This window comes from Castanea sativa, chromosome 4 (genome assembly GCF_040712315.1).
Source record: "Castanea sativa cultivar Marrone di Chiusa Pesio chromosome 4, ASM4071231v1".
Classification (NCBI taxonomy): Eukaryota; Viridiplantae; Streptophyta; class Magnoliopsida; order Fagales; family Fagaceae; genus Castanea; species Castanea sativa.
The window spans coordinates 17,125,573-17,197,661 of NC_134016.1; the positions used below are offsets into that span (position 1 = coordinate 17,125,573).

Consider the following 72,089-nt stretch of genomic DNA (forward strand, 5'->3'; position numbering starts at 1 on the left):
AGACTCAAAATAAAATTCTAACTCAACCCACCAATTCCAAGTATCAAGTTGGATTAGATTAATAGGTCAGTTTCGTTAGGTTGTGAGTTAAATGCACACCCCTAGTTGTTACATAATAATCCAAAGTATTCTAGTATTAAAATTTTAATTTTGAAAGCTTTGATAACGTTGATAAGAGCACTAACAATGGGGGGTGAAAAAACCCCCCAGTTGCTATTTTGGCCACCAACCTTGTAAAAACGTTCTCCAACCGGGTTTGGGAATGGGAAAGTTCTTAACATCCATGAATAGTGGGGCCCCACTGTCCATCGGATGTAAAAACAAAATTCTAAACTTTTTCTCTCTCTTACTTCTCTCTCTCTGGCTCTCTCTCTCTCTCTCTCTCTCTCTCTCTCTCTCTCTGATCTATTTGTTCTCTTTCTCAGTTCTGCTTTCTCCCTTTTCCCTCAGCCTCTCTCACTCTCTACATCCCTGAATCCTTCTATCTTTGTTTGGTCGGCGTTTGGGTCGAATTTTGGGTGGAGATTGGATTGGAGTTTGGGTTGTGTTTTGGGTGGTTGGATTTAGGTCCAATGGGTGGTTAAACAAAATCGAGTTGTGCTCACCGTGGGTCTGGGTTCGCCGCCGTGGGTATGCTTGCTTGCTCGCCGTGGGTCTGATTGAACGAAATTGGGGCAACTCGTCGTGGGTTTGTTGTGGTCGAGGTGTGGGTCATGGTGTGGTGGTGTTAGATCGAGCAGGCTATGGTGGCAGGTCATGGTGTGGTGGCATTAGATTGAGTTGGCTATGGTGGCAGATCTGGTGGGTCTGTGGTGGTTTTTTTTTTTTTTTGGGTGGTGATTTTGTGGTTGGTGGTGTGGGTAATTGTGGTGGTTGTTGGTGGTGGTCTCAGTTTTGATTGTTGCTGGTGGTGGTGGCTGAGTTTTGGTGGCTGGCTTGATCTGGGTTGTTCTATTTGTTGGAAAAACATGGTTTGTATCTCATACAAAACATATGCAGCTGAAAATTAACGAATCTACTTCATTCGCGATTGATAACGTGTTCCATGTAAATTTCAGAATTTAAGAACAAGAGAGGATACCTTGAAGCGGTGAATTTCAAAACAAAGATTATAAGAACTTGGGAACACTTTTAATCTTCACTCCAATTCCACTAACACCTAAAAAGTGTGGTCTCTCAATCAATAATCAAGGGAGAATAAGAGTGTATCTCTCACTCACATACACACCATTTCACAATAGTGTCAGACACACACTCTAATATTTTGTATATTTCTCCCTTTGTATTTAACTGATTATCTAATTAGGCTGGTCTTTTGGGCCTTTCTAATTTGGCTTTAGTATGTGGCTTGGAATGAGACCAAAAGAGACCAATAAGACACTAGCTTCAATGGACGTTGAGCTTTTTTGTCAACTCTTGACAAGTCCAAAGTTACCATTAACTATATTTAATACCACTATATAAACATAGTTGCACTCTAGGCCTTATTTATAGATTATATCCCAAGATTTTATTGTACATGCAACCTCTTCAATAAATATTCGTAGTAATACAAAGCCATGAATGTAGACTGCCACTTTGTAAATTACTATATCTTAATTCCTTGGGTACCTGGTTTAATCTTTTAATGTTATTCATCATATATTTATGAAATCCAATTTCATAAATATATATACTTTAGTAACTCCTTACTAAAGTGGTTATGTCTGACACTCTGAATAACCAAACCCATTAAATTTATCTTAAGGAAATATTTTATATCTCCGTTAAGAGACTATGAATTCCATCTTGAGAATATATGTTCCACTAAATGTGGCTACCCAACATACTGAGATTTTGATCATTACTTTAGATCTCACACCTGATATATCAAAGCAACCTACACTTCATGATCAAGTCTATTATTCTCTCAGGATTAAGAGTTCATGTAAATAGAAGTCGTGAGATTTATTATTCATTTGACAGTCGTTAGGAGAATAATAAATCTCACAGCGATCTAATTCAATATGTCTTAACCCTTAAAATATATCAACATACCAACTAAAAATCTTCATTTCCATGATCAAGATAAATCATCTTAGTTGATATGTTATAGTCTTCGCAGATGAAATGCCCAATTTCATCACCGACTACGAACTAAAATTCTGAGTTTACAAAGAACTTGTAATTTATATCTTCTATGACTTTTCATATAAATCACATACTATGCATCTCATGGACTACATGATAATATCTCAATATTCATGTTATCGTTATTTTTAGATAATAATAAAATAATTTTATTAATCACAACATTAATGTCATACATAGTATCATACAATAGGACTTAAGGGCATACATCCTAAGACTATTCTGGGTTGAGTTTGTGAATGACGAAAAGAGACAGAGAGAGTAAAAAGATAGGGGAGAGGAGAGAGAGGGGTGTAGTTTTATATTTATTTTATTAGGAAATTTATAATATCTATACTACTATTTAAGGGGCTTCCCCCTGTTTGGACCGGATTTTTTTTTTGTTCTAAAATATCCCTACATCCTTAGGTTTAAGTAAAGACAAAACCAGAGGATAGTCTGGTATTAGGGGTGGCAAAATTTGACACGACCCGCGAACCCGACACGACACGACACGAAATTAGCAGGTTATGGGTTAAGGTTTAACGGGTTCGTGTCATATTCGGGTTGACACGACTAACCCATTTAATAAATGAGTTGGGTTAGTGTTGAACACATAGAACCCATTTGACCCGTCTGACCCGTTTAATTAAATGATATTTTACCAATATACCCTTCAAACTCTAGGTATATAAACTTATTAGTTGTTGTGATTTATTTTCTTTGACATATTGTGATTGATTATTTGTGATATTGGGATATGCTTTAATTTTGAATGATTATTTGTGATGCAGTTACTCGTTAGTTTTGAATTTTATATTAAAAATATTTATTTGTTTGTTTTTTCATTGATTTTTATTTTTCATTTTGATAAAATCTGATAAACAGGTCGACACGACTGACCCGTTTAATAAATGGGTTGTGTTAGGGTTGAGGAATCTTGACCCGTTTAATAAACATGTCGGGTTAGTGTTGACCTATGTAGTCGAATACTCATGACTTGACACGACACGAATCCGACACGCGAACACGAATTGCCACCCCTATCTGGTATAAATACATGTCTAACTTGCACTAAAACATTGTCTACAAAATAGAAATACTCTTCAACTAACCCACTTCTTCAAAGTAACTATACGTTTATTGTTTTTATTTTTTTTTAAATAGAAAAATAAGTTAAACAATCCACTGTTGTTTTTTTCCTTAAAAAAACCCCGTGTTTATCCAAAAACAAAACTAAATATATATATAAAAAAAAACTAAATAGATATCTACACTTTTAAAAAAAAAGTAGATACATCTTCAACTCCTACTAAAATATTGCGTAACAGGACCACTCTCCTGATGGTTTTCAAATTGCTCTTCTATTTTTTTTTTTGGTAAATGTTAATAATTTGAAATTGCTATATTTTTCAATTACAGAAATACCTAGGAGTGTGATAAGTGTTTTGCGTTTTGGATGAAATAATTTACTCATCACACCTCTAGGTTTTTTTTTTTGTGATTGAAAAATGTAGTAATTTTAAATTATAATGGATTCAAATTAACTTTTACAAAAAAAAAAAAAAAAGAATCTCTGAGCACGCGCGTGAGCGCGTGTTTAGAGATTAGTTTTAGAGAGGTGGTACGTCCACAACATTTTCACAACAAATCATAGGTAGTTAGTTATTATTGGTTCAAATTTGAACTTAACACTAAGATTACTTTTTGCCCCAACAATAACAACCAGTAACAACCTGCCACTTAAGATTTGTTGTAAAAATGTTGTGGACATATCATTTCTCTTAGTTTTATTATGATGAATGTAAAAATAAAAACTGAGATATTGAGATAATTGTAAAATAATATGGTAAAATAAATAAAGTAAGCTATGAAGGTGTAAAATAGAACTTTTATTGCAATCTGGTTGCTAGAAACTTTTATAAATTTTACCTTCTAGAAAATTTTAATGCTCTTTCTTTCTCTCTCTCTCTCTCTCTAAAATTTGAATCCGAATAGATGGAGTTAAGTTATATGGGGTATAGCTGTGGCACCAAACAGTGGCTTCCGTAAAACACGTCATGGCAAAGACGGCGATTAAAGAAGGAAAAATCCGAGCCGTCCACATTGAAAATCGAACGGCCAAAAAGACGTAATTGGAAGATCGGACATGTCGGTGTCAGCGGGAGCGTAGGGTCGGGAAACCGAGGATTGATACAATTTTGAAGCCAGCCAGCCAGCCCGACTAACGAGGAGAAGAAAACAAACAAACAACAACATGCAACAACAACAACATATGCTAATACTATTGACTATCATTTACTATACTATACAACCCTCATTAATTACAACCATACCCCTCCCAATACACCCATTCAATTTCAGATACAGTAATTGCATTTAATTTCTATGACGTGGACCCATCATCGATGAAATTGAAAGTTGAAGAACCCACACTCATGGGCCCCACCCACTCTAAAATTTTAAAATGAAAAATAAAAAGAAGTGAAATCAAAGTAAGTTTTTTCTTTTTTGTTTAGCTAGGTCAAGAAGAAGAAGAGGAGACCCTTTGGACGGCTCAGATTCTGGGCTCATCGTACCGTTGAATGCAGCGCCACGTGATTGCATTTAATTAGCTGGGTCCCATGATCTGTGAGGGGGAAACAGAGAAGCACATGGATGCTTTGGCCTCCGAGGGTGACTGACTGACAGACAGACAGACAGACAGGATGATTACGTGGATGTTTTTTATTGGGTGGAAATTGGGAAGAGTGTGGGGACCACACTGAGTGAGCAATAATAATGTGATAATGATGATGATGATGGTAGGAGATGATAAGATAAAGGATTCCTTTGTATGTATGTAAGAGAGTTGATTGTCTCATCATGCGGGGAAACCGCGACATATTGCGGAATTCTCGGGGTCATTCTTAATTAGACCTGGTAAACGGATCACGGATGGGGTCAGGTTATTTGGGTTCGGGTCAACAAAAACTTCCACTTAAAAACGGGTTGAAAATGGGTTAATGGTGTGGACCATGTCAAATTATTAGCCTCCTCCATTACACTTGTTCCTATTGCATGTAAAATAGTAATAAAAATTTCTAAATTCATATTACCTAAAAGAACGGCTTGATTAAAAACATTTATTTTTAAATATAACATAACATATTAAATAGGAGTTGGGTTTTTCAACATTAAAAAAACAAAAGATCAAAGTTGAGTTCAAGTTATACTTGATGTAACTTTAAACAATATTACGTCATCCAATATTTTTTAATTAAATGCGAATTTTAACGAATCTATTGATGGATTACATTATCTTCATATATTATACTTTCCATTCTTGCAAAATTTCAAGTTGATAAAAGATCAATTTTTATATCATCAATCAATTATTTAAGTTCAAGTTTTTGTAGTGTAAAATAATACATAAAAGATGAGTTCATGGATTGAATGATAAATAATATCCGATTAGCATGAAAATTGGAATGCATGTTAAGAACATAGAAAACATGTAATCCAATAGTAAGATTATTAAAATATGAATTCAATAATAAGTTATTGAGTGACGTAACATTACTTAGAGTTACACAATTGTAATTTGAACCCAAGCTATCAGGTAAAGAAGAATAAATAAATATTTGATATAAATTGTATAAAAATCTACTCAATGTTAGTAGTTGAGAATTGCTATCTACCACATAAATTTTCCAAATCATGAGTAATTTGGGTTGACATGAATGCTCCCTCATCCAGTCCCACAATTAGACCCATCAAGCCGACACCTACTCTACGACCTCACCATTCTTGTCAAGAACATTTTTTAATAGAAATTCTTGTAGAATTATTTGAACAAATATAATTGAGTATTATGATCTTAGTGTCCCTCATGGATCAAGTGTATGCTTAACCATATGTATATAAACTCTTGAGTACTCTTTTCTTACAAGTTTGTTTTTAAGGTTAAGTTCTACCCATGAGTTTGTATCATTTGGTATTAGAGTTAATTGAATAATAAGTTATTAGATGATGTAATATTACTTAGAGTTATCAGGTGTAACTTGAATCCAATCTATTAGGTAAAGAAAAATAAATAAATAAATATTTAATATAAATTGCACAACAATTTGCTCAATGTTAGTAGTTGAGAATTGCTTTCTGCGATATAAATTTTCCGAATCATGGGTCATTTGGGTTGACCTGAATCCTCTCTTATCCAATCCGACAATTACGCCTTCATTAAGCCAGCAACTACTCTACGACCTTACCATTCTTGTTAAGAATATTTTTTTAAATATAAATTTTTGTAGAATTAACTGAACAAATATAATTGAGTGTTATGATCCTAGTATCCCACATGGATTAAGTGTCAGCTTACCCATGTGTATATAAGTTCTTGGACACCCTCCTATTGCAAGCCGATTATCAAGGGTGAGTTATACCCATGAGTTTGTATCATTTGGTACTAGAGATAGCTACCGCGTCAGGTAATTAGATGTAACTCATTGAGTATATGATCAAATGAGTTGTGATTTTGTGGTTGGATCTCGGAGGAAGCGAGAAAGGGCTACAGTTGGGTTAGTGTCAATAGAGTGAGCCGTTGTGGACGTTAGCTATGAAGCGTGATGGTATGTTATGATTCTAGTATTCCACATGGATTAAGTGTAAGTTTAACCATGTGTATATAAGCTCTTGAGCACTCCCTCCTTGCAAGCAAGTTTTCAAGAGTGAGTTCTATCCATAGGTTTGTATCATTGAAAATCACCACGAAAAGGAATTAACACGACAAATTTTTGTTCTTAACATAACAAATTGAGAAAAGGTTTTAATTATATATAGATATCATCATTAATATATATATATATATATAAAAGTCATTTATGTCACATAAAAGTTGTCAAGAGTCTTGTAGCTCAATCAGTAGACGGTAACTCGTTGTATTTCCAACAAAGATATCTAGGATTTAAATTCCCCTCCATATTGTAATTATTGATTTTTTTTTAAAGGTCATATAAAAGTCAAAAGTTTATTATAATTCCAAGTGATTAAACCTAGTCATGGATAACTACACCCGAAAGAATTTCTTTCTAAGAGATTATTATTTTGAAAGTATAAAATTTGGCCTTATTGCACTAGATGAATCAACTTATTGTTCTTTCAATTTGAAGGAAGTAATAAGAGGGGAAAGATTAATGCTACAGCTATAAACTATTTTACAATATTTTTATAAAATGTTGATGTGGCCAGCCTCTTATTGGTTTTCATTTAGACCTACCAATAATATCACCTTTTTATTTATCAATAATCACTCAACAGTTATTAAATTTTTTTTTTTTTGTAAAATTGTTTGTATCTTTAGTATTATTCTTATTCATAGGGGAATAGACTTAATTATATTATTTAATTTCTTTTACGAGAACAATTATTACTATTTGGTCCAATTTTCCCTCCACATCCTCTATTCCCATTTTGAAATATGGTAAAATTTTCTCTTAAAAAAAAAAGGAAATATGGTAAAATAGGATCATTGTTGAAAAATATATTTTTTCTCAACTTATTCTTTATTTTATTTGAAAAATAAATACTCTTTGTTCATTAGTTTTATTTGTATTAGAACTAAATAGGATGATTGTGAAAACTTATGCCATTTTTATTTGAAATTAGATATTTGTGCACACAAATTTGGATCCAAATGCCAAGAAATGAGATTTGTCACTCTCTTAAAAAGCTTTACACATGAGTGATCCTCTGATTAACATACAAGGTTGAAGATGAGGGCCAAATGGTTCTTTGCTAAACTTCAAGTGACCTTCTCTTTAATGAACACTTTAGTCTCCTTGGGCCGGACCTTGACAAAGTTTTGATCTTCCTTTTATATCGAGACCAAGGTGAAAGCAAAGCCTTAGAATATTATCCAATTAAGAGACAAATCATTGCTAGTTGCTAAGAAGAGCATTTTAGGGATTAAACTCATTTAAGTGACCTTTTGGGCTATATAGTAGTCCACTGAACAGGACATCACTTATCTTGTATTATTACGCCTAATTAGCACTAACCCAATTAAATTTGATTTTATAACATTTAGACTAATGAAATGTCATATAAGCCTCATTTTTAATTTTGTGGAATTTGGACCTAAATTAAGAATTATCAGTCTTTTAATAAAAGTTTTTGAAAAAATTATATTTTAAACTCTATAGTTTAGAAATGTAATAAATTAAACCTTATAGTTTCAAAAGTAACAAATTAAATCTTGAAGTTTGAAAAGGCAAAAAATTAAATCGTCAATCCACATTAAAACTCAAATACAATGTTGTTCCACTTAATTAGTTAATTTTTGATTTGCTACCTTTTGAATTTGAAACCTTAGGTTTTAATTTTTTACTTTTGAAACTACATGGTTTCATTTGTTACACCCCTAAACAATAGGGTTTCAAATTTTCCCTAATTTCTTTTTGTCCATAAATATTCTTTAAAAACTTGAATTTTTAAATAAGACAACAAAAAATGGAGCAATAATTTTTGCTTAAAAAAAAATATAAATAGTACTAACAAAATAGAAAGGAGTGAGTAATAATAATAACAATAACAATACACTTAAGCTTAAGGGTTTGTTTGGTTGGGAAGATGAAAAAGTAGAAGGATAGAAAATGGGGAGGGGTGGAAAAGTGGGAGGATAGAAAATATTTTAATTTCCCTCGTTTGTGTTAGTTGAGGGTGGAAAAGTGGAGGAATAGAAAAAATGAGTTTGTATAAATTTACTCATATGTTCTTATTAAAAAATGATGCCCAATTAAAAAAAAAAAAAAACGTAACAAACAACCAACAAAAAAAAAAAAAGACAATCGCCCAAATTTATTAAAAGAGAAAAGTCATGACTAGAAAGAAGAAAAAAAATGTAAAAAAAAAATTCACGTCCAATTAAACCAAAAAAAAAAAAAAAGCTCGTACCCACAAAGTTCAAAATCGAATTTGATACATTGTCTTCATTGTATCACGTCCAAGAAGATATCGCAAAAAAGAAAAAGAAAAAAAAGCAACTAGCACGTAAGAGGAGAGGGTAGTTTAGTCATTTGACTGCAACTATTCATCTCTCTATATTTTCTCTCCAATTTGGGGAGATTGAGTTTTGGTGGACATGGAGAGAAAAAACTCGGTTCCCAAACATTTTCTCTCCCCCCTCCCAAACATTTTCTCTCATACTTTCTCCTTCTCCCCCCCAAAAAAAAAAAAATCATCTCAATCAAACATATCATAAGACTATAAGAAATAGAAGTGACCAGGGGTAGAGCCAAGGAGGGTGACTAGGGGTAGAGCCAATGGAGGGTGAAGGGCGCAATTGCACCCCTCTAATCCCACCAAATATCTTCCTTTTATATTTGCATATTAATATATATATATATATATATATATATATATATCAACATAAATATTGGTTCCTTTTTTAATAAAAAAAGATTCATTTAAAAAAAAAATTTAATATTACAAAGTCAATTTTTCAAAACATTTCAAACTCAGAATTTCTTTCTCAAAACTTTTAACTCTTTTTACATAGTCAAGAAAAAATTCTTAACATGATATATATATATATATATATATATATATATATATATATATATATATATGTATGTATATATATTTAAATCTTTCACAATGCCATATGCTTTTTAAGGCCTTTTACAATCAATTAACCATTTGATAGGTGGAAATGAAATCTAATAAAGAAAAAAAATGATACTTTTAAATTAACTCAAAATAAAAACAATATAAAACATCTTTAAAAAAAATTAATGCATACATAAATCATTTAAATTTTTGATATTGTCAATTCTTCTAAATCAATTTATTGTTTCATTGTACTTTTTAGTATTCAAATGATTTTTTTGAATATCTTATATTTAAAAATTGATTATTATTATTTAGTTTTATATTTGTTTGAGAGAGAGAGAGAGAGAGAGAGAGAGAGTTGAATTAACAACGGAGAGGGTTAGCAACCAGTGCTTGCACAATGTGAAAGGAGAAAAATAAATAAATAGAGGTTGGGATTTAAAAACTATTTACTAAAGTTTCCTCATTTAAATTACTTTTTAGAAAGAAGGGGAAAAAAAAACCATTTTACTCAAGCACAACCTAAGGTTAAGGTGAATATAATCTTAAATTTTCTTTTAATATCTAATAATAAATTAATATTATTAAAACATATGGGATATTACATTGCCATACGGGTTCTCTTTCTTTTTCTTTGCCCAAAATCTTTATGCAATGGGTCTCTCATGCAGTGGCAGAGCTAGGATTTTAGTCTAGAGGGGGCAAAATTAAAAGACGATATTAAAAGTGAAATTTATCTAAAAAAATTAATTAACAATAATAACAAAATAAATAAACAATTGTAAGCAAATATGAATATATTTCATATTATTAAAATAAATAAATAAAAACAACCAATTCACAGCTACTAAAAAATTTACAAACTGATGGAGTAAAAATATGATTAGTGTTACTTAAAAAATATAATGAATAAATGTTTGAAATTATTTTTTGTGATTGGTGACATACAAATTTGTAAGATATAAGTAGTAAAATTTGTAATATCTCTAGCATCATTTAAAGATAAAATACTGTGAAAAGTATCATAAATAGTAAAAATTGTGTAAATAATGATATAAAAAAAATAGTGAAATAGGAGCAAGTTGCATGTAGACAAGACAAAAGCAATGATTTGGTCACTTTCAACAAGTAGAAGTTATTTTTTTATTTTTTTTCCCTCCATATGACTACTAATACAACAAAAAAAAAAATTTAGGAGTCAGGGGGCAGGTGCCCCCTCTGGCTCCGCCAGTGTCTCATGGCGCCTAATATTAATATCTAATAATAAATTAATATTATTTTTATTTTTTTAAAACAATGGCCTTTGCTACTCATGGATACTTTATCATGTGAGTTTTGCGACTTGAAATCTCTCTATACTTTATAGATCAAGGTCACGATTCACGACTTTTATCATCTCTTATTTTGTGAAATGAACTCATGACCCATCATTCTTTTTGCTTTACAAACTAGGCTTTGTGATCCACAAATCTTTCCACATGACATGGGCTCCTAGCCCATCTCTCTCTCTCTCTCTCTATATATATATATATATATAGGCGGAAGTAAAGATGAATAATAAATATTTACTTAAAGTAAATAGGCTTAAAGTAAATAACAATAGACGCTTTAACAGAAGATTATATTAAAAGCTTAAAATAAAACACTAACAGGAAATAATAGTTGTAGGAAATAGTTTTCCAAGCAGAATAATAGCAAGGTTACAAGGCTATGTAATTGGGGAAGAAAAGGAGAAATATGAAAGCTAAGTAGGACTAAAACTGAATTCTAAGTCGAATTCTGTCCTACAAATGGAGAGTAGCCTTTTATAGGCAAAATAAACATAGTAGGAACCATTAATATTTGCATAGTAGCAAGAATTAGCTTTTCCTTTTCATTTGTCCTTCAAAAGTAGTTGAAAAACAATTTGACATTATTTGCATAGTGGAAAATATCAGGAAAGTTCATTTCAAATAAACCAAACTTTTACTATTCGTTTCACATCTATCAAAAGTATTCAAAAGATGTTCTTCTAACAGGTTTTTCATCAATAATGGTTTTAGCAATTTTGTTAGCTTGCGCCAATAGGATTAGTCATAAGCTACATCAGGGATGGAAATAGGATCATGACCAAAAGAGCCTGATCATAAGGGTAATAAGTAGATTATTGGAACTCCATGGTTGAAACACCTTAAATCAGTAGATTTCTTATTGAAATCACGCCACCCATGACAGATCAAGTTGGGATGTCACTTGAAGCTCATATTCATGATCCAAACCTATGAGTTTTCATGGGGTAAGATTGAGTCTTGTGGCTAGGAGGATGAAAAGTATTGCGTCAATAGTTCTTCAGCACTTCATGAAAGTGCTACATCCTACACGCATGAGCTTGACATTTCATAAGTGGCCATGTAAACTTCTATAAGAGCATGTACAATACAGAAGTTTCAATGGGTCAAAATCCTCAAATCACTGGTTGTACTTGAAAAGAATAAGTCCCTCTCCTTACACTTCTTCCCTCCAGTTTTCCCACAATTTTTTAGCAAGAGGATTTGATCAACTCATTCTTGTACAACACTAGTCATACTCCCTCCCTTTCATCACACTCGCATTTACCACTAAAAATAAATCGGTATTCCTTTATTGTCTGTATTTTCTTGCATTTTGGGCTTCACTTCTTGTTCTAAGTGTAAAAATGTAATGGTTTGTTTGAGTTATTTTGAATTCCAAGCTTGCCTCCCAAAAAAGAATAAAAGTCCAATTATGCCATCCTTCAATGATTGACACATGGCAAGCCACTAGAAGAAAAGCATTAAATTCTATAAGAACAACAATTCAGATTTAGCTTATCCCCAATATTTTTTTAACTAGACATCTCATATTATTTTAAATATACATTGAGAAATAGTTGTGGGTTTTAATCTCCAACTTTTATTTAGTTATTGAGTGATATGACAGTTTTTTATTAAAACAAAAGAAGATTCTAGTTTAAAAATAATTGGAGGTAAGACAAACCCAATAATTCCAGTTTAAGCACATGATGAAACATATAGAATGGGAAGAAGTGCTGTAGAAGGAACTACCTTTTCGGTCAGGAAGCTAGGAACAATATATAAATGTGGGTAGACTTTGCAAGACGAGGTAAAATAATTTGCATCAAAAACTTCCAAGTCAGCATCTTTCAAGATAACCAAGAAAATTCCAAATTTAGTCAATTACTTGAAATCTTGGCATCTTTCAAGTCATAGCTGTGAATCCTTAATTGTCAAAGCATCATAATGCATATTTTCTCTTAAATAATTGTATATAGCAAATTCTCGTACAAAAAATATATTGTCAAATGATTGCATAAAGTCCTCAGTAGTGAATAATTATTTTTCGGATACAATACATTCTGTTATTCCGACATCAATGACACTACATGCTTTGTCAAGGTTTTTAGACCTAGACCGGACTGGGAGGTCGGACCGTGAAAACCGAAAACTGAATAAAAATTCAATTTTTTAAGCATAGAGAACCAGGCATATATGACAATTCTGTGAACCCTAAAATCGGGATTGAACCCCTAAAGCCGGCGGTCCAACCCCTGAGCAATTTTTTTTTAATAAAAACAACTTAACACAATTTTATTCTACTTAATTAAATTATCCATCTTTTACAAGGAATAAAACAAAATTATAATTAAAATCCTTCAAAGATATTCAACTTTACTTCAAAAATTAATCATAAATTTTAATGTTTTCATGGTTATTATTTTATTTTATTAACTTTCTTATTTAATTATTAAATATGTGCTTGAAAATCATTAAATTTCCCTCGCATATATAGATAGATTAGTCAATTTTGCTAGTTTTATAAATTTAATATCTATATTTAGGCTATAATTAATTATTAAATTAATTATGACGTCATTACAGTTTGATCTCGGTTCGACCTCAAAAACCTTGAACCTCTCCTTTATACAGTTCAATGAACGGTCTGGGTCTGCAAACCTTGTGCTTTGTATTGGTTGAGACCTTTGTTGTATGTACTTGTATATACTGGATTTGTGAAAATTATTCTGGTATCTTGTATAATACATAGCCCTCAATCAAGAATGACACAATGAATGAATGAATGTGATTGGCAATAGCAAAAGTCTGAACTGCTTCTGTGCAATGAATAGCTGAAATTAAGGAAGCCAAAGCTTAGGTGTATTCAAGAATAGCACCTGTGTGATTAAACCCGCACGAAATTTGCAATGCTTTCGCATTCCCTTCAAACGTAATCATTGTAGGTTTAATGTAGTCGACATCACTTCCATGACCCTATACAAAGAAACATATCATTGAATATCTCAACTACAGGGTTAAGTACAGCAAAATGAGATTTAAGACTATGAAGAACAAGAGAAGAATAGAGCTAAGGAATAAACTGCATTGGTGTGACAACCATCACATATAAACGATAACAACTCAAGATCACTGCAACACAATTTATTAAAGCACCACAAATGATAGAGGATAATGCCTCAAGATCATTGAACTATGGTATTATAAGCACCATAGTTAATAGGATAATGCCTGAAGATAATGCAGAATTTAAATAACAATGTGCTACAATGTATTATCATTGCCCTATAGGAATAAAGTATGGCCATTAATAGAGACTATACACAATACAATTGAAACGTGAATATTCATGGACTATTTGAATATTCAAATTATTCAACAGTCATGATAATGATCATGATTATTGGTATAACTATGGCTTTTTATGTTGCATGTCAATTACTGAGACAATGCAGATGAAAATCATTCAAGAGAGTGGGAAGCAAACCAATTGTCCGCCAGAAGAATGTCCATCTTCAGAAAACGTTCCATGTGAACCACCCCAACCCCATGTGAAAATATTTCCTTCTGGATGAAAATAATAAATTGTCAGAAAATATACATCCTGCATTGATTCAAAGTTTTTTCAAACGCTAAAATAAATTACAAAATGGAACATTTAGCCATAATGAGATCTCATGTATTGGAGGAAATGGACAATATGTCAACTAAAATACATTGCAATGTCCCATCAAATCTTGTAGACAAAGTATTTTTGTTCCTACAAGCACGTTCAAAGAGGACAAGTGAAAATGTCATATGGAAAGGCTGTAAATAAAAAGGTGTGGTGCTTTCTCAAGCATGTTCAAAGAGCACCATAAAATGGGTGAGCACAAGGAATAATATTTACATTATAATGTTCAGAAAATAGTTGAAGCACCATATCATTGCCTCTATTTTCAGCATGTGTAGGGATAAAATTCTTCTAGGATGTTATAGCTGTGTTTCGAAACCTGGGCCAGACCGGCTGGTGGACTGTCTGAACTATGAATTGGCCCTATTTCTGCCAACCTCTTATTAGACCAGTTTTGGTAAAAATCTGAATTGGACCTGCTTGAGTCAGACTCACAGTTAAACCATAAAGCCACTAGATCAACTGTTTGCTAGACTGAACAGGCCTTAATCAAATTGTGAAAATGTCACTTTCCATATTCACAGGAACTTGAACTGATGAACTGAAGTATGTAAGCTATGATATAAACCTTTGAGCTACATTGCATGTTACTGTCAGGATGTTCTATATTTGAAGTAGAATTGTTTACCAAACAAAGCATCTTGATATGAGTAAAACCAATCTTCCAAGTTTGTGCTGCTTTCATGTTCAATGTCAATAATTATTGATGTATATCTCTTGTGAATTTTAGAAATACTCTTCTTGCTCTGCTCTGTGTCATCGTCATAGGAATGATAAACCAACATAAATGGGGGGAGTTATTGTGATAGGAAGCTCACTTGCGATGCCTCTGCTTTGTTCTCACACTAGTTACAGCTCTATACATACTTATCTTTAATCACCTTAATATACTTTAGAGGAATTTTTTTTCTTCTCTTTACCCACCACATAACCCTTCTAGGTACTCTTATCATACGCTTTCTCTAGGTTAATAAAAATCAAAAGAAATTCAAAGGAAAGAACAAAGGAAATAACAATGCCTATCTGGTCATGAGACAAATTATTTCTATAAATGAAAATGTAACTGGTGAGTGGCTTGGTACAAACGGTGTCAGGTGGGCTCCAGCACAAGTAAGCTGCCTTGGTGAGAGGTGAGGGGGGCTGAATGCTGCCTAGCCTTACTGCTCCTTGGGTTGAGTGGACTAAGAGAGAGAGAGAGAGAGAGGAGGGCTTTGACTGCTGCTAGGGCAAATAATTTCCATTATGTTCTAAAATACCCAGGTCAATTGTGAGTTGGAGGAGCCAATACCCACCCTGCCCTAAACCTGCTATGAGTGAAAAATAGAAATCTGCCCCCACCCTAAACCTTCAACAGGGCAGGGAGGGGCAGGCCCTATGGTTGGGCCAAAATGGCCATTGCTATGCCTGATCAGAAGCATTCTGTGCTTGAAAGCTAGGATGTAAATTCCTGGCATAGTGTGCACTAAGATGTAAGCTTGGTCATGCTTTCTTATGTTCTGAGGCCAAGCAAACTAGAAATGAATGATGAGGAACTTGCAAACCTTCAACTCAACCAGATCTGGGAAAAAAGCATCAATGTCATGAAGAATTTACTGCTGCATTTACTTAAAAGGGGGAACCTATATTGTTGATTAGAATGCATGTACACAAGGAATTTAATTCAAGACCAGATAAACATAAAAAGGAGTGAGTTTGTGATCTAATAACAAACAAATAAGCAAGTCCAGTCTTGTACAATTTGGTTGGCAAATTATTCCAAAAAATATATAATTTCAAAGAAGGTGTATAAAATATTCAATCTCTCTCCAATTCATATGATGACCCTAACACATATCCTGATTTTGATGACTACTGATAAAAAAGAAATTTATTCACTTTGAAATTGGTTTACTTGATCAGGGATATTAAGATAGTTAAGAAAAAGGTAAAAAGAGACACATCTATCATGACACTAGGTAAAGAGGCTAACAAGGTGGTAAATACTTGGGAAATACGATAAGAAAGAATCTCTTGATTCTAATAGCATGATATTTATAGAATTATTCCTAGGTAAAGAACCTCCAAGAGATATTTCTCCCTTTACTCTTCCCAATTTTTCGCTAAATGTATAACAAACTTTTGAAACAGAAAACTGGCCCTTTATTTGTATCTATTTGGAATTTTAAATCCCTCAACAATTTGGTGTGCTCATAATTTTTATGAACAGGTATAGTTTTCAAGATTCTGACCACAAAGTTCAATACCTAACTAGCCAACTTTGTATATCGTAGTAGCCAATCTTAGAAGTCAACGGGCATGAGATTAGTGACACTCCGAATAGAATCTGTGTCGCTTCAATAGAGGAGAAAACTAGCTGACTGACTTATTTGCAAACTTAAGTTGTTTACCACTCAGACTTTTATTAGGGAGTTTTCAATGATATACAAGAATATAGTCAGATAGGAGAAAGTTGCTTGGTTTCCAACTGAAATATTTCATATTTAGAATTTCCACATAATTGTATTCTCCTCTGTGTCACCAATTATGATAGAAAAGGATGAAATCCACAGAGGAAAAGCAGCAAGCCTTTCAGCAAAATATTGCTTATCAGCTGTTTCAATAAATTGAGGGAATGTAAACATTATTTCGAAAAAAATTCCAAAACTAAAATAAATCTAGACCTTATTTGAAAATTCAATTTTATAAGAATGTAAAAATTAACACCCATATGTTGATAATTTTAGAAAAATGCTATAGATGAAACTACAAACCCCAACTTGGCTTTAGTTTTGAAAAGGTTCTTACCAGAAATAGCTGCTGTATGCTTCCAACCACATGAAACCTGTATACACATATTTGGCAAAGATATGAGACATCAAATATGAAACTGATGTAAGAATTTGAGCAATAAATTTTTCTACCATCAGTCGGGGTTGGTTGCTTATGTTCACTGCCTTTAAAGTTCTCTTTCTATTACTGTGTTATGCTCTTTATAACTCGAAAATTCAAAGAGTGAACAGCAAAAACTCCTTTTTTAGGTATTTTTATCCATATATTTATTGATCAGTAATAATAATTACACTTATTTTAATTTGATATGCACAATAATTCTTAATTTCATCAAGAAGTCTTAATTTTGTCAAACAAACTTACTTACTTTAGTAATCAATAATCAATCCAATTTAAAAATTGTATTCGGATAGGATATACTATACACAAAGTATGGTCTGAAGACTGGAAAGGAATTGATAAAATACGCATAGACTTTATTTTATGGAGGTTTGTATAATATCAAAACAAAAATGTGACTCAATTTCTACCATTATTATGATATTACTAGTCCATATAAAATTTTCCTCTAAGTTGTGGCTGTCCCTCATTGTTTGATGTGGTGCATTTGACGGGAGAGAAATAACCAGATCTTGAGGATTCTAAAAGGACAATTCCAAACCTAAAACTTTTCTTCTTCAAAACTTTATTGATTTGTTGTCAGCAGTAGGCAGTCATTCAATATTTTAGGTTCATGCTTTGATGGATGCTTGTAATTTGTGTGTTTGACTGTACTTGTCCCTAGTTTATACTTCCTGTATACTTGGGTGACACTTTTTTTGTTAGCTTAATAAAAAATTTCATTACTTATCAAAAAAAAAAAATTCCTCTAAGAGTGCGTTTGGGAGGGGCTGAAACACCCAGCGTCTGCGTTTCAGCCCCTTCCCTTTTTTTTTTCTTCAATGGGACTCGCATTGTGCACTGTTCATTGGCCATGAACAGTGATTTTAGGCCAAATGAACAGTAATTTTAAGCGTGAACAGTGTTTTTAACCCATTAAAAATTTATTTTGCTACAGTGTTTTCAGTTTTCAGTTTCAGCTATATTCAAACGGACCCTAAGTTGTTTCCTTACAAAAATATGTAATTTAATGTACACATAAGAAGATGCTATTAGAAAAAGCAGTAAAACAAACCTTGGTAACAGGAGATTTCAAGAAAGGACCTTGAACTCTTTCGGGCAGATCAAATACATCTGTAGAACTAAAATTAATCAATGGAGATATCAGTATTCTTCAAGCAAAATTATAACTATCTGGTAACTAAATGTCCAAAGTTTCAGGTTAAAAATGAAGTCTTTAAGTGGAGAAAAACCCGATTCCAAGACAGCCATTCTCATTTGAGCCCCAAGTGTACAATTCTCCACTCCCTATATAAAATGGTGAAACGAACAAAGAAAAAAAAAGGATTAAATTTTATAAAAGTAATTGGAGATATATATATATATATATATATATAGAGAGAGAGAGAGAGAGAGAGAGAGAGAGAGAGAGCAGTTAAGAGATTAATGATGAATCAAAAAGAAAAGGGTAAATTTTGCCACCCTCCCTTGAGGTTTATCAAAATGACACTCTCCCCCAACGTTTGTATAAACTAGTAAGTTTCCCGTGCGATGCACGGATACTATTGTAATGTTTTATGTAAATTTGATTTTGAAAATATTAGACATATATTATAGCATATTTATTATAAAACTTTGTTAGTAATAAGTTCATCATAAAAAGTAACAATTATAAATTGCTCACATATATTTATTATAATTATTTTGTTCAAGTAATGAGCAATAATTAAAACCACTTGGAGTAATATTGTACAATAAAAGTTAATAAAAGCATATTAATTCATTCTATATTATTGATTTTCATTATATGATATAATAAAAAGCTTCATTACGAAATTTTTTTTTTTTGTTTTGTTTTTGTTTCTTCAATCTTTGTTATTAAGGTATGGTGATGCTTGTTATCATCATTAGTTTCTCTATCTTCAACGTTTGAAGTTTAGTCCGTCCATATTTGTTCAATTTTTGAGCTTTCATCATTTTTTTACTTTTGTTACATCATTTGTGTTAATCACTAATGAATTGGCATCGAGAGATTCTTAATTGGATCTTACAAAGTTTGGACTTTGTCGCTAAGATTTTTCATAGTATTTGCATTTATATTAAATTTCACTGATGTTACAGTTTTTTGTAAATATTTTTATTTTTTATTTTTGTTAATTTTGGAATAGTGCAGCAAAAAGAATTAATATAGCATATTGAATTGTGTATTTTTTTTTCTTCCATAACTTTTTATCATTTGAAGGTGCATCAAGAATCTTAACAACTATGTAATTTTCAAAACCATCCTTTAGATTGAATTAATTCAAATGAAGTAGAGAAATACATTTTTTCCTAATTTTTTTTTCAAATCACGTGGAATTCGTTCTCCAATATCAATATTTTTACACTAATTTAAATAAGTTGTACCTCAGTTTATTTTTCAGCAAAATATCTTGTAGATTCAATTAGGATTTTCTCGACATCTCAATCAAATATCACAAAATTTGTTTTGATAGTTGTATAAAAAACTTCAATTTGAATCATGTATCTGAAGTAGTTTGCAATTGTATATATATATATATAGTAGTTATAGTGAGATATATAAATATTTGGAGGGTATATAGTTAATGTGAGTGCCTCTAACTTTGGGATAGAAAGATTTATTTTTGTTTCACATTTTGCATACCAAAATGATTTTGCTAGTGGTTTGACATTCCTTTCACAAAGTACGCATAAAATGTAATATCAACCTATTGTTGTATCAATATTACTTATTATTACAATACCCTAGTAGTTTACATCTTGTAATGAACTTTGAAATTAATATGCATTCTTTTTTTAATGTAAATAATATGATGTATGATTTTTTTTTTTACGTAAATGATGAGTATAAATTGAAATGATTAACAAACCTGTTTCGTAGGATCTCATTCAATGCATTTTATTTTTACTATTGTCTTCATAATATTTAAAGATAAATCCTCCTATGAATTTTTTTTTTTTGCATGTATTTTTGGTATTTCTTGTATAAGATCATGTTTTTTACCATTCCTATCATTGATTTTTTTTAAAGAAAATATTAAGTTAATGGCATTTTGTGAGATAGTATATGATATTTATTAGACTTTTTTGTTATTATAAATTTTAGAAATATGCACTTGTCAATTATTTCAGCAAGGATCTTAGGATTTATATATATTTTTGTTGCACTGGTTGATGACAGAAAATTTGTCTGCATAAATTGCATAGAACATTATTAATAGACAAATGTATATTGAATTGAAATTGGGGAAAAATGAAGACATGATTTCATGAGGATGAGATTTTCTAGAAGTATCACCTATACGTGGGGGAGGAAGAAGAGAGTTTGTAAGAGGGTAAGAGTTTTTCCTTTGATTTACACGTGGGAAGAGTCAAACTTGGGTCATAATATGTAAGGTCAGAACTGGCTTGAATTTTTCATAAGGTTTGGTCTACTTTTAAAATGTAGTTTATTTTATAGTGAATTAATTTTGGTCTAATTGTCAAGAACAACCCATATTTTATATAATAGTAAAAAGAAGTTATTATGATCTATTGGGTAACAGTAAAAAAAACTTAATAAAAAGAGGTAAAAAATGCTAAATTTATATAATAGTAAAAATAAGTTACTATGATGTATTGAGTAACAGTTAAAAAGACTTAATGAAAACAGGTAAAAAATGTTAAATGCAATTTTAGAATGCCACGTGACAAGACAGTAAAAAGAAGTTACTATGATCTATTGGGTAATAGTAAAAAAAAAAAATAAAAAGAGGTAAAAAATGCTAATTTATATAATAGTAAAAATGAGTTACTATGATCTATTGGGTAACAGTTAAAAAAATTTAATGAAAAAAGGTAAAAAAAGTTAAATGTAATATTAGAGTGCCACGTGGCAGCACCTCATGCACTCTCACATAAGATCTCTGCTTTTATATATATATTGATTACACTCCTCTCTTGAGATTTATATAAATACAATAGTTAAGTCCATGCCCTCTCAAACTGTGATTTCACTAATGCAATATTCCATTTTAAAAAAAATTCTTGCCCAAAATATGTACAGAATGACACTCTCCTCAGGTTTGTGGATGAATAACTTCCCTCTTGAGGTATGTCTAAATTAATATAATAATTTCAAAATGGACTATTCTATTATTGAAAATCTGGCTGTTGTATTTATACAAACCTCAAGGGGGGCAGTGTCATTTCATGAAGTGTTTGAGAGTGTCATTTAGGAAAATCTCAAAGGAGGTTAGTGTATTTTATTTACCCAAAAGAAAAGACAGAAAATAGAGCATGGATCCATTCAAAGGAAACAGTAAAGAAAATTCTCTGTTGAAACATGAGACTACATACATGTGCACACACACACACACACAGAAAGCTTTTTTTTTCTCAGTGAAATCTTGTTTTAAAGCGAGGAAGCATGGACACTTCATTTGGGGTGCTATACCTATACCCATGCTTCCTAGGTAAGGGCTAATAGGGGATAATTTTTCAAAAATTAGCTGTCACTGAGTTGTACTCATACCTGTACACATGCTTCCTAGTTAAGCACTGTTCACATACAAAGCTCATGACTTTTGTATTTGATTATCATCAAACGATAGGGAATGGAGGGCATAGTTCAAATCTACAAAAATTAATATCTATAATCTGTAGGAGAAGACCTTACATGAGAAGACCTTACATGGATGGTTATAGCTAGTGTCCATTGACAATGAAGAGGCAGGATGGTTAGAAGGGCCATATGAAGAGGAAGAGTTGTTTGCAGAACAAAAGAGTATAAATGTAGATAAAGTATCTGGCAAAATGGGTTTCCCTATGCAGTTTCTCAGTCATGCTAGTTTGTGCTGAAGGAGGATTTGATATGGATTCTAACTGCCTTGAGAAAAGCCTGAATGCTTATTTCATCATACTATTTCCAAAGAAAGTGGGTGAGCCAGATATCCAATCAGGTCTATAGTTTGGTGAGCAGTATGTAAAAATTGCTTGCAAAAGAGCTGGCTTACAGACTAAGGAAAGTACAAGAAGGTCTTCTTTAGCAAACATAATACTTTCATAGAAGGTAAAAAGATTCTGGATTGGGCAGTGTTAAAAAAACGGACCATTTATAGAACTGGAAAATAGAGAAGTTCAAGGTTTTGAGGCTGAATCATGGAGCATCCCTTCAAATCTCATTTCGATCCATGACAAACGAAGCAAATAAGATCAATGCTCTCGCGCTGAATGAGATTGCCAGTGGTCCACATCAAATGAGATTGACTACATGGGGCTATAGAGGAAATTGGACAGGAGAAGCTTTAGTGAGATCCACAGGTTGGGCTGTGGTGAACAAGTGATGGAGGGCGAAATGACAATTTTTTGAAATGGAAGGTGATTCTTGAAATTGTGGACTGGATGGTTCCTAAGTTTATTTTTACTTGTTTTTTAAGGGTAAAGAACCAGCTTAGCTGCTGATTTACAGTTGAACCAGTCGGGTGGAATGAATTTTCACACACAAACACACACACACACACACGCACACTGATATATATATATATATATATATATATATATATATATATATATATATATATATATATATGATGTGGCATTTTCGTTTTAGGGATCCCTGAAGACACTATTGTAATTTCACAGTCAGATTTTCTATTTGATTGAATCAGATACTAGTCCTAGTGACTTATTTAGTAGTTCCAGAGATTTGAGGCAAGGCAACCCATTTTCTCCATTTCTTTTTGTTATAACAATCAATGGCCATAATAAAACGTTAGCAAAATCTATGAAAGGGCCACGTCTACTCTTCTCCGCCATTCTATTCTATACAAAATCATATTTCCTATCACCTATTTAAACATGTCCTTTTTTACTATTAGTTTGTTAATTTTTCTTGAATTGATTTGTGGATTTGAATAATTCTCAGTCAAGCCAGATCTCTTTTCAGGCTGATACAGTTCCTTCAAGAACACTCAGTGGGAGAACTCTTTTTAGGCATTTGGATAGGATGGTTGTGATTATGCAAATAAAGTCCCATCAAAAGAGAGGCAACCTGGCTTATGAATAGTTGCTAGATAAGACACTGTTCAAAGGGAACAAATTGATCATTGTCAGGTAGACAAGAAAGCAAAATCACTAAGTTTTCTTTACTTCATAAGTTCTGTTCTTCCTAGCTCATGATCAGGAAATAAAATAAGTAATTATATATATGTGTGTGTGTGTGAAAGAGAAGATAATGAATTACTTGTTAGAACACATGTGTGATAGCCACCACATGCAACTTCTTCTGAATATGGAAGTTCGCTAATCATGAACTGTGCTGTTGTATTATTCACCTTCCCAAAGACCTGAATTAATTTTTGTTAAGTCATGGTAAGAATAGGATTATAAAGTGACCAAATAGTTCAAGAAACTATGAGTATAAAGATCAATTTAAAATCTGACTCCAAGATTTACCTCTTTATCTACTGCGCTTTCACCAAATACAAAGACAGAGCCATTTTCTGCAAAATTCAGAAAAATATAAAACAAGAGATTTAAAAGGAACTTAGAGAGAGAGAGAGAGAGAGAGAGAGAGAGATTTTAAAGGAAGCCAAAGCTTTGCCACAGAGAGCAATGAATCATAATGAAGTTTAAAAAGATACCATCAATGCATGCGGAATGCTGCAACCCAGCAGCTGCATTTTTAACCTGTGTATGCATCAATAATGAATCTCAAAAACCACAATATTAATGGAAAACTAGGATATGAACGATCAATCACCAATTAAACAAGTAAAATACCTTGATCCCTTCAAGATTCTTAATAAGCCGTGGTGTGTATTCACTGCACAAAAACAGACATGTTAATAGCTAAAAAGGAAAGGAAAAGTATAGCCAGATAACCATAGAAACTTCTTCAAATGAGCTGTATCCATGTGAGAGAGCAGGAAACTGCGAAAGAGGGTTTGGGTTTGAAGTCTCCTGTATTTCTCGACCCATCCAAGCCCGATAAAGCTCTCAAGGCGTCGCTTCAAGTTCTTTGAGCTCAACCAAATGCCCTCTTTGACCTCATTTCGATTCTTTCATCCTGCCATGAGTTGCTTTTACTTTATTTGCGCTTTTTATCTAAGTTGCACCAACACGGACACGGGTACGGATACGGGGGTATGGCAATTTTTGAAAAATATGGGTACGATACGGCGTGGGTATGGAAATTAAATAATTAATTAAATTTTATATTTAGGCATATTTTTTAATATTTTTAGACATAAAATACGTTTATGTCTAGAATTTAAATTATGTAAGAACTACAAATAAGTAAACCAACACCCAAAGTAGTACAATAATCCACATAAAATGTTTAGAGTACAAACCAAAAGTTTAAATAGGCTACATTCAACGCCAAACTAAAAACATAAAAGGAAAACAAGCTAAATAAAACTATAGCAGGACACACAAAAACAAAAATCACTAAATTCATAATAAACATTATAATTTATAACACGCCACAGTACACCCAAAGCAGATAAAAGAAAGAAGAAAAAAAAGGAAGAGAAATCGCGAAAGAGAGAGAGAGAGAGAGAGAAGAGAAGGTTGGACCTGTCCACGCCGAGAGAGAGAGAGAGAGATCGGAAGGGACAGAGGGCATGGCGATTGTTTATGGAGCTCACCGATCGGCCCGATCTAGCACTGGCGGGGGATAGAGGGCAGCAGGCAGAGGGAGGGACCGGAGGATTAGGCAGTGGGTTTCTGATTTCTCACTTCTCACTTCTCACTTCTCACTTCTCAGACTCAAGCTTTTTTGTTTTAGGGGATATCACAAAATCAACGGTAATGATTTGTCCGTCTGTCAAAATCTGTGAATCTTTTTTTTTTTCCACTGCTGGCGTGTCCACGCCGTGTTGGACGTCAGAGTTTGGCAGGTCTTACCGATATCGGTGTTCGACACGTGTCGGACACCGGAACTTTGCCAAAAATGGCATGTCGGTGCAACCTAGCTTTTTATTGATTTTTTTTTTTTTTTTTTTGCGTTTTTGTTAGGGTTGCCAAGAACGCTAGTTCATTCATTTAGGTTTGAATCATCTTCTTTTTTGCCTGAAGCAAATTTGGTTTATTACAACCAAGAACACTTTGGGTTTCTTGACAAAGGCAATTTTGGTTATCATATACCTCCAGCTGTCTCCATTGCTTGTACAAATAGGCTCTAATGGCAGAAAGGTCTAGGGGAAAGAACAAATGTGAAACGGAGAGAGACAAGGGAGAGTATGGAGTTTTAATTTTTTTTTAAAGATAAATGATGAATTAATTAACAGATATGACGTGTAAATCTATTTTTTAAGTTTTTGTAATTAAAGATAAATGATGAATTAATTATTATTTTTAATTAATGCCATATGGCAGCTTATGTGGAACTCCATGTGGCATAAATAATAATATTTTAATTTGATTGTTAGCCACGTCAACATTTTTCATGCATCACTTTTTTTTTTGATAGGTAATAGATATCTTCATTAAAAAAAGTACATCATGTTCATGATGATGAACAGAATATACTAGAAACAAATATAAACAAATCAAACAGAGATAGAATGCATGAAATCAAAAATGAAAATACATTGTGAAAAACCCCAAGTACGAGATCACCCAAACAATGTCCCAACTAGCAAAGACTTCAAAGAATTCGCAGATTTCTCAATGTCCTCAAAAGTGCGGGTATTTCGTTCCCTTCAAATTAGCCACATCAAACGGGTTGGAACCATATTCCAGATAGACGAGGAGTGTAACCCCAAACAATTCTCCCATGCAAAAAGAAGAGAAACAACCGTCCTTGGCATCATCCACTACAAACCAAACATCAAAAACACTTCACTCCATAAGGCGTGTCAAAACTTGCAATGAAGTAAAAGGTGATCCACTGATTCTCCATCGCAACGACACAACAACACCAATTAACCAAAGACAAGTTCCTTTTTACAAGGTTCTCAATAGTAAGAATACTATCTCGAGCTGCAGTCCACAAAAAGAAAAACACTCTTTTAGGTACCTTACTACTCCAAATACATTTCCACAGGAAAGAAAAGGTAGGAGGGGCAGATAATGAATTATAGAAAGAGCGCACATCAAAAACACCATTCGGGGTTAACTTCCAAAACAACCTATCAGTCCCCTCACCCCTAGGCATTTTGGAATAAATAAGCTTGTAAAAAGCAAATACCCTTTCCTCCTCCCAATCATCAGGAGCCCTGTGGAATTTAATATTCCAACTCCTACTACCACCATCTGGTGAAATACTAATCAACTTCGAAATCCAAGCTTCTTTACCTATAGCACGAGAGAAAAGATTAGGGTAAAGATCGTTTAAGGGAATGAGCCCACACCAAAGATCATACCAGAATCAAATACGAAGACCCTCTTCCGCCACATACAACACATGACTAAAGAAACTCTCAGCACCTTTCCTAATATTCTTCCACATTCCACATCCCTGAGCACCTCTACTAACTCTAGTGCACCAACCTCCACTAGACTCTTCATACTTGGTAGCTATAACCTGACGCCATAAGTGATTGGTTTCACTTCCAAAACGCTACAACCATTTTCAAAGCAGGGCTTGATTAAACAACCCAAACCTCCTTATCCCCAAACCTCCTGTTTCAACTGGTCAACACACCTTATTCCAAGCAACAAGAGGATATTTGAAAGCTTCTTCAGAACTCCCCCACAGGAAATTTCTCTAGATCCTTTCTAATCTATTTGCCATAGCTAGAGGGATAGTAAACAAGGATAAGAAATAGGTGGGAAGGCTTGAAAGGGTACTTTTCAATAAGGTTAATCTACCCCCTTTCAACAAATATAAATGTTTCCAACCAGAAAGCTTCTTCTCCATATTTTCTATAATAGGATTCCAAATTGATGGATCCTTAAAATGAGTTCCAAGAGGCATACCCAAGTAAATCATGGGCAACCTACCAACACTGCAACCTAAGACACCAGCCAGAGTATCCAAACTTCCTACCACCCCCACTGGAACAATCTCACTCTTCCCTGAATCCAATGGACCCCAAAACCTCTTCCACTTGATGAGCTATTGAAACGGAGCTCACGGGTTGGGCTTGAAACTCTGGGATAGGCCCACTCAAAATGACAGGACTCATGGGTTGTGGGCTTACTGTTTCTTGTTCCACTCTGGGCTTTACTTTCTCAGCCCAAACCACTTTATGCTTTTCAGCACCTGCCAAATCAGCTGATATTTTTTTAAAATAAAAATGGGCTTGAGTCCATTTAACTTTAAAAGCATGTGTAGGCCGGCCAGAATTAAAAAGAGCAGATTCATTTGACTTTAAAAAAAAAAAAAAAAATCAAATCCCCCCAAATCTCTCCTTCTGTTTGAAATTACTGGTTAATTTTGGAAACTGCTTCTCAAAATTTAAACCTCTTCCTGCTTCTGTGTTTTGCTCATTAATATTTTGCCAACCTTTAGGCTTTAGATTGCCGGTGGAATTAAAGCTCACCCCACCACCAGCCACTGCCTCTTTCCCCGGCCTAGAAGTAGTTTTTCCCAAGAAACACTCGCGTAAATGCAAATGAAGAAGAGCCCAACCAGCCTTCTTAACACCCTCTGGAACTCACAAGCAGCCCCGTCTTGTTCCATGACAATATTCAGAGATTTCCACAAACAAGCCACCCTTATTTGATCTACTGGTAATCTCCTAAAACATTTGTAAAAATGTTTTTTCCTAAAATCCCACTGACTTAATTCAGATAAGCATGCAATAATCCAGTCCAAGCCCAAACGACACATACGAATAGAACCATGAAAGATACCCCAACGTTCTGTAATGGAAAAAGAACCAAATCTGCCACCATCAAAACCCAAAGAAAAAGTTTTTGAACCTATCCAAAAAACATGTGATTTCCCCTTAAGCACCTCAGGTTTAGGAAAAGGCTTGGCAGCGTGGGGTAGAGAATGAGTGGTTGGATACTGAGGGATTGGTGGGGGGTGGTGGCAGGTTAGTGTCTGAAAGGTGGTGAATGTTTTTAACAGTTGTGGAGATAGGACATAGTTGTTGGGATTGGCCAAAACGATTCGGCCAAAAGAAAGGGGCATAAGTAAATTGGGGTGGCAAGGCTGGGAAGGAGAAGGGGGGGGGGGTAAGGTGGGAATGAAAATGGATGAGGCAGTGATGGTGGTGGAAGGGGGAGAGGTGGTGGGGGAAGGGAGAGGGGTAGGGGAGTCATAGGGAGAGAGGTGAGGGACCAAATTGACACATTTGAAAGGTCAGAGACCAAATTGACACACAGATTAAAGGTTAGGACCAAATATGTAATCGATCCTTATATTAATTAAAACAAAGCATCATCAAAGAACTCAGACTGAACAACAAAAGTACATATATGCCAGACACTATAGCACCTCCCTGTTACTTGAGTTCTTCTTGTACCTTTCATTCTTACTTTTTTCAATAACATAGTACTTATGAAACACTATTGCTCAAGAAGAAAGAAAGAATGAATGAAAATTCAACCTGGTGCTCTTGAAGAACCCTAAAATGCCTGAGTCATGGTCATGGTCATGGCCAAGTCGTCCAGAATCTCCAATCCCCCAACTTAAAGCCTCACCGCTATCTGGTGGAGAAAATAAATAAGGACCAAGATGAAACAAAGATTTACACAAGCATAACTTGTCCATAAATAGCAAAAAATCACACAATAAGCTTAAATTTGTTCAATGGGTATGGGAATAGGGAAGCGGGATCTCACTTTCCCACAAGATCTACTCCCCTTGTTGGATATGCACAAAACCCAGTCCCATTCCCTAATAAATACCCAAAATAATTTGGTTCCCATACCCATAAAACAAAAAATTTTAGTGGAAAAAAAATCAGGAAGAAAAGAAAAAAGAAAAATCTTTTCACCCTTCTCTCATGCCACTTCCACTCTATTCATTAACATCACCCATCATTGACCAGCACCCATCGTTGAACCCATTACTGCACTGATAGTTAGGGCAAAGATTTCACTCCTTCCCAGCCCCATCATCTTTATAGGGCAGGGCGGGTTGGATTGAAATTGTCATCCCTATTTCCACAAACTCTCACACATCATCATTGCCATGACCCAACAAAAACCAACCAGAAATAACAAGGACACTACTATTCCACAAGTACCACCTCTTGGCCATCAAAGCCTACAGCCAGTAACTTTCAGATCCAATCCATGTAACCATTTTTATTTTCTTTCAAATAAGAAGAAGGATAGATTTTGCTGAGCTACAAACATGTTTTTGGGGGTTTGCTGGAATATTAAATCATACTTTCTAAGAGTTGTTAAAAAAACTCCAAATAGAATCTAAACCTCCTGCAACTTCATCAAAAACCATTTGGGTACGCAAAAATGCTGCTTGATAAAATACCTATCTACACTTTGCTGTGGAATCGTTTAATTTTTTTAACCTTCTGCAAAGATGGCATGTGAATGCTTGGATACATTTCTGTGGCCAGAGGTGACTGGTGATGCCAGTATTTGTGATGAGTTGGTGAAAGTAACAGTGATGACAACAAAGGAATGGTATGGGTTTTAATTCTCATCTTCATTTCTGAGATCACCTACATATGAGAATGGAAAAAGGAAAGAATTGTACTTTCACATTTTTTGAGGTTGTCGTACAAATACATTTTATTGGGAATAACAACTTTGGGAATGGCAATCCCAACCCCGGTTTTCATTAAAGACAGAAATAGGGCTTAAAACAGAATCTAGGTTTCTAAAGTTGTTTATTTTTTCCCCATACCAGTAACAGCCATGGAGTGCTCTGACCCCAGAGCTACCATTTTTATTGTGATTCCATCCAAGCAGTCTACCTTGGTTGGTAGAGGGACTACTTCTGCTGACCCTGCATATCAGTACAATATATGTGTTAATTCAAACAAGCACCTCTCAATTTCTGTGTGCCTAAACAATAAATGCAGCAAAGAGTGCTGAATAATGACATATAAAATGACAAGTTCCATTATTAAATAATATCACTTATACCAGAAAAGAAGAGGTTAAGTTGTTACTTTTTCCAAGGCCAAGTTGCCCATTGGAGTTTTTCCCCCACATGTAGAGTTCTCCATCCACTACAAGAAACGCAACAGATCACAATGGAAAAGAAGAATGCAGTCACTTACAAGATACACTGACAGAGAAACGAATCAAAAAGAAAAAAGATCACGAGCTCTATATCTTTACTGATTTAGATAGTCATGGCCATTAAATGTGAAATTCACAAAAGTTGCTCACATGCATTCTGTGATGAAAATTATGAGTTATGGATCAAATAAAAATTTATTAGTTTCAGATATGTGTCAAATTAAAGAAATATTTGCACCTTGAACTTACCTGAGCTTAATAATTAAACCCAACCCCCTAAGAATATATCAATTTTAAATATATATATATATATATATATCTATGTTTTGCCTCATACACACACACACACACACACATATATATATATGGGGCAAAACATAGATACAGTACCTTAGGTACCCCTTTTAAAATTTAGCTACTTGTCTCACTAAATAACTCAATTAACAGTGTCAACACAGTCTGTTTATCTGTCTCTTTCTTTTCACTTTTGTTTTCAGTTTCCCCAAGATGTGAGAGAACCCACAAGAAAACCCAACCTCTTTAGCTTTTCAATCTCTCAGACTTCTAAAATTTTAAAGAAATCAAGATTTTAGAAAAACAAAAAGGCTGGCTTAATTATGTGCATAGCGTTGTCACCTAAAGGTTTGTTGCTTCTAGTCTGCAGCTAGGGACAGTTAGAGAAGCAGAGAACTTGGATGGACTGTGAACAATTTCATGTACTCACGGATCTACAAATGACCATACCCAAAAACCCCGTGTTTGGAATCCAACCAAAACCATCATGCCCTAACAACCAAAACAAACCCAATCCCCAAACCCACATAAAATCAAACGAGGAGAGGAGAAAAGAAAAATTAAAGGAAAACTAAAGAACAAACAAAGAAAGAGAAGAGGAGGAGGAGGAGGACGATCGGTGGCCACCGCATCACTGGTGTGCTTCCGATGGTGGCAGAGCTCCTGGGTTTCAGGCTTTCAGCCTTGGGGGCCTAGGCTAGACTTCAGCAAGAAGAGTGAACCCAAAAGAGACCATGAGAGTGGCTAACGGTGGCCTGCTCTTGACAGCAGCCATGGAGATCCGGCAGTGGAGAAATCTTCAAGTTTGAGATGAGAGTGAGAAGGTGTTAATACCGTTAGCTAAGTTATTTTAATAAGACAAATGGATAAATTTTAAAAGGGGTACCTAAGGTACTGTATCTAAGTTTTGCCCATATATATGTATGTGTGTGTGTACGTGTTTAGTTACAAAATGCAAAATCCTGTATAAAGACTGATTACCTACAGTAGGGGATGCAATAGAAATGAAATGAGGAAATCTGGTGAGGAGTTCCAATAGGTACACTGCTAATCCAACACCCAAAAGATTTATGCTGACAAAAAATCTTGCATTTATTTTACCGTGAATTACAAGGAACAAGAGGTGGGGACAGGGACAGGTAGGCATAGGTGGGGGTTGTTACAGTTGTCTCTATGAAGCTGGGTATTATTATCTGGAATGTGCGAGGGTTGAATTTGAATAACCTTGAATAACCCCAACAAGAGACCAGTGGTGAAGAACGTGCTTAAGGAGTGGAAATGGGACCTACTATTCTTACAGGAGAAAAAAATTGATAAAATGAAGCAGTATATTATCAGATGTCTTTTGGGCAGCCCCTTTGTATAGTGGGCGGCGTATTTTGATGATGTGAGATAGGGGAGTGTTTGGAGAAAATCAAGGCTTCAGTGGAAAGGTTTTCTGTACCTTGTTTACAGAAGAATATGGAGGATGGCGTCTAGTGGGTATTTAATGAGACAGAGACCAGGAGACCAACGGTGGATAGTTTGGAATTTCCTACAATTGAGAGGTTGAAAAAGAAGTAGTTGGAGAGGGAATTTGATAGGGAGGAGGTAGTGCATGCCTTGCAGTAGCTGAATGGTGATAAGCCCGAGGACCAAACGGTTTTACAATGGCATTTTTCCAACACTGCTGAGGGGCACTTCAAGGTGATGTTCTGGTCTTTTTAAAAAGAATTTCATGGTTCTTGTAGGTTTGAAAAAAATCTCAATGTTTCTTTTATTGCATCATTCTCTAAAAAGAATAATCTTTTGAATATTCTGGATTTCAGACCTATTAGCCTCATAGGAAATATTTGTAAATTGGTAGCTAAAGTGTTGACAAACATGCTGAAAGTAGTGTTGAAGAAGGTAGTGTCTGAAACACTGAATACTTTTGTGGGAGGAAGGCAGAATCTGGACTCTGTAATTATTGCTAATGATTGTCTTGACAGTAGAATCATGAGCATGGTATCAGGATTGATATGTAATTTAGACATCGAAATGGCTAATGAACATCAGAGCATGTGGATGGGGAAGCATTACCATACTTGTTTGGAAAAATGGGGTTTGGTGTAAAATGGAGGAGCTGGATAGAATCATGCATTGCTATAGTTCAGTCTTCTGTCTTGGTAAATAGCTCTCCCACAAGTTTTTTTTAATAGCACGAAACGGCCTTAAGGCAAGGTGATCCTCTCTCGGCCTTGTCATTCATTCTTGTGATGGAGGCCTTAAGTAAGATGTTGAATAAGACAGAAGCCTGGGTTACATCTCAGGGTTTAGTGTTGGCAATGGTTAAGTAGATGGGTTGAAGATCTCTCATATGCTGTTAGCTGATGATATGATTCTAATATGTGACACAAAGAGTAAGCCACTTCTTTATGTAAGAATGTTTCTGACTTGCTTTAAGGCAGTAACTAGATTGAAAGTCAATCTAGGTACAAGTGAAGTAGTCCTCATAGGTGACGTTGGGAGTATAGAAGTGCTGGTTGATATCCTTTGTTGTAAAGTTGGGAGTTTGCCATTCAAGAATTTGGATACACCTTTGGGTTTGTCTTTCAAGGTGAAAGCAATGTGGAATCCTATTGTCAAGATGGAGCAATAATTGTTGGGATGGAAAAATAATATCTTTCCAAAGGAGGAAGGACGACGCTAATGAGGAGTATGTTGTCAAGTCTCCTTACTTACTGTCTTTGTTTGCCATTCCGTTCACGAGTCAAATAGATTAGTGGAGCTGCATAGGAACTTTCTATGGAATGGGTTGGGGGATGTGGTTAAGTTTCATCTTATGAATTGGAACACAGTATGTTCCTCAATTGCATGCCTGGGTTTGGGAGTGCACCAATTGGGAACTTTCAATAGAGCTCTATTAGGGGATGGTTGCAATAATTGTTGGGATGGAAAAATAATATCTTTCCAAAGGAGGAAGGACGGTGCTAATTAAGAGTATGTTGTCGAGTCTCCTTACTTACTGTCTTTGTTTGCCATTCCGTCTCACGAGTCAAATAGATTAGTGGAGCTGCATAGGAACTTTCTATGGAATGGGTTGAGGGATGCGGTTAAGTTTCATCTTATGGATTGGAACACAGTATGTTCCTCAATTGCATGCCCGGGTTTGGGAGTGCACCAATTGGGAAATTTCAATAGAGCTCTATTAGGGGAATGATTGTGGCATTTTGGGCAATGTGGAGATGGGTTATTGCATTGAAGTATAGGGTGGAAGGGGCCCGCTAGATAACAAAGCTGATGCGCAACACATGGTTGGAGCTTATGTAAAGGGGTTTGAGCCAGGTGGGACCATTTCGTTAGTAATGTATGATTTGGTGTGGGGATTGGAGATAAGGTGCATTTCTTCTTGTTAGCAGCTGATCCGGATGCATTTGTGTCCTCTTATTTTGAATGTCAGTCCAGTGGGGGTTAGAAGCATTGAAATATTCAGTTCAATAGACTGTTTAATGATTGGGATTTGGATTCTCGGATTACTGTATTCCAAGATGCCATGGAACACAGGTTCTAATAGGATGAGATGGAGCTTGCGTGGCACTGGGGTGCTTGATGTTAGATCTTACTGTGGGGTGTTGCATGCCCTATGGGAGATCTGTTTCCATGGAGAGGGATTTGGTGTGCCAAAGCTCCGAAGAGGGCTGCTTTTTTCATGTGGTCAGCAGAATGGGGAAAATTACTGACTAATGATAATCTTAGAATAAGAGGAATCATATTATTAGATTGTGTTACTTATGTAGGTAGAGGGCTACCTCGAATTAGCCAGAAATCCTGTTTTAGTTTCTATGTTTTAAGATTAGTATGGGGGGTTTCCGTAGTTTCTTTATTGAATCTAAGTTGTTTCAGTTGGTGGTTGAGGAAGGAGGGAATGTTTTCTCCCTTCAGATCTTTGAACGGGGAAAATACTTTATGCAATCGGTGTTTATGGGCAAGAGTGCAGCTCTGTGGATGATGCGGAATTTGGAACACATTGTGATTGGGGTTAGTCCTAAGCAATTTTTCACGCTTAGGGAGGGCGCGATTGCGTACACCTTGCAACGGGGGTCCAATTCATTTGGGCAGTATGTTTCAGTGACAGAGCTTAAGGTTGGTGGGCGGCGGCGAACAATCATTATTCCTGCCGGTAAATTACAAGAAGGATGGAGAGCTTTTGGGATTGAATTACGAAGGATGTTGGAACCTGCTCAATATGCGTTGGGTGGATTGCAGTTTGTACCGTACAGGTCTAAGCAGATTCCAAAGCATCATCCTAACAAGTCCTTTGTGGAAGCTGTCAAAGCTCCTGTGCAGCCAATGTTGAAGCATGTTCAGCAGCCCCTCTATAAAGATAAGGTTAAGGCTGATAAGGTGAAGAGTACTGTGGAGATTTCAAGTGACAAGTCTTCTACACAGGTTGTAGCTTTTGAAACTCAGACTGATAGTTTTCATCAGGCAGCCGTGGGTGGTGGTGAGGGTGGAGTAGGTGATATTAATGGTAAGAATAAAATTGAGGAGAAAATCCCGGAAGGAATTAATTGCAATATCCCGTTGAAGCCCAATTTGATTTCAAAAATGGTTGAGTATGGAAAGAGGCGGGTATCTTGGGATGCTGTTAAGGGAAATCAGCAAGCTGGCAAATGGGTACCAAGCACTAGTGTTTCTAATAATGTAGTGGGTCTGGGCCCATCCAAGATAACAGCCCCAGCCTCGTTGGGGAATAAAGAACCCATTTTGGGCCTGGGTCTGCTAAGCCCATCTAATTTTGAGGCTGGAGAAAGCTCATTCAATGGGCCAAAGGTACTGGAGTCCTCTTACCAGAATGGGTTCACGGTGCCCAGTCCAGGTCGAAGTGAGCTCATTGCTACGAAGGAGCTTAGGTGCTCCAGAGCTAAACCCACCGCATCGGAGCTACCAGTGATGGCATCGACGGTATCGGTGAGCCCATCCAGGACATCCGAGCCTCCTGTGATGTCGCCGACGGAATCGATGATCACTTCCACCATCTCAGAACAACCTTCGTCATCGCCGACGGTATCGTTGGATGTAGTAGTGACGGAAGTTGAGCTTAAGGGTGTTCAGCCAAGCTCGATGCGACTAGAGCAGCCAACCACTGAGCCGACAGGACCGGCGGTGGTGGCCCAAGTCTCCCACGATCAGGTGTCGCTGACCAGTGCTCTGTGTGGGTCGAAATTGGTACCGGTGGTGTCATCGGCCTCTAAAACGGAGCAGGGAATGAAGCTGGTAGACCCGATAGTGTCAGAGTTGGTGTCTCTATCTTCTTCAGGAGCCTCGGAGGTTGGGGATGAGGAGTATATGGGTTTGGAAGGTTCGGGTATTACTGACTTTGAGGGAGTTCAATTACCTGGTCCAGCTATAAGGGACTTGGTTGAAGACTTGGATAAGTCTTGGGGTAACTCCAAAGACTGGATTTTACAAATGCGTGATGGCCGGCAAGTAGTGCTCCCATTGTCATTGTATCGTTCTCCAGATTGTATGTCAGTCTGCTCAAGTTTAGAGGGAGAAGGTGCACCAGGTACTGTTTCCTGTAATAATGAAGGGAAGAGGGTTACTTGGGTAGATGAGAGTGAGGGGTTAGTAGATTCTTTGACTGTGGTTCCCGGGTTAGTAAGTGAGCTGTGGGAGTCTGATGGACGGTTGAGGTCCTGTGAGGGAGGTGATGAGCCTTTAGTTGTGGTACCTTTGGCTTCTGAAGGTCCGTTGGAGTTGGAGACTAGTCCTATGAAGGAAATTGGGTGTAAGGAGAGTGTGGATAGTTGTCAACTATCACAATGGGTAATCAATAGGATAAAGGCTTTCAAAAAATCTGTGGGCACTTCACTGGAAGGTTTTGAGGAGCAGATTACAGGATTGTTATTATCCATTGAGGCTAGTAAGAAAGATAGACAGAAACTTGTGGTGGGTGATCAGAAGAAGTTGGTTAAGTCCGGTCAGAAAGGGCAGCGGGAGTTGAAGAATTTGTTGTCATCTTTATATGTCGAGTATGATACAAATAAAGTAAGGAGTGCAAGTTCCGAGCGGGCGGTAGTGTCTTATCAATGAATGTGAAGATTATTTCTTGGAATGTTAGAGGGTTGAATGAGCAGGATAAAGGGCTCAGGGTTAGAAATTTGATTAGAAATTGGGGGCCAGATGTGGTTTGTCTCCAAGAAACCAAAATGGGGCTGATTAATAGAGCAGTGATTCGTAGCTTGTGGGGTGGTCAACATGTTGATTGGTCTTACTTAGGTTCTTGTGGTGCTTCTGGTGGGGTGTTAGTGATGTGGGACACTCGGGTAGTGAATAAAATGGAGGAAGCAGCTGGGAGATTTTCGGTTTCTTGTAAGTTTACAAGTGTGTCGAATCCGGTTGTATGGGCGTTTACGGGTGTTTATGGTCCTAATTTACACCGAGATAGGAGGCTATTATGGGAGGAACTCGTGGCTTGAATAGGCCGGTGGAATGTCCCATGGTGTGTGGGTGGTGACTTTAATGTGGTTAGGTTCCCGTCGAACGATTGGGGTCTACTTCTTTCCTCTTTGCAATGAGGGAGTTTTCTAATTTTATCTCGAACGGGTCTTATTGATCCGCCTTTGCAAGGAGGTACTTTCACTTGGTCAAATTCTAGAGAAGTTGTTTCGAAGGCTAGGCTAGACGATTTTTGTTTTACGCAGAGATTGGGAGGACAAGTTCCCAACAGTTTCTCAAAGACAATTTGTCTAAATTGTGCTCGAGATCATTTTCCAATTGTCTGGAGGGTGGTTCTTTTCGAGAGGGAGTATGCCATTTAGATTTGAGAATATGGGCTAAAGGATGAAGGTTTTATGGATAGGGTTCGGTCATGGTGGGATTCCTACCGAGTTCATGGTGCCATAGAGCTTTATTCTGGCTAATAAATTAAAGCTCCTTAAAAATGATTTGAAAAGATGGAATGTGGAGGTGTTTGGTTATGTTGATGTTCGAATAAAAAAATTGTGGAAGGACCTTAGTGTTCTAGAGAATAGGGAGGAGAGTCCGGGATTATCAGTGGAGGAAAGGGTGGAAATGGGAAGAATTCGTGATGAGTTAGAGAAAGTTACTCTGTTGGAAGAAATTAGTTGGAGACAGAAATCTAGAATTCTTTGTGTTAGGGAAGGAGACAGGAATACTAAGTTTTTCCATCGTATAGCTAATTCTCATAGGAGGGCTAATTCTATTGATAGGCTTATGGTGGATGGGGTGTTGTCTTCGGACCCTGCTGCTATAGCAAACCGTTTTTCTCAATTTTATAGACAGCTTTACCTTGAGGAGGTAGCTCACAGACCTGTATTAGATGATGTGGAATTTTCTAGCATCTCGGTGGAAGATGCAAGTTGGCTAGATAGGCCTTTTGAGGAAGGAGAAGTGTTTGAGGTGATCCATGATTTTAATGGTGATAAGGCACCTGGCCCGGATGGCTTTTCCATGGCCTTCTTCCAGTCTTGTTGGGGTGTTTTGAAACCTGATATTATGGCTGTATTCCATAATTTCCATTCTCAGGCGGTGTTTGAGAAGAGTCTTAATGCATCATTCCTAGCCCTTATTCCTAAGAAAGTGGATGCTGTGGAGGTAAAGGATTATCGGCCTATCAGCTTAGTTGGTGGGATGTATAAAATTATTTCTAAGGTGTTGGCTAATCGGCTTCGTAGGGTGGCACATGGTCTTATTTCGGATTCACAAAATGCTTTTGTGAAGGGCAGACAGATTTTGGATTCCGTCTTGATCGCTGTTGAATGTATTGATAGTAGATTGAAGTCAGGAGTCCCGGGTGTGCTTTGTAAGTTGGATGTGGAGAAGGCGTATGATCATGTGAGTTGGGATTTTTTATTGTATATCTTTTGCAACGTTGTGGTTTCTCGGACAAATGGAGAAGCTGGATAAGATATTGCATTTCAGCTTGTAAAGTTCTCTATTTTGATCAATGGCGACCCAAGCTGATTTTTTTGGAAGTTCTAGGGGGCTTCGACAAGGGGATCCTATATCTCAATTATTGTTTGATATTGTGATGGATGCATTAAGTCGTATGTTGGATGTGGCATTGCCTCCCGTGGGCAATTTTCAGGTTTTTCTGTGGGCGGTGTGGTTGGTCCATCAGTGATGGTGTCTCATCTCCTATTTGCAGATGACACTTTGATTTTTTGTGATGCTGAACCATCTCAGATTGCTAATTTGAGAGCGGTTCTTACTAGATTTGAGGAGGTGTCCGGGCTTCATATTAATTTAGGGAAATCTGAGTTGGTACCTGTTGGTGGCGTACCCAATTTGGAGGCTTTGGTGGGTCTGTTGGGGTGTGGGCAGTCTTCTCTGCCCTTGAAATATTTGGGCCTTCCTTTAGGTGCTAAATTTAAGGACTTATCTGTTTGGAACCCTATTCTTGAGAGAATGGAGAGGAGATTAGCATGTTGGAAGAGAATGTATTTATCTAAAGGGGGTAAGGTGACCCTCATTAAAAGCTCACTATTGTCCTTATCTACATATTTTCTTTCCCTTCTTCCTTTACCAGGTAAGGTGGCTAAGCGTATGGAGAAATTACAGAGAGATTTTTTGTGGGATGGGATTGGTGGTGAACCTAAAATTCATTTAGTTAATTGGGCCAAGGTTTGTAGGCCACTGAAGGATGGGGGGTTGGGTATAAGACAGTTGGGTAATTTTAATTATGCCTTACTGGGTAAATGGTTGTGGAGGTATGGCACCGAGATTGATGCTTTATGGAGAAGGGTTATAGAGGCAAAATATGGGAATATTTGGGGTGGTTGGTGTACGAAGAAGGTGACAAGTCCTTACGGAGTCAGCTTGTGGAGATATATTAGAAGTGGTTGGTTGAACTTCTCTAAATTACTTGTTTATGATGTGGGGGATGGTACTAGAGTGAAATTTTGGAAACATGTGTGGTGTGGGGATTGTACTCTCCAAGAGGCCTTTCCGGAGCTTTATTGTCTTAGTAGGTCCAAGGACTCCTCAGTGGCTGAAGTTATGGGTTGGTCTGCTGGGAGGTATCATTGGAATGTGCAATTTCGTCGTCCTCCACAAGACTGGGAAGAAGAAGCCTTTGATCGGTTTATGGGGCTACTTTACTCCTCGTCAAGAGGGTTTGGACCGGATAGGGTATGTTGGAAGCTGCAAGGAATACGGGTTTTGAGGTTAGAGGTTATTACAGTTCTTTCTACCCTCATAATCTTGTTTCCTTTCCCTGGAAAATGATATGGCAATCGAAGGCTCCTCCAAGGGTAGCCTTCTTTTCTTGGTCTGCTTCCTTAGGTAAGATTTTAACAACAGACAACCTTCGTAAAAGACGAGTGATTGTGATTGATTGGTGCTTTATGTGTAAGAGGTGTGGGGAGTCGGTGGATCATCTTCTACTTCATTGTACCATAGCTTGGGAATTGTGGTCTTTGGTTTTTTGTTTGTTTGGCATTCGATGGGTTATGCCTCGTACTGTTCTTGAGGTGTTTGAGGCTTGGCAAGGAAAGTTTGCGCGACATCGTCACATTGATGTTTGGAAATTAGTTCCTCACTGCTTGATTTGGTGCATTTGGCGAGAAAGGAATGCTAGAAGTTTTGAGGGCTGCGAACGCTCTTTGATGGAGATTAAGTCTTTCTTCTTACACACTCTCTTTGAATGGAGTGTGGTTTTTTCTCATTTTTCTTGTTCTTCCTTTTCTATTTTTCTTGACCGTTGTTCTTTTGTTTCTTGATTTTTGTACCCATAGTACATCCCCAATGTACTCGGCTTGGCGACTTCTTTTTTCATTGTTATTAATAATATTCTTACGTTATTTATCCAAAAAAAAAATGTAGGTAGAGTGGGGAAATGGTGGATCATTTTCTATTTCATTTCAATTTTGCAAATGCAATGTGGAGCTATGTTTTTTATGTTGGGCTGTTTGGAGTTTATTGGGTGATGCCAAAGAAAGTGGCTGACTTACTGGCTGGTTGGAGAAATTGGTTTGGTACAGTTCTTCTGCTGTAATTTTAGATTGAGTCTTTGAACCTGCTGTAATTTTTCTTGATCAGAATGTTCACCATCGTGAACATGTTGCTCAATTTTTTTGAATAAGAAGTTTTATTACCTATAAAAAAAAAAAAAAAACAGTTCTTCTGCTGTGTGGAATTTAGCTCCCTTGTGTTGTGTCTGTTGTGGAGGGAGCAAAACTATCACACTGTTGAAGATGTGAAAGTATCGGAGTTTCAACTGAAGCAGTCGTTTATTATACTGCTCTATGAATGGGCAATTATCATAGGTCTTAGTGATAGTGGTACTATTACAAATTTCACCGAATCACTTTCATTTGCTTGTAATCTTTGATATATATTTTTAGGCTACCTTGAATTATTTTTATGCATGAGGGAGCTTCATAATAAAATCCCTATTTATCCCCCCCCCCCCCCCCCCCCAAAAAAAAAAAAAGAAGAGAAGAAGCATAAAAGTCATCCAAAAACTCCTCACATCTTGGCTTTGGTGATAACTCATCTACTGTCATTTATATGATATACTTCTTGTAGAAATTGAAAAATATATAAATAATTCAAAGGGAAGTTTCAATTTTAATGCATCATTTAGAAAAGAAAAAAAAAAGGATATTCAAGAAATTCCGCATGAATACATTCCTAACCCCATACCTGTAATAGCACAAGAGTGATAATAACCAGCAGAAATCAGTGCAATTTCCTTCTGAAGCCCAGAAACCTCAACTGGCCCCTGGAACAAGAAAAAAAGGTAAATTATTATCAAGAAAACTTTATAGGCTGCATAACTAAGCACCCAATGCCAGGAAACACTAAAACATTTTATTATTATTATTTATAACAACAAGATCAGAAATTTACCACTTGAAGATACGCATGTAAATTCAAATAGACAGACTAGATGCACTACAGGGTTAGAGAGAGATTCTACTTGAGCTAAATGAATGAAAATATGTTAAAATAACCTCAGCTTACAGGTGCAACAAGCACCTTCTAATTTTAGGTTAGCTAGATGGCAGGTCATACTGGTACACACAAAGGGATGTGAAATTAGCATGCTACTTACCCTTGAACATGGTAAAATGGTGATAGGCTAATTCACAGCTTATTTTTAGTTGCTTAATTAGTAGTTAGAATGCTATATGGTCATCTATGGTTAGAATTACAATAATTGTACCCTTTGTTTGCCCAAAAACTTCATATCCATAATGGCTTTTCATATTACTCCCTGGGAAAATTACATCTCCCTACAGTTTAGGGGTTTAAAATTAAACCCTAGATTTTTAATAACAATTCACCCGTTCTTAGGCCCCAAGTCAAAGTTTTTATACATTTAAAAACAACAAATCCTTAATGATATTCATCAATATCAACTGCAAGATACCTAATGCTTACATGTAATAAATCCCCCATAGTACATTCCCAATGTACTCTGGTTGGCTGTTCTTTATTTTTTAATAAAATTTTCGTTACTTATCAAAAAAAAAAAAATGCTTACATGTAATAAATAAGTACAGAACAGAACCAAACAAGAAGACCTTATAAAATAAAATTTAGTTTAAAAAAAAAAAAAAAACTGATAAGAAGAATACAAACAATTAGAAACAAGTGTAGAACAGTTTATAATAATTATTGTTACACCCATTTAATAAATGCTGGAAAGAAAAAACATTAAACAGCTAGGCAAAAAGGTCAAGACATCATACAAGTGAGTAGCTTTTATTCTCTGATATGCCAAGCTGTCCAAAATCATTAAGACCGGTGGCAAAAACACGCCCAGATTCTGCCAAAGAAGGATGATAATTCATAAGCCTCTTCCCACACACAGCTGACATTCTTCACAATCCATCACCAATGTATTGGATTACAATCATCAAAAGTTTATGCGAGATAAAGTACAAGGCTTAAGGCTACAAGCACCAACAACAGAGAGAAATTCTACTAAGCAGAAATTCTCAGCATTGTAATGCACATTAATAATACTCAGTATGAAAGCCGCGATGATCATACCTAGGTAAGACCACCTTATCATCAGTCACTATTGTTGAATGTTATCACGCCCACCAGTTACAACTTAGTTATCATAATAATAGAGTTTTCATCAACTTCAAAAAATTTCTTGACCATATCCTATTGGCAAATTGAAAATTAGAGTAAACCTCTTCTATATCAGCTATACGTCCTCCTTGCATTTATCCCGGAGACGTCGCGGGTGCATAAATGATGATTGGGCCATGAGAGACCTTATAAAAGTATTGCAATGCACATAATTTTTATTTATTTTTATCTTTATTACTTAGGAGAACTTCACTCACATTATACTGTATAACAATCCTCACTATTAATCAACCTGTCAACTGACCCCGCCTGCCAAAACCAGTTACTGGGTAATCCAGGGCTTTTCACCCCTGACGGACTAAGCAGTTTATCCTCATATGCACATAAATTGCAAAACGCAATCACCATAAACCAACACATGCAAACATGTATATAAGCTAGAAAATGGGTAAATTAAAAAAAGGCAATTGAGAGAAATGGGAGAAACCTGTTAAGAAGAGGGTGTGAGCACCGCCACAAGAGATGGCTCTAAGGCTTTGGTCTCGAAACGCAGAGCAAATAGCAGGTCTCCACTGAGACTCCAACCCACCATGCCCAAGTCTCCCGTAGTCTCCGTTTCCCCAAAGCGCTGCAAATTTATTACTTCTACTTGAATTCTCACTTGACATCCATCTTTGAAATATTCTTGTCCCACAAGTTTTCAAATCCAATCGCCTAATGATTTGCCAGTTGCAACTTTTGCTCCACATTTTTTTCTAAATAATTTGCCAAACAGAATCAGTTAGAGACTCCAAAAAGTACGTGTGTAATATGGGGTTTTTGTTTTTGTAAACTGACTACTATTATTCCGAGAAGGAACAATTAGGGAAGTTTAGAAGGAATGGCTGGAAATGGTGCAACGTCTCTTTGGAAAACGATGAACATGTGTACACTACATTGTCAAACCAAGCTGGATCCCCCAGAAGTTGCTAGACTCGGTTAATTGGAGCTTTTTTCTTTTTTTTTTTGAATAAACTACTTTATTACACACACACACACACACACACACAAAAAAAAAAGTTTCAACCCAAGCCGAGAGATAGGATATAGGAATTGGCCCAATGGACTGACAAGAAAAGGTCCAATTAGTAACATCATGGGCTAAGTATTGGCCGATTTTCAAAAATTAGACAACAAACATGGACATAATTTAATGTAACAAAACCCTTGTAGTTTGATTAGCTTGCGCATTTTCTAGGAAAATTCTTAGGTAGTTCTGAAATATAGTAAAATGGTATTTTCTTCTCTCACATTTATGGTGGGTCCCACTATAAATTTAATAAATGGGTCCCGCCATGAATGTAAGAGAAAGGAGCACCATTCTTCATGTTCCGGGAGTACCTAAGAATTACTCATTTTCTCAACCAAAAATAATAATTACTTATTGGCACCTTCTCTTATTCTTAATAGAGACGTTCAAGATTCAAATCTTTCTATTTTTAATTATCAAATTATTAATATATATATATATATAATATGTTGGTGCAAACACAATAATAATAATAGAAATAACACAAAGAGAAATTGAATAATACTTCTAAATATTATTAATTTAAGATTAGAGAATACACAGCACTATTTGAACTGAGGTGCAACACTCACTCTCTTTAAGGAGATTCGAGCCCTTGGTTGGTTAAGCTTTGTAACCGGTGTAGACCTTCTTTAACTTGTCTCCCCTAGAGTACAACAGCCCAACAAGTGTTGTATGGCTAGAACAATCTCTACACAAAGTGTTCAAGCTTAAAGCTCCATTAGAAAGAAACAACCTTTTTTGTCTATAACCTCTTTATTTTTTAGTGTATAAGAATACTTGCATTTGCTGGATTTTTTTTTTTTTGTGTAAATTGGAATGAGCTTGAAAGAGTCTATTTATAGGCTCAATGGGCCTCATGAAATTATTATCCATATTAATCTGATTAATTAGGTCTATTATTCTGATGTAGTGGGTGTTACAAGATTAATTGCTGGATATTAATCTGATCGGATGGAGTTACACAATTAAAGGTGAGATAAGGAGTTTTTGAAGAATGATAAGGCTCAAATGGATAGTCCATTAAGTGGGTTAATGACTCTTCAGTTTCCATAATAAAAATGGAGTATTAATTCGGGCCATTTACTCACCAATGGACATGATAATTATTCTAAATGGGTTGTCAAGTAGGGTGATCCAAGAGGCATTTTTGACACCTCCTCCCTTTTGTGCATGTATCTAGTCTAATATCTGAGTCAATTCATATTAACCCATTAATCACCACAATTTAAAAAAAAAAATAGTCCTCTCATTTTCAATGTGGGATTAAAAATTTTCACTAACTCCTCATTTTCTATGTCAACTCCCACATCTTTACATTTATGTTGTAATATAAATCAATTTTAATTAATTAATATCAAAATGCTCCAACAATCTCCCACTCATTTTAATATTAAAATTTTTAATAAAAGAGAGATTACCAGGCAAAGACGGGTCACTATGCATCATGAAGGTGTACTTTGCATTGAACCTTCACTTAGTAAAACAACGATCTTAACTCCAGAGTCATAGTGGTCTCTGACTTGAATTAGGAATGTTTTGGGAAAATTAAGCATCCCTGCTTACACATAACAACTCATGTGTTGACATGAGCTTTTGTAGCTAGTACTTTATGGTTGTGTGCTGATTCCAGTTTCATGAATGTATTTGAGCTTAAGTCCAAATCTCATAGGGAGCAGCCTCACCCCCACACTCACATAGGTGAAATTTTGTTAAGGGTGCTCCTGTAATTCTAACACCCCACTCATACGAGCTACAAATTTCATTAAGAGTTTTTACTCAACTTCTCCACATTATAAGATAAATGCACTTACATCATAGGGATGAACAATTAAAAAATTATTTATAAAATAAATAATTAAAGAAATAAATAGTGCATTTCTTACTACCATCGTATGGTTCATTTTTCCCATTGAACCCAATTCTCAAGATCTTTAGTCCTTGGGTTGGGTATCCTTATACATGACTCATGAATCTATGGACTTTAGTCCCATCCGCTTGATGTATTCCAAACCTCATATTTTGCCAAGGCCTTGGTAAATGGTTATGCAAGATTATTATTAGATTTAATATAATTCACAGTTATGATGCCATTACTCAAATAAGATTGCACAATACTGTGTTTTTCTTCTTATAGGCCTGGATTTACCGTTGTAACAACGGTTTTTAACTCTACCAATTACGGTAGTGATAACGCCTTAAAATGTATATGTGTTATATATTTATGTGGTTGTTATCTCTTTATTACTATACTTAATTTGTATAATTAAGCCATGATTTGCATTAGTCCCTGATGGTAGACAAAAATAAACCAACTCCAATTCGTCCATAAGAGTTGTCCAAAGCAGAAAGGTCATCTTAACATAAGGCCACTCCAATTCGTCCACAAGAATCGTCCTGAGCAGAAAGGTCATCCTAACATAAGAAGGCCATCTATATTAAGACAGTCGTCCATGGACATGAGGGTCGTCCATGCGGAAAAGAGCATGGACGACCCCCCAATGCGTAGGAACTTGTAATTTGAGCCACATGTTACCAAATCCTTGTTCATCGCTACTAAGCACTTAACTTCCAAGGGCAGTTGTAAATGATATGATTGAACATTCTAACTTCTATAGCGGTTATGGAAGTTAAGTCTGAACTTTCTAACTTCCACAAATATTGGGGAAGTTACTAGATAAGTAACCGCTCCAAGAATTCACTATATAAGGACTCATCCGTATCAAATGAAAGTAAGTTTTCACTACTCCTAAAAGTTTGGAATTCCTGAATCCTAGAGAAAAAACTAACTTAAGCATCGGAGGGTTCTTGGCCGGTCCATCCTAGTCTCCTTTGATCTTGTGTCTATTTATTTTCAGGCCTTCTAAACAATCACTAGTCCATTGAAGCCCGAAGCATTCAGCCTATTGATTTTCTGTGCATCACTAATCCCTATTATTTATCTTTACATAATTTATTGAATAAGATGTCATTCATTGCGTGTAATTTTCTACTTTCAGAAAATCATGTGAAAAAGATGAGTTTACAAGAGTCTAGGTGAAAATGGATGTCAAACTAGAATTAAAGAGGAGCTAAAAGACCATACTTAAATGTCTAAGGAGGTGCAGTTGGAGTGCTTGGGTCTTCTACCATGTTTGGAAGTTTCAAATACGGAAAGAAATCAAAGAGGCAGAACCTGAAAAGGAAAATTCAGATTTGAGCACTAATCAGTATTTTTGGCGTATCTCTCTTCTCAAAAATCCAATTGACACAAGGCCAGATGGGTTGAAACCGTGACTTAAATATCTACAACTTTCCAGTTTTGAGTTTTTCAAAATTTGAAGGCCAAAATTAACTCACAAGTTACTGCTGTAAACTGGATGAAAATTAAAATAGAAAAAGTTTTATTTTCTTTGGACACTTTTACATTCAGGTTTTGAAGGGAGGATGTGTAGAACGAATTTGGTAGAGAAAACCTTGTATTTTTCTTTCCCTAATGGTAGCCTAGACTCTTTGCTAGGGCTAGGAGTTATGTTTCTTATATACGATATGAATATTCAATGTGATTCTTTCTAAGATTTTAGACAATAACATATTTAATTGTTCAATTAGATTTCTTTTGATGTATTAGTTCTTACATGCTTTCAATAAGCTCAATCATGTTTTTCTTATTATTTAGATGAATTTCTAATAGTTTCGAATAGAAATCACATTTTAAAGTGAATGGGTTTTTCTTGAAAATTATTCTAACCACATTTTAATCTAGGTTATCATGCGTTCTTAAATTGTCTCAATTCAACTGAATCATAAGTTTTTAATTGTATAAGAACAATCAATTATGAAATATATATTTTCTTAAATTACAAAGAATTTCATATTGATATAAGGAAACACCACGATGCCCTAGTATTTACATTATTGATTTAAATCAGTTTTTATTATTATTCTTGTTAACAATCACGAGGCAAAAATTATTCTTCATCTTCACCAAAAGTTTTTGATTACATTGTCTTTGAATTTACCCTGCTCCTTATGGTTCCATCTCAGTATTCCGAGAATTATATTGCAATATTGTTACGATCTCTTGCACTTAGGAGTGAGCAAGCAGGTAGTGCTATCACAATGAATTAATATATGTGGAATTGGCTTTTCCCAAAGTAGAATTTCATATAACAAATCTCTAAGCCAATTTGCCTCTTCATTAGCTGAAGTTAATGCTATTAATTCAGCTTCCATTGTTGAATTAACAATTATTGTTTACTTTTTTAGATTTTTAAAAAATAGCATCACTACCTAAGGTAAAAATGTAACCAATGGTAGAGAGAGAATCACCTAACAGAGTATTCTAATTGGCATCACTAAAAGCTTCAACACAGCAGGATATTTTTTATAAAATAAGGCATAGCTTTTGGTACCAATTAAATATCTCATGACTCGCTCAATAACTAGCCAATAATCCCTACTAGGCTTGCTAGTAAATCTGCTAAGCACTCTTACTGCATATGCAATGTCAAGTCTAGTATAATCAGTAACATAACGCAAACTACCAATGATGATAACATAATCCTTTTGATTAAAAATCTCATCATTATTATTCACAGGAAATAAATGAACACTAGAATCAAAAAGGAGTAGCTACACTTTTGTGATCATGAAAATTATATTTTCTCAACATAATGTGATTGGTCAAGAAATATTCCATCACATGTTTTTGTGTTGGATATTTTTATAAAAAATATTATATTTATTTTGATACTCACTTATGTGAATTGAGGAAATCAATTATCCCTTAATGTTAGATATGTTGATTGCTAAACTTTGAAATTCAAATATAATTCAAAATTTGAATAGCTATTGTCAATGGTTTTTGATGATGCATAGAAAATTAGTAAGCTGAATGCTCCGAGCTTCAATGAGCTTAAGGTTGTCTAGAAGGCCTAAAAAGAAAGAAACACAAGACCAAAGGTGACCGGGGTGAACCAGCCAAGAACCCTCCGATACTTAAGCTAATTTTCTCTCTAGAACTCAAGAATTCCAACTTTAGAAGTGGTGGAAACTTACCTTGCATTGATATGGCTGAGTCCTTTTATAGTGAGTTTTGGAGTGGTTACTTGTTTGGCAACTTTCCCAACGTGGGTGGAAGTTAGAAGATTCAGGCTTAACTTCTATAACTGCTATGAGAAGTTAAGAACTTAGTGAGAAGTTAGGGTGAAGAATAAGGAAAAAAATTGATGAAGAATTTTGTCCACAAATTGAAAATAAAGTCCAAGAACCTTCAAGTCAATTGTCATAAAATTTCCCAAGAGTCCAGTATGGTGCTTATAAGTCATCATATGTTGAGAACACTTCTACGTCCACAAAATATCAAATTGAAAAGAAAGTACCTTGCTTTTACAAGTTGAAAATAATTTTTTTGATAGGTATTACATAATAGAGCTTATAAAATAACACTTTCACCACATCCACAAAATACCAAATTTTGGGGCTTCATATGCATGGTGCATTCTCTTTGCCATCCTTGCTTAATTTTCGATTATTATATATGCCTCCATGTCTATATGTTTTCGTAGGTTCAAATTATCGTTAATGATAGATGTAAACATTCCATTTCATTTTGACCTATGCCCAAGCCCCTCGGTACCAATGACAAGAAATCAATCCGCTATCAAAATTATCAGCATTGTGTGTGGAGCCTAATGAGTAGATTAGCCCGAAAGCGGCCTAATACAATCTAAACCCAAGCCTAGCTAAGACCCAAGAACTAAGCACAAAAACCCATTTTTGACCTAATTTGGACGAGGCTTACAAAAGGTGCATATGCTGGGTATATGATGCATATGCACTCAATCTATGGCGTACTCACCTTCTGTAATATTTATGGTCTAATAGGAAATATCTTATATATATATAGGTAAAGTTGAGAAAAAATCTAATTAGATTTCAAATTGGAATTCAATTAGAGTTTAATTTTGCGCCACGTGTCCCATCTAATCTAAGCTTTTAAATTTTTGTGCTACGTGAGTTAATTTGATGTAAAAATTGGATTTCAATTAGAGTTTAATTTTACGCTACATGTCCCATTTAGTCTAAGTTTTTAAAATTTTCTGTTAAGTGAGTTAATTTAGTGTAAAAATTGGATTTCAATTAGAGTTTAATTTTGCTCCATGTGTCCCATCTAATCTAAGTTTTTATAATTTTTGTACCAAGTGAGTTAATTCAGTGTAGAAAAAAGATGAGTTCAATATAAATATATCATAAACAACACTTAATCATATATTTAACTCTATATATAAAATTAGAGGAAAAAAGAGTTTGGATGATTTTATATTTATGGGCCATTTTTTTGTGTAACTAAAAATGATTCAAATTTATAAGTTATTTATGTAATATACTATGACTATATACGGTCCATTACTAACTAGGTAATGTGTATATATATTCAATTAGAATCAAAATTGAATTTTGTTTTTGTTAGCTTTCTATAGGTATTAAATTTTTTAGATTTTTGCTATTATTTTTTCTCTAAACTAATAAGCATATTTTTTATATTGTCTTTTCCTCCTACCACCAAACCTCTGATCCCCTTGACCATAGGCCCACCTCTACTGTACTGGTTGGGTACAGGTTGGTAGTGCTCCGACCCGTGTGCTTGCTCCACCATCCTTTGCTTTTGTTTTCTTTTGTGCTCATGTTGTTCCTGCTGTAGCGGGTTAGCTTTGTCTCGTCTTGCTGCATGTCTTTTCATCCCGTGTTTATCCCTAATAAAGAAGGGCATGGGCCTTTGGGTTTGCCTTATCTCTTTCCATCCCCTCTTGGTCATACGTGCACATTTGTTCCTGAGTTCTTGCTAGACTGACCCGTTGGGCTTTGGCCTTCCTTCTTCTTCATTTCTTTGGACCTTCACGACTCATTAGTTTGCTTGTTATTACCTCCAATTGTGTTTGAGGACTTGTTGGCCCACTTGGCAGTCATATCTAGCCATGTCAGTCCACTGGGCTTTTACCTCTTCTTCTGGGCTCTCATGACCCATTTATTTCACTTTTTCCTTTTCGTGTGCCCATGGGCCTGCTGGCTATCATTTCCTACCATGCTGGTCCATTGGGCTTTTACCTCTTCTTCTGGGCTCTCATGGCCCATTTATTTTTATTGCATCTTTTTCATTTTCTTCCTTCCTTGAATTTCATTATTGAGCCTCTCTAGCTATTGGGACTTTTGTCAAAAAACGGGTATCAACACACATAAAACAATTTTTCACCTTTCAAAAAATCATTTGTAATGCTCAAAAGTGGTTTAATCAAGATTTTTAGCTCCCCAAACAATGAAAATGAGGAAAATATTTTCCGAAAAATGTTTTATTTCGAAATAAACAAGGCCTAAATTTCACGTAAATAATAACAAACTTCCTTTTGTTCTTGACAAAAAGAAGAAGAAGAAGAAGAAGAAGAAAGGGCTTACCATTATGTAATTTTTAATATATCTTTTATTGGATAAATATTTTGACAAACTCATTATTATGCTCATCAAATATTAAGATGATTGGAGATTTATAGCTATCTTATCTAAATATTATTCAAAATTATAGTTTTCTTATATAAAAAAAAATATATAAATATAAAAATTTAGGGATTTGATGCTAAATGAGATCCAATTGATATAAGATTTATTATGTAGGATAAGTATGTAAAGAACATAAGATCTAAGTATCTAACTGCCATCTTATGATTATTAACTATATATTATTGAAAATTATAATTTTAAATTTTTTTAAATAGCATAAATGTAAAATTTAATGGATTAAATAATAAATAACATCCAATTTAATATTTTATTTATTTATAATAAGTATGTAAAGTACATGTCATCTAAGTGCCAATCTAACAAAAATAAGTATGAATCTAGTATTAAGAAAATTGCAGCATTTATAACTTAATCTAACTTATAAAAAAAATCTAATTCAATTATTAGGAAAAAGAAAAATTTTTGATACATCAACCTCGGCCATAATATTAGAAAAATCAATCTTTTTTCTAATTGCTAATAATTGAGAAAGAAAAATTACCCTAGAAAGGGATTTTTAAATAAATTTATATAATGGTAAAAAGGTTACCAAATGTCTTGGGAATTCGGAAAAAAATAAATATAGAAATAGTACTAGATGATGGCAAAAGTAGGGATTTATACGTTGAATAATTAATATTATAATGGCCACAGAGAAGGCCAGCACACACGTTCATCTTTTTCACTTCGTGGGTGTGCTGGCTCACACTCGTATTTGACACTTTCTATCATTACAGTATCGTCTTCTTTTCTGAGCCAGATAATTAGAAGCAACACAACCGTCAAATAGTGATGAATTTAGGCCTTATGCTTTGCGCCTAGTGTCCATCTCTACAAATAAAATTGGAAATTTTAGTCAATCCCTCTACAAAAATTTGAATTTCACTACTAGTTCACAACAACCCATATGAACAAAATTCACGTATGAGCATACATGATAATTATATGAGGGAAATTATATAAATATATAAACTTTACTTCATTCATCATAAAAAAAGAGATGACATGTTTGATAACATCTACTTCTTCAATTTCCCTTTTGTCATTACATATTTAAAACATTTTCCCCAGATATATATTAAGTCAGAAAAGAAAAGTCCAAAAGTACAGGGAAAATTAAGGGCCATTAATAAGCAAAAAAAAAGCCTCTCTAAACTTTTTTTTTTGGTTTCCCCAGGCCACTAAGTGAAAGTCTTTCTCTAATAAAGGAAAGCTTTGGTTTTGGTGTGTCATATAATATATCTACTTAGATGATCAACAAGAGTGGAAGGACAAAGCACCAGGAAGGTGGGGATGATGGTGGTTGTGATGATGGTGATGATTGTTGGACTCTTTCTCAATCCTCCACCTGAGGTGAAGAAAATCATCCACTGAACATGGTAGCCTAAGAGGGCCTGTGGTATGGTACCCATAAACCTCATGAGCTTTTTCCAGAAGCCTCTTGAACAAAGGGTGGTAGAGGAAAGATATGGGAATCACAAATCGTTGAAACTCACCATCTTCATCCTCTAAACCCACCTGAACTGCAAGCCATCCTTTCTTCACCTTCATCTTCTTGTCCTCTTGCATGATGATCCCTTAATTTCTTGTTTCAGCAAAGAAGAGATTGGTGTTTAAGGTTTAAGAATTTGGAAGAGTTTGGGATAATATTGTTGTATGGGAAGTCTAGTTGGTAGCTGGTACTTGTGGGGGATGTATAGGAATGCAGTGTTATATATAGGACCAGAATTCTAAAGGAGATGTGGGTAATATGGATTTTATTTTATTTTATTCTACTTTAAAATAGTAATTGTTTATGTGTGTGTCAATTTGTACTTAATACGGAATCATATTGTAGGGCCTTTTTGGGAGGTCTCTTCTCTTTTTTTATATTTCATGGTCATGATTCCTTGCTGTGCTGTGACACCTCCTTTTTTGCGGAGTAACTTTGAGTGTGAGATGGGGACACAGGCCTCCATGTTTGCCACTTCAAAGTTATGCCCTTTTGTGGTTAGGAATCCCAACGTTTTCAACATACTAGAATATGATGGACAAAGTTTTTGAACCTTATCAATATTAATGATGGATGAGACTTAACGATAAGTTTAGGTGATTAAAACGTTTAATTAGTAAGTTTTTGATACAAGATAGAATTCTACTCTAACTTCAGCTAAGTGTATATGTGTGTGAAATTTCATTTTGAAGACTTGAATTTCGACCCTTTCCCCCATACATCACAAGCATTTATCCTTGTAGAGTGACCATCGCACCAAAAGTGCGCAGGGGTTAATTAGTAAGTTTTTGAAGAATATGTGAAATAGGCTTGTGCTTTTAATATTATTCTCCTTATTGCCAGAATTTGGATTAATTCAATTATCACTTCTTTACTTGTTGCCAAATATAACTTAATTTTAGAAATTGTACAAACATGATTACTATATGGAGGTGAAAAGGGGGGAAAAGAAATCATTTTGTTAACCACATATTTGAAGAAAACTCTTCTAACTATGATAGAAATAGATGCCACTGACATTTTTGAAATTAATTAAATAGAAAATACCAGTGTCACTATATTATTAAAACGAAAGTATATTTAATTTGTTGATTGTAATTGGAGAGTTCATTATTGTTTTTTTTATATAAATAAGTGAGATCATTGATCTTAAGTATGTTGTGGATTAGCTAGCGTCCACACTCCACATACATTTTATAATGGTGCATTAACTCCTCTCAAGCTCAATGCAACAATGAACTGTCTTCTTCCATCTATAACCAACATGTGTCCACATAGCACATAGGCTTATCATATTTTGTGTATCAACTTGTTGAGAATGGTCCTTACTAGTTAACTTTATTTCTTTCTTAAAATCCTCAATCGTTTTCCAAGGTCAAATGTTTTGCAAATTTATTTGGCCTTAGGTAGTTCATTTGACCTTAAGTATGATTGTATTAGCTAGTTAGCATTAACAATCCAAGTTAAAAAAAACTTCTCAAACTCAATGCGACAATGAAACCGTCTTCTAGCTTTCATCATCTTGCATAAGCTTCTCATATGTTGTTTATCTACTTGTTGTACTGATTAAATATATTATTTCTTATCTAAAATTCTTACTCTTCTTTCAAAGGTCAATTTTTTAATGCCAATCTATTTGGCCTTGGAACTAGCCAAGTCAAAAAAAAAAAAAAAATCCCAACTATAGCTAATTGCAGCCTATCTACACCTACTCAAAAGTTAAAATCTCTGAAATCTAAAGTCACTTATTAGAAGGCTTTATGTGTTTAGTTCAACTCTTAGCAAAAAAAAATTGTGGGTTAAATGTGGCCTTCTAAGGTAGGGTTGAGGCCAATATTGCTTAATTAACTCTAAAACTTATAGGCCTCGTCTAAGTATCTCTCTTATTCACTTAGCAAATGCTAGCTAAATGAGTAAAACTAATTCAGACCATTGAAATGCAGATACTTGTTTTGAATCTTTGGTTGAAAACACTTTCCATTTCCGTGTTGCCTTAGGCTACCATATCATGACTACTTGCCGACTTTTCATGGAGAACATGTCCAAAGGTATTTGGAGTTTGGACCCTACTGCACAAGTGGGGATCATAACGACCCAATACTCTTTCTCCTTTGAACATATTATATTTCATTTTGTGGTGAGCTGGTCATAAATATGATTGTGCCTTTTTATCTTCAACATCCACAGCAGCTTTATTCAGAAAAAAAAAAAAAAAAATCCTTTTCTAAACCTGGTCTTTTTTGCTGATGTACCTTGCTAATGTTTTCACTTAAATTGATGCTAATCATGAATAAGGGCCGCTCCTATAAGAGTACTATAATAGTATATATGGCTTGTCCTAGGTGGACACACAGGTGCACCCTTTAAAAAAAAATTGCATGAGTCAAGTATTGTCCACAACATCTTAACCTTTGAATAGAGGGCATTTGTACAAAAAGTGGTACTACCACAAAGTAATGAGGTGTTTTCTTAGTCATCATCAGTACGGATTCCCGGCATTGCTGGTTTATAACATTCTCTTTATTTTTTTATATATATAATCAGCAAGTTGTATATATATATATATATATATATATATATATATATATATATAGAGAGAGAGAGAGAGAGAGAATACAATTGAATCAGTTTTAGTGTCATATTGTCACTTGTCAATGTTAAAAGGATTAAAAGTGGTCAATCTTATTTAAAGGTTAGGATTTTAGCTTTAAACAAGGATTACAAGGTATTGTAATCAAGTTTTTACTTAATATAAAATTTTCAGTACTGTACAGTACTAGAATGTGGAAGAACTTGTTTGACTACCTTTCCTGGTGGACAAGGGTCGCTTTCAACTTTCAAGGGTACCTAATGGGGCGGGTAAAACTGAGGGAGATATATTTGGTACCAGAACTTCCTACCAAGAGAGATTCCTTTCCATACCTGCTCGAGTAAAATTGGAGGGAAGTATATTTGGAACCATTAATTGTACAATATCAATGGTTCTTTTTTGGCACTAAATCTTCTTCAATCTTCCTAAGCAAGAATTATCTTATGCGTCTACTTTTTAGAGCGGGCCTCTTACAACCTTGTGAATGTGGAGTCCATAAGAATATAGTGATAGGGATAAATCCCAAAACAGACGAATTCAATTTACAAAATTAATAATAAGCGATGGTGTTGCCAAGAGAGACAGTCTGGATAGCCTAACAGCCAAATAAGTGATAGACAAAATCATGTCTTGAACGGAAGGCAGAGAAACGGACGGACTCTCTAAAGTGGACGGACTCTTTAAGGCAGATGGACTCGACGGAGACAAATGGCAAAGCCATGTGGCACCTACGTGGCCTAAGTAGTCTCCAAGGAACCTAATATGAAAATATCTTGTATTCTACGTTCAACCGTAATCAGAGGAATTCCTACAAGAAAAGGATCCCCTAATATATGAACACGGAAAATGACCTTCCCTACAAGGAAATACCCTCTTCACCAAGAAACTAAGGTCAGTTTTACACTACTATAAAAACCCCAAAACCCTCACAAATCAATGTCCGCAAAATGATACCTTAGCTCTAGCACTCTAGAGTGATAGAAAATTCTCTTTTCTAACTTAACATTTGGAGGGTCTTTGGCTGGTACCACACTAGTACTCTCTGCAAGGTTTTCTTTTTATTTGTGTTGCGCAGGTTACCAAGGGCACGTGAGGACTATTTGACTCACTAACGATTTTCGGCATCTTCAATTGGCGCTGTCTGTGGTAAACACGATAGCCATATTGCCATTTCCTAGACAAAGAGTTGTATGGTACTCACATGCTCGATGACAACAACCAACAATCAAGAGATTGAACCATGTTCCGTTGTCCTCAAAAGACAGGTGCAGACTTTGGTCGTGGTTGTGGAATGCCTCACTAAGCAGAACCATGATCTAGAAGAATAGTTGCGCCAAAGGGATGCTGAGCCTTGAAATTAGGAAGAAGAGCAGGAAGGTGGCAGTCCTCAGCACACCAATGGTAGGAAGAATAGAGAGGGACCAGAAGGCAACAACGCCTTGAGCAGACCATCTGTCACAGATACCGCACTACCACACATGGTCGTGGAGATGCAGATGGTGAAAGAAAGGATGGACTTCATGATGAACACCCCCAAAGAATGGGTGTTGAATGACCTCGACAAGCTAGTCCATAGGATAGATTCACCCTTCACAGCACCCGTTACTTCCTTCCCTCTCCCCGCGAAGTTCCGGATGCCACAGATAGAACCCTACGACGGGTCTAAGGATCCCTTGGATCACTTGGAATCATTCAAAACCCTTATGCACTTACAAGGGGTCCTGGATGAGATCATATTCTGAGCATTCTCGACTACGCTGAAAGGACCTACAAGGGTATGGTTTAGTAGATTGACGCCTAACTTTATCAGCACCTTCAGGAGCTAAGCACCCAGTTCGCTTCGCACTTCATCAGCGGGCACGAGTACAAAAGATCCACTACGTGCTTGATGAGCATCAAGCAGCGTGAGGATGAGAAGAGATCATACATAACGCGGTTCAATAAAGAAGCCCTTTCGATAGATGAAGCAGATGACAAGACACTGGTTGCTGCGTTCACCAATGGCTTGTGAAAGGGGAGGTTTTTGTTCTCCTTATACAAAAACGACCTGAAGACCATGTCAGACGTCTTTACCAGGCCACCAAGTACATGAATGTGGAAGATGCACTACTGGCTTGAGAGGAAAAGCCTAAGAAGAGGGTCAGACAAGAAGATGCGTGGCAAGAGAGAGGACGGAAGACCTCTAGAACAGGAGACCTACGGGAAAATAGGTGCTCCAAGCCACCCGCTGGAAGGTTTTGAAATTTCACCCCATTGACTGCCCCAATCGGTCAGGTCCTGATGCAAATCAAGGGTGATACAACCTTGACATGGCCGGGCAAGTTAAAGGGAGATTCAAGTAAGAGGTCCAAAAACAAGTATTGTCGTTTTCATTGTGATCACGGTCACGACACATCTGAATGCTATGACTTGAAGCAGCAGATCGAGGCCCTCATCAGATAGGAGAAACTACAACGGTTTGTCAGCAAGGAAAGGACAGACCCACCATAGGAAGAGGTTGGTAGAAGGGAAGACGAGCTCCCCAGGCCACCTTTAGGGGACATAAGAATCATTGTAGGGGGCACCGCGACATCTGGCTCGTCTAGGAAAGCCCACAAAACCTACCTTAGGATGGTTTAGAACGTCCAGCTGACGGGTTTCATTCCAAAGATTGCACGGGTCGACAACCTTATAGTTAGGTTCTTAGAGGAAGATGCTCGACGTCTCCACCACCCCCACGATGATGCACTTGTTGTTGGCATACGGGTAAGGGATTACAACATTCACCAGGTCCTGGTTGATAATGGGAGCTCTACTAATATCCTTTATTACCCTGGATTCCAATAGATGAGAATTTAGAGAGAACGACTCGTACCGACCAATGCGCCGCTTGTCGGGTTTGGAGGAACGAAAGTATACACCCTCGGTGCAGTTACCTTACCCGTGACGGTCAGTGATTACCCTCAATAGATTACCAAGGATGTCACATTCCTTGTCGTAGACTGTTCTTCTGCTTACAATGCCATATTGGGCCGACCTGCCCTCAATTCGTGGACGGCCATTACTTTAACCTATCACCTGATGATTAAATTTCCAACCGAGTATGGAGTAGGAAAGGTGTATGGAGACCAGGTCACAGCACGCGAGTGCTACATAGCGATGTTGGAGATGGACAACCACTTATAGACTATGAGCATAGAAGAGCAATGGATGGTTGTAGAGCCCGTTAAGGGGTTAGAAGAGATACTTCTCGATAACTCCAGACCTGAGCGGACGACCAGGATCGGCACTCTCGCCAGTGCCGAGACCGAGACAGGGCCATAGTGGAAGAAGTCCGCAAATTACAGGATGCAGAGTTCATCAGGGAAGTGTACTATCTTGATTGGCTGGCCAATGTGGTGATGGTCAAGAAAGCCAATGGAAAGTGGAGGATGTGTGTAGACTTCACGGACCTAAACAATGCGTGCCCCAAAGATAGCTACCCACTCCCGCGGATCGACGTATTGGTGGACTTAACAACAAGATACCAGTTGCTGAGCTTCATGGATGCTTTTTCTAGTTACAACCAAATCAAGCTGGACGAGGCTGATCATGAGAAAACTTCATTCATCACCAGCCAAGACCTTTTTTGTTATAACGTGATGCCGTTTGGTCTCAAAAAAGTGGGCGCAATGTGTCAAAGGCTTATGAACAAAATGTTTGCACATCAGATTGGGAGGAATGTCCAAGTCTAAGTGGACGACATGCTAGTGAAATGTTGACGGAAGGACAACCATCTGGACGACCTCAAGGAGACCTTCAATACCCTCCGCTCTTATAACATGAAGCTCAATCCAAGCAAATGCACATTTGGGGTAACGGCTGGAAAATTCCTAGGGTTCATGGTGTCTCAAAGAGGCATCGAAGTCAACCCCTACAAGATCCCAGTCATAATGGAGATGGCACCACCTAGGAATATAAAAGAAATGCAGAGCTTCAACGGTAAGGTAGCGGCACTGAACAGGTTCGTGTCAAAGGCAATGGACAAATGCCTGCCTTTCTTTTGCACGTTAAAGAAGTCCTTTGAGTGGATGGCTAAGTGTCAACAAGCATTGGATGACCTAAAAGCATACCTGGCCGTCTCCACCGTTGCTAAGTCTTTCCAAACTAGGGGAAGAGCTATTTCTCTACCTAGCTGTCTCCTAGTTGCCATCAGTGCAGCCTTAGTTAGAGAAGAAGACAGGGTGTAGAAGCCCATATACTACACTAGCTGAGCACTTTAAGGCGTAGAGGAAAAGTACCCCCCAATGGAGAAGCTAGCCTTCGCCTTGGTGACCATAACTCGTAAGCTCAAACCGTATTTCTAGGCCCACACTACGGTCATTCTGACAGACAAACCTCTACGAAGAGCAATGAGTAATCCTGAAGCTGTTGGACGGATGGCGCTATGGGCAATCGAGTTAAAGTGAATTTGATCTATAATACCATCCGCGCACTGCAATAAAGGGACAAGTAGTTGTTGACTTCATCGTAGAATTCACCAATATGGAAGGCTAGGGGGCAGAAAAGCATCCTCAATGGAGCATCCACATGGACGGATCATCCAACAAGCAGGCTAGCGGAGTAGGTATAGTACTCCACTCTCCCGAAGGGGACGAGATCGAGTGCATGGTTTGTCTTGACTTCTTTATGACCAACAATGACGCAGAGTATGAAACTTTAGTGGTAGGGCTTGATCTTGCCAAAGCAACAAGGGCCACAAATATGACGCTTTATTGTGATTCTCAGGTGGTCACAAGTTAGGTGAACGATGACTACAAATGCAAAGGTGAATGGATGAAGAAATACCTAGAGCAAGTAAGGAAACGGGTGGGCGACCTTCAGGCCAAGTTTGTTCAAATCCCAAGGGAAGAGAATGAGCAAGCCAACCGTCTTGCTAAGGTTGCATCAGCAAAACACATACTCATCCCCAATAATTGTTTTGTTCAAATTTCGCCTTTGATAGATGGTGTCGATGTGCAGGAAATAGGCTCGGTCAGTAACTAGGCCACACCAATAATTTCATACTTAAAAGATGGCACCCTACTTGACGGTAAGGAGGCCGCAAGGAAGCTGAAGGTTCAGGCGGCACGATTCGTCCTGATAAAGGATGTCTTATACAAAAGAGGCTTCTCCCGACCGTATCTAAGATGCCTAAGTCCTAAGAAAGCAGATTATGTCATGAGGGAAGTTCACGAAGGCATCTGTGGGAACCATTCGAGGTTACGATCTCTAGTGCACAAGCTGAATCAGGCAAGATACTATTGGCTTACCATACAGAAGGATGCCCAAGCCTATGTCAAAGCTTGCGATAAGTGTTAGAGGTTCAGAACATCATCAGAAAGCCAACGGAAAAGCTCACTCTGATGGCAGCTCCGTGGCCCTTTGCTCAATGTGGGTTAGACATCATGTGCCCATTTTCAACGGCGACAAGACAACTGAAGTTTCTAGTGGTCGGGATAGATTTCTTTACCAAATGAGTAGAAGCTGAAGCGTTGGCCACCATCACAAAGAAGAACATACGAAGCTTTGTCTGGAGAAACATCATCTGCAGGTACAGGATCCCTCGAGTATTGGTCTCAGACAATGGGAAGTAGTTCGATAATGAGTCATTTAGGGATTTTTGCTCACAGCTGGGGATTAAGAATCACTACTCCTCACCCGTCCACCCTCAGGCCAACGGACAAGTTGAGGTCACAAACCGATCCTTGCTAAAAATTATCAAGACTCGGCTTGAAGGGGCAAAGGGTATATGGCCAAATAAGTTGCCAAGTGTACTATGGGCATATAGGACGAGGTCGTTTTCCCTACCGAGGTCGGGCTCATAAGCTACAGGGTGGAGAATCATGATGAGAGAAGGAACGACGAAGCTGTGCGCCTACAACTAGACCTAGTGGACGAGGTCAGGGTAACAGCTGAACAAAGGTTAGCATGATACCAGGACCTCATAGCCAAACATTACAATTCCAGAGTCAAATATAGGGACTTTCAAGTTGGAGACCTTAACCTGAGAAAGGTAACGGGCGCTACAAGAGATCCCTCCTAAGGAAAGCTAGGACCCAATTGGGAAGGATTGTACAGAATCACTTCGTGGCAGAGGAAGGGCACCTATCACCTGGAGACACTCGACTGACAAAAGTTGCATTATCCATGGAACACCGAGCACCTAAAAAAATACTACCAGTAGACGATGGCATATAGACTACTACTCCTCATTTCTAGTTTATCTCTTTCTAGTTTTTTATTATCTACAGTACTTTTTAAGCCTAAAGGGTCGTTTTTCATTCTTTCAAGGAAAATTTTTTATGCATGTATTCACCTTAATAAGAGGAGTTATTCAGATATGTCATGTGTATATATACATCTCTACAAAACTGCATCTACGACTAAGTCCTCAAGAGGACGGACGCATCCTAAAGGATAGCTTAACATTTATTAAAGTCCATAAGTTGACGGACGCATCACGAAAGGGTGCTTTAAAATCTATATAAGTCGATAAGTGGACAGACGCATCCCAAAAAGACGGCTCAAAATTTGTTTGTAAGTAGACGGGTGCATCCCAAGGGATGCCTTGAAATCTATTAAAGTCCTTAAAGTGGATAGACGCATCCTAAAGGGACGGCTCAAAATTTTTCCGTAAGTAGACAGGTGCATCCCAAGGGATGACTTGAAATTCATTAACATCCATAAGTGGACGGATGCGTATAAGGGACGCCTTAAAATTTACTTGAGTCCATGGATGGATGGATACATCCCAAGGGATACATTGAATTTATGCAAGTCTGTGAGTGGACGGATACAAGGAAATCTTAAGAAGTACCTTGATATTAGTAAGTCCATTAATGGGCGGGTGCAACCTAAGGGATGCCTTGAAGACTACACAAGTCCTTGAGTGGATGACTCCATGAGTAGACGGATGCCTTTAAACTGTTCAGCCTGTATAATGGACAGGTACGATTGATGTTTAAAAAAGTTGCCAAGTCCATATGGTGAATGGACTCCAACTCACGTTATAAGACCAACCAGTGGACGGATGTAAACCAACACCCAAAGTTTGTTAAGTTCATAGACAGATGATCAGGTGTGTTTGGTCCCACCTAACCTTAACATGGACGAAGAAATCCATTGAAATATATAGACAAAAGCATGTTCAAACAATCGATGGATATGAAAAGGATAATGAATAAAAGCCTATGGAAGGCAAATGTTTACATACAAAACCCAAAAAAGTGGGCGACATTGAAAATTACATAAATATTGTTCTCTTAAGGCTTAAAAAAAAAAAAAGAAACAATAAAGCTTCAAAACCTAAGGTTGGTCGACGGTGGCCTCCTCATCCACGATCTTCTCAAGATCAGCCGTCTTCACCTCTTCAAGAGGATAGTTCTCATCCTCGATGGATTTAACCTATTCATCTTGAAGAGTAGCGTCCCCGTCACCTTGATCGTTGAGAGTTGGGACAGCCTCGAGCAGCTTATCGATACCTTCAGGCTCGACGGATCTGGTTGGGGTTTGGGCCACGACGTCAATAGAAATCTGAGACAAGTCCAGATCGAGGAAGAAGGCCTTGACCTAACGGAGGCACTTGTTGAAGTCGTCGACATAACAACTGTTGAGCTTGTAAAGGAAGCCATTGGAGTTACAAAACTCTGTCTTTCCGTCCTCTTTGGGTTGAAGAACTTTCTTCCTTAATGAGGAGATCTCTCCCTTCTTATCTTTAAGCACGTTTTTCAGCACCTCCGTTTGTCTCTCCAACTCCTCCAGAGCTTTCTTTGTCAGGTCAAGCTTCTTGATCTGCACCTCTCTCCAAGCCTTGAGCTCATGCAGCCTCGCCTCCGCGGCCTTAACCCTCACTTTCAGACTACTAAGCAACCCTTCTCAAGCCATGCAATGGTCCATTTGGCCCTTCATCATTAGTACCCCCTACAAAACACCAAGACAAGGTTAGAAGGGCGGGTAACAAAGAGACAAAAAAGAAGGAGGACGATTACACACCTGTGCCAAAATGAAGAAGCCCGTCTCCCCTATGGCTTCAATTGAATGGTTGCCTAAGTCTTTATAATCATCGTCCTTAATAATGGACGAGAGTTGACTAATGGCATACCGCAAATCTTCGCGGAGGAGGGGGGTGCTGCTCAGCGACGGAACCTTTAACCGTCATTAAACCCTTCCCTTTTCCATGATGGGGTGGAGGAGGCAGCTTAGCAGTCGGAGGCGTCTCCCCGATGGTTGGACGATCAACCTTTGGCTACTTTACAGGACGGTCAACCTTTTCCGTCATTTTCCTTTTTATGAACTGCTTTAAGGGACCTGTCCCTCCGCTTGGGGGCACGCCTTCTTCCAGCTTTTTCTTTGCCTACACGGCGTCTTGTTGGTGAATGAAAGCCATTCTCTTACCGTCCCCCATTTCTGCAAAAAAGTGGACGGAAAGAAAGAGTTAGACAGGAATTGCTATAAAAAAAATAAATTAAAGAATAGGTGACAAACTCACGTTGGTGTGCTTGTGAATTGTAATAGCGTGCAATGGTTGTAGGCTCGGGACCCTCACAGTACCAGCACAAGGTGTCCAAGGTGACGAGCTTCTTCCACGTCCTCTCTTTTAGTGAAATTTTAAAGATCTTCTCCAAAAAGCTCCACTGTTAAAGACTATCCTCTGGACAGTCCTAAGCTACAATAAGAGGTGGTTAAACTAACAAGCAAAATGGAAAAAAACAAATAAATGAGCAAGACTTAAGCAAACGGACGCCTATTGGATGGAGGTAATATGCCCCAAGTTTTATCAACAAGGGGCATGTTCTCTAGTTCATCAGTGGGACACACCCAGTTGTCTCCTTGGATGAAGAAATACTAATTCTTCTAGTTCCGGTTAGAATCAGGTGTCTCGTACACTAGCCTAAGCGATGGATTCCTCAGCAGAAAGTTATAAATCCCCCTAGACTTGACAATCTCAGAGGGAAGGTAACAATGGAAGAAATCCTCCATGGTTAGTTGACATCTCCCTTCGCTTAGAACCCCGTATAGCACCTCTGCACCAAGGAAGATTCTCTAAGCATTCGGAGCAATCTAAGTGACGGCTAGTCCTAAGTATTGAAGTAAGCGACAGTGGAGAGCACTCAAAGGCAGTCTGAACCCTGCCTTGAACATTTGCTTATACACCCTGACGTCCTCAGGACCATGGTAGTAGTACTTCTCAAACTTAAAGGGTAGATGGATGGGGATGTCGTCAGGAATCTGATATCTCTATCGAAGTGTTTTCTTTTAATGGTCGAGTTGAAATCATTGACCATCCACATAATGGGGAGAATGAACTTCCTAAGACTGTCAGGGCCAACGACGGAGTTAATAGAAGACTCAACGTTTTCAACGTTCTCCTTGCCGTCTAAGTCTCCACTTGTATCACTCTTTGACCCTTTCACGTCCTCATCCTCATCATCTTCCTTAGAAGGTGAGTTGGCAGACGGAACTCTTTCAGAATAAGAGGCGTCGGGGTCTTCTTGCCTTGACGGATACACCTCATCGTAGCCCGCTCCTTCGTGGACACACGATTGTTCACTCGACGCTTCACTAGAAATCTATTACAGTTACAAGTGACAGATAAACTCCTAAGACTCTACAAGTCTATATACTCGACGGGCATATAACACTTAAAAAAGAAAATAGAAAATGCATGAGTACGGGAGGGAGAGCGCTTACAAGTGTACGACGCAAGAAAGGGACGGAAGTGGTGTGGTGAGCGGACGCGCTGAGGTGATGGACTGACAAATTCCTAAGGACAACGGTGGCACTCTGACACTAGGAAATGGTTGCGAAAAGTAGAAATGAAGGAGAGAGACGACATATATATAGGGAAAACGGCGCGGAAGACGAAGCGATGCTTTGATCCGAGTAACCAGCCACTAAAATTTTTCCACATGTCCCTCTACATTTATGACTCTCAACCAACCTGTCAATCAAAACACGGCTCCCTAAGACATAAGTGAAACTGTCACCCCACGCATCCGTCTGAGATACCTAGTGACGGACCCGTGGAGTGAGGGGGCAGTTGATAGGGATAAATCCCAAAGCAGACGGATTCAATTTACAAAGTTAATAATAAGCCGTCGGTGTTGCCAAGAGAGACGGTCTGGATAGTCTAATAGCCGAATAAGTGATAGACGGAATCATGTCTTCAACGGAAGGTAGAGAAATGGATGGACTCTTTAAAGTGGACGGACTCTTTAAGGCGGATGGACTCGACGAAGACAAATGGCAAAGCCACTTGGCACCTACGTGGCCTGAGTAGTCTCCAAGGAACCTTATATGGAAATGTCTTGCATTCTATGTTCAACTGTAATTAAAGGAATCCTTACAAGGAAAGGATCCCATAATATAGAATACGGAAAAGGACCTTCTCTACAAGGAAATACCCTCTCCACCAAGAAACTAAGGTCAGCTCTACACTACTATAAAAACCTCAATATCCTCACAAATCAAGGTACGCAGAATGATACCCTAGCTTTGACAGTCTCGAGTGATAGAAAATTCTCATTTCTAACTTAACCTTCAGAGGGTTTTTGGCCGGTACCACACCGGTACTCTTTGCAAGGTTTTCTTTTTATTTGTGTTGCGCAAGTTACCAAGGGCACGTGAGGACTATTCGACTCATTGACGATTTTTGGCATTAGCATATAGGATTGTGCTCGACACATGAGATATATCACCAATTTACTCCCGTCTATTTCTCTTCATTTCTCTCTAAAACACCAACAACTCTTATAAGGTGGTGGCAACATGGCCTATGTGGGTTTTTTATTTATTTATGGGATATGTGGGGGGTTTTGGAGAGATGGAATTGATTTGTGTAGTAATGCAAGTAGCAAAATTTTTGGTAGATCTTAGTTGCGATTTAGTCATGGATTTTGGTCTGTGATGGTGCTTAATATTTTTTGTGCTTCCAGCAACATTTTATGACCATTGATGAGGGAGATTGTAATTGTGCGCTTCCTCTTTTTTATTTTTATTTTTAATTTTTAGGTTTTAAATTGACAAATTCCATGACAATCTAATAATTAGAGTCTACAATGTGTTGCTCAATATTCAAGATCAAAGTATGAAGATGTGTAGCTCAAAGAAGACATTCTATTAGGATTTCGACTATCATTCGATCATCAAGTTTCGATAGGTGATCGTCGCTTCTCGATCTATTAAAAGAGGATTTTGGATATTTATTCTATTGTGGCTTGATCATTAAAAACTCATGAACACAAACTTTGATATGTTTTTAATTAAAGATGGTTGCCTTGGTTTTTGTACCCTACTTACATAACATATAAAAGTAATATTATAAACTCAACTTCAGAAGGTTAAGAAACGTTGTAGCTGTACATAGTACAAAGAGATATTCTAAACTAATCTATTCAACTTGTGAGTTTAGAAGAATGATATTTACAGCAGAGTTGCTACCTTATAATAGGTGATCAAGATTGAAACCACAGAGTCCACCAACCTAGTGTGTCATTGTGGTGATCAAACCTTTAAAATGGGTCCTTAGATTTGCCCAAAGGTTTCGATCATCAACATGGATTGATCGTTAGGGGTCCATTGACAAGAATTTAGACTTTTTGAAGCTGTTGAGGGTTGCAGCAATGAGTTTATCTACTAGATGTCGAATCTAAGTAACAAAGTTTCTAGATTGTGAAGTCTTTATTTTATAGTAGATTGTCTTATTTGGGGTACATGTGATTATCTTGCTTTACAACTTTAGTGACTTGCTGATTTTGTGGTTCAAATCACCATAATTTTGATCACAAAATTTGATTTTTTGATAAATATTTATCAATTAATTACCAATTAATCCACTGCATAATTAATATGGTGTCTAATGTCTAAACTGATATTTTCATTAACAATATATAGCATATTAGATTTTTTCTTCAAATCCGAGGTGTGTATATGGTTATATATCATCATTTTTTTTTCTTGAATTATATATGCCAAACGTTTGGGTAAAGATTAGATAATCAGCACTTTACCAACTTTTTTTTTTTATAAATTGAATATACTTGGGTTTACTCTTCCAGTTTTTACTACAATTATGAAAAGAGTATTTTTTACCAATAAATATTTTCAAAATTAGGCTTTGCAAGAAGAAGCGAGATGTCCCCCCCACCCCCCCTTTTTAGAGGGCTATTTCATTTTGTGTATTAAAATAGAAATTACTAGAAAATTTTAGTGCATAATCAATCTTAGATTGTTTTTGGGATTTAAAAAATCTTCAGAGTTTCAATTTAAATTAATGATTTCAGATGTATTAAGAATTAATTGTTTTATGTCTTTCCTTTGTTTATGTTTTGTTAACACTAAATGGATATTAATTTTAGGTAAAGATATTGATTTGGTAGTAGAAAAAGCACTTGAGTGTATTGTTAAAATATTTTGTTTTTAGTTTGTGTCATTAAGTTTAGTGTGCGTTTGACATTAACTTATTTAACTTTTTGCTAAAAATGTATTAAAATATACCTTCATTTTGACAAAGTGGCATTTTACAAATCTATATATAAAAGCTAAAAGCTAATCAAATAAGCTAGGTGTACGTTTTAGACCCCTTAAAACACCAGTTGATTAATCTAGTTATTTAGCCAAGTGAATATTTAGATAAATTATTTAGATCTAGGTTAACGCAAACAAATCATATCATGTAAAGAGTGCAGAAAAGTAAATAACACACGATATGATAATTCAAGAAAATCAAACTGGTAAAAAACCTTGGAAGGATTTAACCTAACTATCCTTAAAGTAAAACAGGATCCACAATGAAAGAATTGAAATTTTACAATAGCGACTTAGACCACTAACATCCTATTACTATCTTGAGTAGAAAACTTACTACCACGACCACGTGACAGCTTCGAGTCCACGAACTACTTCTTTCTCAGATCCACAGCATCCACAAGTATACCACTTGTTTTTCTTTAAGCTCTTGAAACAGCAACTGAAACAATTACCAAGCTCTCGACATCAATCTTGATCTTGATAACCCTAAGTGTGTCTGAAGGTAAATACCTCTAGATCTCACAAGAAATTCACACACACAGTAACAACAACCTCTAAAACGTGGCTAGAGTTTTTCTATTTATATGAGACATAAAGCATAAAACCCTATACTTCAAATAGGTTTCGATCGATCGAGTCTAATTTTTGATCGATTGAGCCTTGAAGAAATTGAATAGTAATTTCTTACAATTACTCGATTCCAACTTTACATAAACACATACTTTGAGCAGCCTAAATCTAGACTAAATGTTCTGATCATGGTTTGCCAACATATACATATTAAAGTTCTAATACATTAGTTCCCAATTTTTTAGAACCTAACACTAGGAACAAACGAACACTTAGTATATTTTTTATTCTTGAATTCTAATATTTTTGCTTTGACTCCCAAAAAGTAATTTTCTATTTCCAATTGTAGCAACAATGTTTTACACACTACTGAAACCTAAGACCCTTATATAGTATTGAGTGGAAATACAAATCCTTTTGAGAGAGAGAGAGAGAGAGAGAGAGAGAGAGAGAGAGAGAGAGAGAGAGAGAGAGAGAGAGAGAGAGAGAGAGAGAGAGAGAGAGTCTAGTTTCATTTAGTTTGTCTAACAAAAATCATAACTTTTTATATAAGGAAGTGGTGTCCCAGTTTTAAGCAAACTATTCTACTTGTTGCGCATGAAATACATTGAAAACCCTATGGACAACTAATATGTGTGATGGAGCTTGAGATCTTTGGGTTTGCAACGTGTCTTTTCAAATTTATTGAGCCCACCATCCGGGTGTCTTCGAAGTGACCAACTCAAATAAATAAGAAGTGAGAAGTTTACAATGATGATAATTGTTTTTCATGAAGATGTCTCAAATGATCACAAAACATGTTTCTCTTTCAAAGACATAATTTTTACAAGATTAGGACAGTTGGAGGAATATATTGGTGCAGTATGCCTTCTAATAAAAAAAGTATCTTATGAAATGGTCTCATAAAACCTCTTTTAAAATATGTATGGATCCTATATGCTATGAGAGAGCGGTCTCACGAGATACCCTTGCTAACAAAGAAACTTATTGGAAATGCTTAGGGATTAGGATTTTGGTGAGATTATAAACATAATAGCAGTTGCAATTAGGTAATGAAAGTTATTGGTCATGTGAAATTCTTATTCATGATGACTTAGCAGTTAGCAGGTGAAGATAGTGATTTTCAAGTCATGGACAAACTTGAAGCCATGTATAATTATGACCTTCAACCGACCTTACAATGATACCTATGTACTTTTTCCATGTTCTAGCAAACAAAATGAAATTGATCAAAGTCAAAAAGTGCCACGTTTAATGGCCCAAATTCAAAAGATTATGAAGATTTTTGTTATGGCAGGTATATGAAGGCATTGACAAGTACCAAGTTAACAGGAAGGTAGAATAAAAAGGGTGGAAAATCTCAAAAGCAAGTAATATAATTAGGATTCTCATATCTTAGTAAAAGGGAGAGCTGGGCTGGGCATAAGGTGGACTTGTCCCTATCATGCCAAAGATTTGAGAGATTTCAAAAGTGTACAAGGAATGGAGTTTAGTAACTAAAGGTGGTGTGTAATTGGGACCATACCCTAGTGTTATTGCTTTGCTTTTTGTTTGGTGTCCTAGTTGTATATTTCGAAGGCATTATATTGCTCATCTGCCATTGGCCAGTGGTGCGCACTCTGGTTCATCTCCAACATAATATGCTCTATTCACTACATATCCCATTCCCTATGCTTAATATTATCCACCAATATATATCACTCAAATTAAACTACTGGCCACTATATTTTATAGAAACTCTCTCTCTCTCTATTGGTTCATGGTTGACTCCTTTTATCACGCACTAAATTCAGATACAGAGTACAGCATCTTATGATTACTTCATGACCTGTTAACTTTTAAGTACAGGCGGTGCCAACCATAGTATATCTCTCTGCTCTGAGCCAGGCCAGGTTGGCCCGCTTCATTCCTGACACTGCCTGTGCCAGATCTTGATTCTCTCCGATTTCTCATCCCCTATTTATGTGGAATTGAAATATTGATATAAATTATTAAGTTCATATATATATATATATATATATATATATATATATATATATATATATATATATCTTGAGTTAAAGAATGAGAGCTGTAACTAGCTAAGCAGAGTAGATATTATAAGTTTAGTTTTATTACATGTATAAGCGTAGTTTTTTTTTTTCTTATAACAAGCTCAAGCTTGTTTATGAGCTATTTCATTAACTTATTCTTTATTTATCTATATCATAGGAACATATTTACAAACATACACAATCCAATTTCAAGTTTATATAAGTCTATTCTTACAAAAGTGTGTGTGTGTATATATATATATATATATATTAGCCACACCATCTCTAATTACACCCCCACTTCCAGTTTTGCCCAAATTACCTAGAGAAGACCCATCTAAAATCAATTTGAACCACCCATGCACTAACAGGTCTCTCCCACCATTCAAATCAAATGAGAAGTTATTATAAATTTGAGGCAATTAATTGGGAAAACTAAAATTTCTTTGGTTTAAATCCAATAGGAATAATATAGTCATTTTTATATTTTTAAAGCATGGAAGCAATTTTTAGGGTTTTTTTAGCCCATTATGCTGTTTTTAGAAACTTTTTGTTATTTGATTGAAAGAAAAATATACTTGTTATGTAGACTCATTTGGAACTTGAGTTTTTGAGACTCGAGTTCCAATAAGAAGAACTTCCATGAAATTTAAGTCTTAGAGACTTGAGTTACTTTTTTGGAACTTGAGTCTTTGAAACATGAATTCCAAATAAGGCTACATAACTAATATGTTTCATTTTTTTATCTCATAATGAAAATGTATACAAAAACAGCATAACGGGTAAAGAAAAAAAAACCTCAATTTTCAAGAATTTATTAAAGTTTTGTGGTATACAATACATTACTCTTTATAAAAACTATTTAGGAAAGTAAACATAAAAATTTCAAGCAGAAAATTAAGAGAAACTTCTGATTTTTTTTTGGGTTTGAAAACAGCATAATTAAAGAACTTAACTAGTTCAAAAGGGATACATCGAGAATGAGCTGCTCTAGAAGGAAACTAGAATGTTCCTCGAAGTGTTCTTTCCTAAGAATTATATTGGTCCAAATGGCAACATGAATTCATACTAGAAAGGTCTGATTTTCTTGGGAAATAATATGTTTATATGGACAATGTAACATATTTTTGGGTAAGATTGCGAGCTCGCAACAAGATCTATTACCTGCCACCATTATGCTTCAAGAGAAAAAGACCAAAGTACGATACATTTTTAAGGTACCCCGCAAGGACAATTAGCGTGTACCAGAAATGTTGTCATTGGTAAAACTAAAAGTAT

General features: G+C 36.2%; 2 protein-coding genes across 3 annotated transcripts; both read right to left on the reverse strand.

The window, feature by feature from the left end:
• Positions 1–13,695: 13,695 nt before the first annotated feature.
• LOC142631940 (ultraviolet-B receptor UVR8) lies at positions 13,696–43,975 on the reverse strand. 2 transcript variants are annotated; one of them, XM_075806309.1, is made up of 15 exons: positions 43,481–43,975; positions 42,642–42,718; positions 41,590–41,668; positions 30,591–30,650; positions 30,323–30,424; positions 29,058–29,157; positions 24,334–24,376; positions 24,195–24,240; positions 24,007–24,053; positions 23,795–23,897; positions 18,804–18,858; positions 18,626–18,692; positions 17,467–17,503; positions 14,497–14,573; positions 13,696–13,985 (listed from the first exon to the last, which is right to left on the reverse strand). In XM_075806309.1, exons 1-15 carry the CDS (start codon positions 43,740–43,742, stop codon positions 13,866–13,868), a joined length of 1,275 nt encoding a protein of 424 aa, XP_075662424.1. In that variant the 5' UTR covers positions 43,743–43,975; the 3' UTR covers positions 13,696–13,865. The 2 variants fall into 2 exon arrangements, with proteins under 2 accessions (XP_075662424.1, XP_075662423.1); XM_075806308.1 differs by having other exon boundaries at positions 14,497–14,576.
• An 8,877-nt stretch (positions 43,976–52,852) lies between these two features.
• LOC142632537 (auxin-induced protein 6B-like) lies at positions 52,853–53,167 on the reverse strand. The gene has a single exon (XM_075806920.1). The coding sequence runs from the start codon at positions 53,165–53,167 to the stop codon at positions 52,853–52,855; it is 315 nt and encodes a 104-aa protein (XP_075663035.1).
• Positions 53,168–72,089: the final 18,922 nt, after the last annotated feature.

Coding starts and splice junctions, on each gene's coding strand:
- LOC142631940 (XM_075806308.1), bottom strand. CDS start 43,742: ATGTGGAGCAAAAGTTGCAACTGGCAAATCATTAGGCGATTGGATTTG. Junction 29,158..30,322: donor GCACTCCATGGCTGTTACTG/GTATGGGGAAAA, acceptor TTTCTCCACCAG/ATAGCGGTGAGGCTTTAAGT. Junction 24,377..29,057: donor GGGTTCTTCAAGAGCACCAG/GTTGAATTTTCA, acceptor GTTTTTGTGCAG/TGAATACACACCACGGCTTA.
- LOC142632537 (XM_075806920.1), bottom strand. CDS start 53,167: ATGCAAGAGGACAAGAAGATGAAGGTGAAGAAAGGATGGCTTGCAGTT.